This window comes from Polypterus senegalus, unplaced genomic scaffold (assembly GCF_016835505.1).
Source record: "Polypterus senegalus isolate Bchr_013 unplaced genomic scaffold, ASM1683550v1 scaffold_4633, whole genome shotgun sequence".
In the NCBI taxonomy this organism is placed as follows: domain Eukaryota; kingdom Metazoa; phylum Chordata; class Cladistia; order Polypteriformes; family Polypteridae; genus Polypterus; species Polypterus senegalus.
The window spans coordinates 1-71,892 of record NW_024377658.1 but is presented as its reverse complement, the minus strand read 5'-3'; the positions used below and the strand labels follow the sequence as shown (position 1 = coordinate 71,892).

Genomic DNA, 71,892 nt, shown 5'->3' with positions numbered 1-71,892 from the left:
TTCATAAACAAAGTTTGATTAAACACAGCTAAAAATATTCATTTACTGACAGCCCTAATCTTAACATTCTCCATTCTTTTCTTTTCTTTGTATTTCAGGTCGTGAAACTCCAATCTTCACCCTACGGCCCCCTGAACCTCAGAGCAGAGAGGAGTTTTTACAATGTGAGTCTGTCAATTCATGGAGTTTATCATCATTTCACTGTTAATGTCTCAGATCAGGTTTATGATACAAAAGCATTACGTAAGTTTGGTGGGACTGATGAGCTGAAAGTGACAGGGGTCCTGTGACTGGTGCATTATGGGATATTGAGAATCAGGACAGGGAAGCACAAAAGCAGTCTGTTAGTCTTGAGTCTCTTAAGTGTCAGGTGAACTCATGGGAAATAAAAATGAAATCCTGCCAACTACATCATATCCACCTCTCACAATAGTCTGACCTCCAGTGTCCTTTGTCCTTTTTCTGTTCTCTTATTTTTTTGTTTGACTTCCTGCTGTTTTCTCTTTCTGTATTTCCAGTGTCTCCTTTCTGATGCTTTTCTACTTCAGTCATTCCCTTATAATATTGATAATAATAATCCATTCATACAGCACATGGCATTCCATGAAAGCAGCTTAGTGTGTTTCACATCAAAACACAATGTACACCAGCATTAACATAAACATAAACAGTGTTTGGATATACAGATACAGCCAAAAGCACTGGATTAAAAAAGAAACACAATTTTATTTGAATTAAATTAAAGCTGAAAAAAGTACTCGGCATCCACCATTCTTTTCTCCATAGAGCAGAAACTTTCCCCACTTCTGAAAGACAGACTAAAAAATAAAATAAATAACTGGCTGGAGTTTTCTAAAACACATGTTGAAAAGCCACAGTGCTGGAGAAGTTGCTTTGTACTGATGAAACTAAACGAGAGATTTACAGTAAGTCACAGCAGCTCTGTGTCCACAGAAGACAAAACAATGTGTTCAAAGAAAAGCAAGAAACATGAAGGAGGTTGTTAATGTTATGGGGCTGCTGTGCTGAATCTGTGCAGGGCACAATAAAATCAGAAGATCATCAAGACATTCTGGAGCAAACATCACAGAGCTCTGGCTGAAGTGCAGATCATAGATCCTCCAGAACATACAACTAAGACCACCCAAATATGGTGGAAATCACATTGGAATGTTCTGAAGTGGTCCGCTATGTACCAAGACAACATCTATGGGAAGAGCTGGAAGTTACAGTTGGGAGAAGAAGTCCATCAATGCTCCAGAAGAGTGGGCCGAGTGGGCAGTGAGAGGAGTAGAAGTCTTATTCAGCAGTTGGCAGATTACATCACTGGTTTGGAGAACAGTCTTGGAAACTCCCCGATTACAGTGATGTGTGACTTTAATAACACAAACCTCACCATGGACCTTCCCAGAAACAAACAGCTTGTTGAATGGAAGACTTTGGATGACTGCTACTGCACCATGAAGGACACATACCGGGCTTAACCTTGCACGCTGGGTAATTCTGATCATGTTATGCTACAGTTACTACCCACTTATAAACAAAGGCAAAAAGCTAAACCAGTAAAGAAACTGATTTGTTCATGGACTGATGAGTCAGGTGAAGCATTGCAAGACTGTCTGGACTGGACAGATTGGGACGTTTTAAAACATTAATGAGATGACTGGCACTGTGACATCTTACATCAGCTTCTGTGAAGAGGTTTGCATTCCCAGTAATCTATTGTGATTTATAACAATGGAAAGCCATGGCTCACCAAAGATCTAAGGAATCTCCATCAGGTGAAAGAAAAAGCCCCTAAAAATGGTGAGGACACCTAGAGACTGGCCAGGAATCGGCTAAACAATGCAGTGAGATATGCTGAATGGAAACACAGAAATAAACTGGAGCTTCAGTGTAGAGCAGACAGTTGCTCCTCTGTGTGGAGAAGGCTTCAGTCTGTTACTAATTTCTAAAAGTCGTCTCCCAATGCTCACTCAGATCACAGGCCTATTTCTCTTACGTCAGTTTTAATGTAAACATTTGAATGGTTTCTTCTAAGCCATCTGAAGTCTGTCACTGCTACTGATCTCGACCCTCTTCAATTTGCATATTGAGCACACAGATCTGTGGACGACGCCATCAACATGGGCCTTCACTTTGTGTGGAGCACCAGGCTGTAAAGGAACTTCTGCCAGAATCCTGTTTGTAGATGTCATCTCCGCCATTGGGCCTGCGCTGTTGTTAAATAAACTTCTACACACTGAACTGAATCTTTTCATCTGTGAATGGATTTACAGTTTTCTGATGAACCTGAAACAATACGTTTGTGTGGACTCCCACCTCTCAGACTGTCTCTGTATCAGCACAGGTGCCCCTCAAGGCTGTGGACGGCCCCCCTACTTTATTCCTTGTACCCCAATGACTGCAGGTTCACTGATCCTTCAGTTAAATCATTAAGTTCACTGATGACACCACCATTATTGGTCTAATTACTAACAGCAATGAAATACCTTCTAGAAAAGAGGGTTTTGTCTTGTGTCTTGGTGATCTTCCACCCTGCTGCTCAAGACCCCGAGACAGTTTAAATGGCCATTGACTTTCACAAACAGCAGTCACAACCTCTAACACTAGAAATGAAGGATTCAGCAGTCAATATGGTGGACTACTTCAAAGTCCAACAATCACAAACACTATCAGCTGGGACATGAACACCACCACATCACTAAGAAGGCACAGCGTGATTGGACTTCTTACGCTAGATAAAGAAATGAAATATTTCACAGCCAATCCTCGGTCAGTTTCACAAAGCCGTAATTCAAACTGTAATCACATTCTCCATTGGTGTCTGGTTTGGCTCACCAATGTGACACTCCATAAATCAATGAGAGCGTGTGGTGAGGTCTGCTGTGCTCTTCATCTGTGCAGACCTGTAGACATCTCGTGTCACTAACCGTGTCATAAGGACCACCACGGACTCGTCTCAGCAGCTCAGCACTTCTTCACACAAACTCCCAAACGCTTCAGTCAATTCAAACTCAAACTAACAGACACCTCCAGAGTTTCTTAGCCAGAGCGACAGCCTCTCCCAGCAGTGACTTAGCCATCTTCTGTGTGTATTCATGTGTTCTGTCAGAGACTGTGTGAAGGTGTGTGTGTGTACAGTGTGAGGACATGTGTGTGTGTGACACAGGAATACACAATACACACTCACGCTCTCACTGGCACATCACTATCGGCACATCTCCTTTATAATTGGATTATTCTATAACTTGGTGTGAAGTTTATCTTTATCACTTCAGCTATTTCTGTTATTTGTCTGTGATGTTGTGTTCCGTTATAAGGAGCTCCAAATCTACCAAGTCAGAGTCCTGCACATGAAGTACTGGAGAATAAAAGGGATTTGGACTTATTGTGATTCCAGAATTTTATTTAAAATCCCACAGATTCTGTCCAATCGGATGAGCTTTCTACTATTAGAGTCACATCAGTGCAGCTCCTGATTGGTTCTTGTTAATTGTCTGTGTTGTGCTCAGCCCCCAGTCCCGTTACACACTCCCAGATTTCTTCACTCATTTTCTTTTCTCTCCTTTCAGACTTCTGTCCCCTCACACTGGACATCAACACGGCACACAGAGAGCTCCGTCTGTCTGAAGAGAACAAGAAGGTGACACGTGAGGGGACAAAAGCCGAATATCCTGATCATCCTGATAGATTTGACCACTGGCCCCAAGTTCTGTGTAGAGAGGCTCTGATTGGGACTCGCTGTTACTGGGAAGTGGAGTGCAGTAGAGACTTAATGAGGACTGGAGTCGCATATAAAGGGCTGGGCAGGAAAGGACTGTACAGTGAGTGGTGCCTAGGAAAGATTGACAAGTCCTGGTGTTTGCTGTGTTTTAATTCCCAGTACTTTGTGTGTCACAATAACAGGGAGGCTGAAATCAGCCCCTACAGCCCCAGAATAGGTGTGTATCTGGACTGGCCTGCTGGCTCTCTGTCATTTTATAGCGTCTCACACACAATGACCCTCCTGCACAGGTTCAACACCTCCTTCACTGAGCCCCTCTATCCAGGGTTTTATCTTAGTCGTAACTCCAGTGTAACAATCAGCCAATTGACACCATGTGACCTCTGACCGTACCCTCCATCGGTCAATTGATGTCCCACAAGCGCAGGTCCTCTTTGTGTTTGTAATTTGGGGTGAAATTAAATTCACAGGATGGGTGGGTTTGGGGGGGAAACACCTCTGTGAATGAATTTGTTGATGAGAATGCGGGTGATTGCGACTGTCAGGGTCTCCATTATTATTTGGTTTGAGTAGCCAATCAGGTGTGTGTGTCATAATGAGAGGTGGTTACTCCTCAGACCTACAAGATTTAAATGAATTAAGATGATACACGATCACACAGTCACATGACCTTCAGAGTTGACAGGTGAGCTGACTCTTCTGTAGTTAAACTGCCCTCTAGTGGCCACTCTCAATATTAAATGGCAAGGCTGAGGGGAGGAAAGATTTGGGTTTGATCAAATGAATATTTAGTGGAGATTTCTTAATATTGTCATTACATTTAAGGACAGTGCAGCTTTGTTAGGTTATGTAAGATTCTCTATGGGAAAAGAACATTTATTTTAATTAATCTTTATAATAAGTTTAATGTATTAACAAAACACAAATCTAATAAGTGTTGACATTTTGTATAATAAACTCCCAATGGTGTTTGGTGAATCAACAATAAGGATGACTGACATTTGTCAAATCTGCTCCTCTGTGACCTTGTGACTTGTCACCACCTCTGGTCACATCTCCTGTGTTGTCTGATCTGAAGATATAACACTCTTATTGATGATCCATTTCTTAATAGCGCTGGAAAAGTCAGAATATGCTTTTTAATTCTCAAGACAATGGGGTGAGTAACAAATAAGATGTTGATTTGGATTAATATTTGATTTGTACGTCTAGCAGTGAAATCAATCATTTAGACCTGAGCAGTGCTCTCCATTCCACATCTGAGTGTCTGCGCTCTGTCATGTGTCCGTGTGCCCTGTGTGTGTGTGTGATGTTGTTGTGCCAGATATATTTTGTTTTCTATATTTACATTTACTCCTTAGAGTCGCTTTCATCTTAAACACATTAAGAGTAATAAAATAAAAAGTATACTGAAAAATCTAAAGCTTTCTTTCTTTCTTTCTTTCTTTCTTTCTTTCTTTCTTTCTTTCTTTCTTTCTTTCTTTCTTTCTTTTGTGACTGTGTCCAGAGCCTTGTGTGAGTGCTGGTGTCATAGTGGCTGCGGTGATGCCAGTGACATCATGGTGCCAGTGTCCCTCAGGGTCACGTGATGTTTGAAATTAGCCTGTCGTGGTGTGTAAAGTCTGTAAATTGTGTTCTTTATCTTCATGATATTTAGCTCAAGACTAAACAGATGACCTTAAACACATGGCACTGCCATGGACAGTTAACATCAAAGTCTGTCTGTTCTCCAGAATTGTACCCATCACAGTGCCATCTGTTGGAGCTGAGCAGGAATTCAGGAGACCCTCCAGCTGTACTGATGATCTGGTCACCTGTGGAGTGAAAGGCACCAGGACTACATTGGTGTACAGCTTGGGAGATGAAGACATGCTGTAGTCCAAGCTGTGGCTGATTACTTTACAACCTGTGAACAGAAGGAGATGCTATGGGACTGGAAATTACAAATTGAGACTGGAGATTGTTAAAACATTAGAAACTTTATTGATTCGTAATCTTTTCCTAAAGACTTTATATATCCAGACTTTGCTCTCCACGGTGTGTTTGATGCTTTTCTCTGCTGATATCATAGCTCTTTAATAAATACCACGCTGATTTTAACTCTCTATACTTCTTCATATCCAGAGTGATTGAGGTAATACAATAATGTGTGAAGTGCCATATGATCCAAACTGCCAGGTTTATCGAGCTGCAGATGAAGAGCTCAGTCCAGTAATGAAGAGTGCGTTAAAGTCAAACATTCACTGGTGATAAATGGCCGATAGCCGGGGATGTTGAGCCTTTGTATGTCTGAATATATTCTTGGAGACCAAAGGTGATATTTAGGTGTGAGATATATCGGAGACATCGGCCGTTTTCGTGCCTATGATAAGTAAGTCTCGGAGTGCTGGGAGAGCGGACTGTGCTTGTGTTATTCATACGCACTCGTGTGTGTTAAAGTGCTGAGAATAACGTGCTGTGTGTACGTCTTTCATACGGTACTTGTGTGGTGAGGTTCTGTGTGTCTGCGTATGTCTCTGTCTGTGTGTGTTCATCTTAAAGTGCAACAGGAGAACAACCGGGTGATGAACTTGATGAGCACACTGACCCTTAAAGAAAAGAGGTAAAGGGTAAGGAGAGGGAAATTCCACGATAATACAGCCTCGAATTGACACTTCAAACATCTGAGCTTTGAAATCTCGACACGGCGTCGACACGTCAGTATTGAGCAGACCACCGCTACTTGTGACCCCCTGGAATTGGGGTAACAGTCAATAAAAAGTGAAAGACTCCGAGGTCAGTGAACATCATTGGAAGAAATTACTTTCACTGCGGACAATGTAGACGTCTAACGTTTTTGTGAAATTAAAACTAGCTATACACTGAGGACACGGAGTGTTCAGAACTTTGAAAAATCCTTGTTATTCATGTTGAATTATGCCATCCATTCAATGCGCCCATCCCAGAAAGCATCGTGTGCTGTCAGGAACAATTCCTGAACGGGGCGCCAGCTCATCGCAGGGTGAACACGAGCAGCACTTACACCAGGAGGCAATTTAGCAGAACAAAACCTCACATCCTACATGACTTTGAAAGGACACAGAAGCACGCCGAGCAAACCCACAAGAAAAACTCACAAACTCAAGGCACCCGGGACCCCGTGCTCGAGACAGCAGCGCAATCTCCACGCCGCCGTGGCCCCACGCTTTAATTCATTTCATCATATACATGATATCAGGTATTCATCTTAGCATTATAAATGTTCAGAGAGCAGGAATATCATGAAGTGAATGTCTTATGTGTGCTGATCGCTACCTGCGCCTCCTTTCAGTGAAGAGGAAATCGAAGCTCGTAGCGAACAACTGGCTCGGTGAACACTTTATACAAAGCACCTGTAGTGCCGTGCGAGGAACGAAAACACGCCAGACGACGTCTTCATAATGCAGGCGAAAACTACTGACTGTTTACTGAACGGCCTTAAACTTTATAGAACTGTCACCTCTGCGCTCGTCACCCCGCCTCCTCCCACAGTGCACTGCGCGTGGATCGTGTCTTTAGAGGCGGGCGCTGCCAGCTGCAGCTTCACATTTAATGTGCTGCGTTAGTTATGACGGTGGAGAAAATCTAGGAAATTAAACATTGATTTAAAATTGAAGTTTAGGACATGGCAAAGTTAAACTAGAGAGAGAAAACACAAGGGTTTAAAGTGGAAATGTCGACTGTAATCTGGACCTAAATGACGAGAATGAAGTGGAAATGTCAGCTTTATTCTCGACATACACTTTTTTTTCTTCGCTGTGTCCGTAGTTTTTTCTTCTCCGTGGCCCTAATATGTTTCGGTAAGTCCAACATAAAATTGGTAAAATAAAAACGCTATATAAAATAAAGATTGACTGGTAAACAGGAAAAGCATGATCAGAACAATAAATAAGCATGAGCCTAAAGAAAGAAAGAAAGAAAGAAAGATTTTTTGAGTTATAAATCTACCTTTTATTAAACATCAACAATCATTAGAAAGAGCATCAAACCAGAAAACATCAAAAGAGACAAATCCTTCTGTAACCTCTGACCGTGTACAATGTCATAGTGTCACACAGTCATTAAGTCACAATAGTCGCAAATCCTCATTAACAATTTTATCACTGTTCTATAAAAGTTTATAAATTGTCGGTCATCTTGTAAAATTTATAATCTCCTGGAATTCTCCATTTTAATTGTTCCCTACAGAAGCCCCCAAGTCAGACTCTCTGTCTCTCTTCATCTTCTCCTTCCTAGTCACATTAATGGCCATCTTCTCCTGACCCCATTAAACTTTTGCTAACCTCCTAAATTCTTTTTGCAGCACCATAGACCCAAACCTGATCATTAACACAGACCCCAAACTTTTCCAAACCCCACCAAGTTCAGCTCAAAGAGGTTGACTCCTCACCAATTCAATAAACAGTGAAGCTCAGTCTCTCTCTGATGTCACAAAGGACTCGTCTCTGAGAGTTCGGGTTAATTAAAGACAACACAGAATGAGCCCCACAATGCCGTGTCCAGTTCTCCATTGCAGATGGCCAGTTCTGTTATTCAATGGTGGTCTGTACAGACTGTCCCAAGTGGGCCACCCACGCCCCCACCCCAGTGTTTCCCTCAGGGGTATCTTCATATTTCAGACTGGTATTGGACTTGAACTCACACTTTTTCAACTGGAGCTCCTCCCTTCTGCAGACTCAGATGGCAGATGTTTAGTCTCTCGGTGTCCTGCAATTTTTCTCCATCAACTTCTCTCTGGGATTGAGTAATAAATTTAGAATAGCAGACCAGGGCTCTGGTAATCCACAGCTTTGACGTCGTCTTGCCACAAACCCTCAGTGGCTGAAGACCCATTCAATAAAATCAGTCGTCCAAACCTCTCTGCTGTGCACAAAGAGCTCAGACCTAAAGCTGCAGACACCTTCTGTGCGCTCATCCAACTGAGGAGCTGCAGTTCAATCAGATGTTTGATTTGTAAAATGCCAACACTGATCAGGCGTCGTCTCAGAGATGTTGGCTCTGCTGCCATGTTAAAGACGATTGGCATTTCTAAAATCCAATATCAATTCAGTAAACTTTCCTCAATATGACAGTCAGCTGTTGTCAGATTCTCCGTACACTTCAGTGAAAGTCTGAAACATTTCTAATGTTGAAGGAGCCACCTTACATTAAGTAAAGTGCTCTGTCCAATTTCAGGTTGCACACTTGGCACAGGAGGGTACACACTTATGTCTTCCAGGACACAGCCATATGACCAGAGAGCAGCTTTGGCAGAGTTTGTAGCCTGAAATCATTTCTTCTTCTACAAATGTCTGCCAGTCCTTGTCCTCCTTCACTCCTGCTCAAGTACAAAATGCCTTCATTCAGCCAATGTTGCCATTCAAATAAAGTTAATGAACTCTCTTTACACTTCAGTAATCAAATCAGGTGGAGATCCAGGCATGCCAACCTGTGCCAGAGAGCAGATGCCATGCAGTTGTTTCTGATTGGTGTCTGCCCTTCTGTATGACAGTCAGGTGAGTGGCCATCGTCAGCATTGTAGTCACTTTGTGACATTTTCTACAACTCCCCCCCAATTCTTATTGTTCCTGTTTATTCCTCCCAGTACTTCATACCATCCCTTGTCCATTTCAGTCCAGATGGCAGTGAAGGTAAAGGATCCATCCAGTTTCCCAGTAATACTGCAGAGCTCTTGGTCCAGTTCACGTGAGCTGAGGACTCTGTTTAGACCTCATCCAGCACAGATAGCAGCCCACCTACATCTTGTCACTTTGCACCTACCACTGTGAGGTCACCTGCTATGTTGAAATCTTCAAAGGACCTTCACACCAAGTGACAGACAATCCAGCCACTGCTGTCCTTCATTTGATCAGCAGGGTCTTTATAGTGAGGGCTTACAACGTCTGACAAGGAGCAACCCTGCCTAACCCCTTGATCAACTCTAAACGGAGCACTGAGACCATCACTGATTATCAGGACACCTTGAATGTCACTACAGTGCACCTGAATCATGGAAACTAAGGAAGGTGGGAATCCAAATCCCATTAGTACTCACCACAGGTACTGGTGCTCCACCCGATCAAAAGCCTTCTCCTGGTCCAAGGAAATGAGATCACCATGTAATCCAAACAGTTAGGAGATATCAAATGTATCCTTAATAAAAAGATGTTGTCATATCTGGACCTGTTTGGTAGTCTGTGACTCTGATCGGGGTGGGCCACACACCCCAACACCTCCTTCAGTCTCGTAGCCAACGCTCTTGAAAATAATCTGCACAAAGCAAGGCTACTGGCCTCCAGTTCTTAATGTTATGTGGACCACCTTTATTAGAATGAGGCCAATAACAGCTCTTCTACAGCTCAGGGGTACAAACATCTATCAAAGCACTCTTGAAGAACAGTGAGCAGGTCCAATGCCATGGACCCCGAAACAACCTGTGAAATTCTACAGTGATACTATCAGTACCGCGGGCTTTACTAGTGTTTAGACTTCCATCACCAGTTAGAGTTCTTCAAGGGTAAGCCCACCTTGTAAAACTGTTAACTCTTCCTCGGTCACCTGTGACAGCCATTAATAAAACTTGGACCAGCGTCATCCTCCTCCATCAGCTCAGACGACAAAAGTTTAGAATTAAACTCAACAGCAAATGATCCTGATATGAGAAGATCTTCTTAATTCACTTCCAGAGGTGATCACACACACAATGGATCAGCCTGCTGTGGCCCCGTTTTCTTTCCAGCCTCTTAAAGTCCTTGGCTGGAGCATCGCACTGAGTCTGTGCTTGACATCGAGCTCTGAGCAGAGGGCCTTGGACTTTCTAATCAGCCAGCCTTTGTCATTTTCAACATGTCCGGCTGCTCACGGCCCCTGGAGGAGTCAAAGTCCTGCTGGAGTGCTGCTGTCTCGTCCTGCAGGGCTGTCACTGAATCATTCAAGCTGTGTGAGACAGAACTGGCGATTCTGCACGTCACTGACATCCCACCGCTGACTCGGAGCAGAGGACTGATTCATCACTTCATGCCACTGAGTGCAGAAATATTTAACACAGTTTATAAAATGGTAGTCCTGATACTAAAGGCTATTAAAGTGACAACGAGGACTTTAAGGTGACATAAGAACATTACACGCAATCAGCGTGTGACCAGACAGACTTGTGGGCACAATGACACACAATGTAAACTGAGGAAAATGATAATCAAAAGTATAAAACTGATCAAGTCTGACGAGATAAAGAGTGCCACCTGACACCTGTGCCCACATGTGCTGCTGTCACCTCCATTCAGAGCCCACCACACATCCTTCAGCTCAAATCACTCAATGAGCCCCTCAGCACTCTAGCAGATCACGAGTGGGGGCTCTGAGTGATTTCTGTCCAGTGCTTCATTAAGGGTGCAGTTGAAATCCACACACATCATCGGGGTCCCACTCTGATAAAGTAAACTCGGTATTTTAAAAGCGCACTCTTTATCTGCCGATTATTGCCGCATAAACGTTAATAAAAACCAAACGGCTCTTTTTTAAGTCAACCTTTACTTGAAGTATCCGCCATTTTATCATTTTGATGTCGGACACACTCGCCTTGACATCCCTATCCCTCCTAAACCCCAGTACTCCATTATAAACAAATTAAATTCTTTCACCTGGATAGATTACCTGATTTACATAAAATAATTTCTCAACTGAAACCCTCCACCTGCGTCCTTGACCAAATACCTACAATTTTTTCAAAGAAGTATCGGGCGTGCTAATTGATAATATTCTTGACATAGTAAATTCGTCATTAAATACGGGGGTCTTCCCAGACTGTCTTAAGACTGCTGTAGTTAAACCCCTACTTAAGAAACATAATCTTGACCCCTCTGCTTTTGAAAATTTTAGACCCATCTCTAACCTGCCTTTCTTAAGTAAAGTTCTAGAGAAGGCAGCCATTATGCAGTTAAATGACCACCTCAATAAACCTGCTATTCTTGATAAATTTCAGTCAGGTTTTAGAACAAATCACAGCACAGAAACTGCACTCGTTAAAGTAGTAAATGACTTGCAGGTGAATGCAGACAGAGGCCATTTATCTGTTCTCATCCTCTTAGATCTGAGTGCTGCATTTGACACCATTGATCATAATATCTTAGAAATCACCTTAGTCAAGGGGTGGGCCTCTGTGGCAGGGTCTTAAATTGGTTTGAATCTTACCTGGCAGGGAGAAAATACTTTGTTAGTTGTGGTAATCACAACTCAAAGACGTATGATATTCTATATGGTGGTCCACAAGGCTCTATCCTGGGTCTGCTGCTCTTCTCAATCTACATGCTTCCGTTAGGTCAGATTATCTCAGATGTTCCAACAGTGATAGATTAAAAGCTGGAAGTCTGTATGACCATCATCATCAAGAGCGTCCGTGAGAACCCTAAATCCAAAGAGGACTGTTTCATTTATGTTAGGTAGAATGCCCAGAGGGGACTGGGTGGTCTCATGGTCTGGAACCCCTGCAGATTTTATTTTTTTCTCCAGCCGTCTGGAGTTTTTTTTTTTTTTTCTGTCCTCCTTGGCCATCGGACTTTACTCTTTTCTTTGTTAACTTATGTTGTCTTATTTTAATTGCTTATTTTGTCTTTTATTTTCTTTATTATGTAAAGCACTTTGAGCTACTTTTTGTATGAAAATGTGCTATATAAATAAATGTTGTTGTTGTTGCCACATTTCCTACAGCTAACACACAGTCTACTAGAGAACAGGTGGTCGCTTCTGGCATTAGCTTCACTCTATGTTGTCAGGTGAGCTTTTCAAATTCACCGTCCTGAAAGCAGACACCCCTGAGGAGGCCATTCTGACCTTCCTCAGAATAAAAGACCCCAACACAAAGATAAACAGATGGAGACAGAATATCAATGAAGAAGAAAAAGCAGGAAAAGAAACAAACAGCAAAATCACAAACCTTCAAACTCTCACAAAGCTCTGCCCACTCAACACTCTCACGAGAAAGAAAGAAAGAAAGAAAGAAAGAAAGAAAGAAAGAAAGAAAGAAAGAAAGAAACTGTGATCCCCTCTCCACACTTTGATCCGTGTCACATCTCTGTCTCAATGACAACATAATCCATCTCTCCATCTTTTTTTAATCCCTCAATCAAAGTGAAGGTCTTAAGGATCCTAACCTGGCAGCCCAGAGAGCAAGGCAGGAACCCACCCTGCAGTCCTTTGCAGGACCCCCAGTCCCCAACACACACACAAGAATGACATCTGAGGCAATTATTGAAATCTTTGGGACCTGCGGACATGTGGAGAAAACGCACATCCATACTGGACCAGGACCAGCATTTAAACTGAGGTCTTTGGAGATGAGAGGCTGCAGCTCCATGTGAGGAAACTGAAACCTCCGTGTGGGAGACGTGTGGTGTGTTATGTGATAAGAGTTGAGTTATGGACTCTCCTGATTTTGTGGAGTTTTCTTGAATTGATGTAAAATAGAAAAACAAATAAAAGAGAGAGTCAGCTGAACAGAAAAGAGAACTTGAGGGGACGAATGGCACAAAGCTGTTAGAAAAACACAAAAAGAAAATGAAAGACGCTACGTGAGATCTACAGGAGAGCAATGAAATGAAAAGTGTGGCTCTGTAGCTCTGAGTCACATCATCAGAGGTTACTGGCTTTATTCATGTTTAAAAAACTATTTGAATTATCCAGTTTGAATGTGAACTTACTGGCTGGTCAGTGTCACACGTAATGAAATTCTGTAAGCAGAGAGTGATGAGAAGTAGAATTTAAATACAAGAACAGAGTTCATCCACTTTAACAAAAGACAAGTGTGTGTCTGTGTATCTGTCCAGCTACTACATCTCTGTCATTCCAACAGATGGTACAAATGGAGCTTCACAATCATTTATAGTAGTAAAATGATGCACCATCTGTTAGAGTGAAAAATGCAATGTATATTATTACTAGAAATATTTGTAGGTAGATAGATAGATAGATAGATAGATAGATAGATAGATAGATAGATAGATAGATAGATAGATAGATAGATGTGAAAAGCACTATATAATAGATAGATAGATAGATAGATAGATAGATAGATAGATAGATAGATAGATAGATAGATAGATAGATAGATAGCATCTGGAAAGTATTCACAGCGCATCACTTTTTCCACATTTTGTTATGTCACAGCCTTATTCCAAAATGGATTAAATTCATTTTTTTCCTCAGAATTCTACACACAACACCCCATAATGACAACGTGAAAAAGTTTACTTGAGGTTTTTGCAAATTTATTAAAAATAAAAAAACTGAGAAATCACATGTACATAAGTATTCACAGCCTTTGCTCAATACTTTGTAGATGCACCTTTGGCAGCAATTACAGCCTCAAGTCTTTTTGAATATGATGCCACAAGCTTGGCACACCTATCCTTGGCCAGTTTCGCCCATTCCTCTTTGCAGCACCTCTCAAGCTCCATCAGAGTTGATGGGAAGCGTCAGTGCACAGCCATTTTAAGATCTCTCCAGAGATGTTCAATCGGATTCAAGTCTGGGCTCTGGCTGGGCCACTCAAGGACATTCACAGAGTTGTCCTGAAGCCACTCCTTTGATATCTTGGCTGTGTGCTTAGGGTCGTTGTCCTGCTGAAAGATAAACCGCCGCCCCAGTCTGAGGTCAAGAGTGCTCTGGAGCAGGTTTTCATACAGGATGTCTCTGTACATTGCTGCAGTCATCTTTCCCTTTATCCTGCCGCTGAAAACATCCCCACCATGCTTCACTGTAGAGATGGTATTGGCCTGGTGATGAGCGGTGCCTGGTTTCCTCCAAACGTGACGCCTGGCATTCACACCAAAGAGTTCAATCTTTGTCTCATCAGACCAGAGAATTTAGTTTCTCATGGTCTGAGAGTCCTTCAGGTGCCTTTTGGCAAACTCCAGGTGGGCTGCCATGTGCCTTTTACTAAGGAGTGGCTTCCGTCTGGCCACTCTACCATACAGGCCTTATTGGTGGATTGCTGCAGAGATGGTTGTCCTTCTGGAAGGTTCTCCTCTTCCACAGAGGACCTCTGGAGCTCTGACAGAGTGACCATCGGGTTCTTGGTCACCTCCTGACTAAGGCCCTTCTCCCCTGATCACTCAGTTTAGATGGTCGGCCAGTTTCAGGAAGAGTCCTGGTGGTTTCGAACTTCTTCCACTTACGGATGATGGAGGCCTCTGTGCTCATTGGGACCTTCAAAGCAGCAGAAATTTTTCTGTAACCTTCCCAGATTTGTGCCTCGAGACAATCCTGTCTCGGAGGTCTACAGACAATTCCTTTGACTTCATGCTTGGTTTGTGCTCTGACATGAACTGTCAACTGTGGGACCTTTATAGACAGGTGTGTGCCTTTCCAAATCATGTCCAATCAACTGAATTTACCACAGGTGGACTCCAATTAAGCTGCAGAAACATCTCAAGGATGATCAGGGGAAACAGGATGCACCTGAGCTCAATTTTGAGCTTCATGGCAAAGGCTGTGAATACTTATGTATATGTGATTTCTCAGTCTTTTTATTTATAATAAATTTGCAAAACCCTCAAGTAAACTTTTTCACATTGTCATTATGGGATGTTGTGTGTAGAATTCTGAGGAAAAAATGAATTTAATCCATTTTGGAATAAGGCTGTAACATAACAAAATGTGCAAAAAGTGATGCGCTGTGAATACTTTCTGGATGCAATGTAGATAGATAGATAGATAGATAGATAGATAGATAGATAGATAGATAGATAGATCCTGAGCTTGTTGGTTAAAATCCCACTCCTGACACCACTGTCTGCCCCTGAGGTGGTCACTTCACCTGCCTGGGCTCCATTCGGAAAAAGAAAAGAAATGGAAGTAATTGTATCACAAAGTCATATAAAGACATCAGCCCAATAAATAAATGTAAATTTACAAATAACTCAGAGCAGAGTCAGGCAGGTGTAGCACAGAGTCGTACACATCAGTCAGGAAAGGCAGAAAACACCAAATGGTGGACGAGTCGCCATTGATATCAAAGAGAAGTTCAACTCACTCAGGTGGAGAGCGACATCTCAGTGTCGATGTTTGGATCTGACTTGACGTCGTCAGGGATTGAGGTGTCATATTAGGACATTGTTAGAGACAATGCTGATAAGATAAATAGTTAAATTATATTAAAAAGGCAAATTTAGAGGGAGATAGTATAGTCCTGGTGGGCTTGAATTACCCAAATATGAACTGAACTAACCTGACAAAGAGTGGAGCAGAAGAACAGGAGTTTGTGGACATAACCAGCGGCTGATTTTTAACACACCAACGAGGAGCGATTGTCACAATGTGAAGGTCTGTAATAATCAGGGTGGAGGTGAGGACTGTTGAATGCAGCAGCTGTGCTGTGCCACCATGCAGCCTCTCAATTTAAGTTTCATATCTCAAAATACGGTGAATTGAGAAAGTCTTCAGACTCTTTCTACACACTTTGTGGATTTAACTTTTCATGGATGAATTTCCCATTTTTACCCATTGAATCAACATTTAATAACTCATCATGACAAAGTGAAGACGTGTTAACAGAAAGGTTAATAAATTTATTCAGAATCACAAACTGAACTCTCCTTCTTAGACTTATTCAGACCCTTTCTTGTGCCAGTTAAATTGCACTCTGGTCCATCATGTCTGCTTGAGACGTGTCCAGAACTTCACTGGAGTCCACCACTGAACTGAGTGGCCATCATTTAGAAAGTCAGTCGTGTTTCTGTGTCTAGAAGGTCCTACAATTCACACAGCATGTCAGGAGAAAACATAAGCCATGAAGTCCAAAGAACTCTCTGTAGACCTCCACCAAGATCACATTTTGGTAAGATGGAGATCAGGGCGAGGGGATCAAACCATTTCTAACACTTCTGAGTGTCCTCAGGAGCATAGTGGCTTCAGAAATTGAGACACAGAAGACGTTTAGGACCACCAGGACTCTTCTTAGAGTTGGCCGTCCAGCCAAACTGAGTTACTGGACAAGAAGGGTCTTGGATCAGGGATGTGACTGAGAACCCAATGGTCACTCTAAGAGAGCTTCAGAAGTCCTCCGCTCAGATAGGAGACTCTGTCAGAAGGACGACCATCTCAGCAGGACTCCATCAGTCAGGTGTTCATGGTTGAGTGTTTAATGGAAGGCACTCTTGACAGTTTAGAGGACTTTCAGGACATGAAGAGACTCTCTGGTCTGATGAGACTCACTGACCAAGAGCAGGTACTGCTCATCACCTGCCTAATGCCATCATTAAGATGAAGAGTGGAGGTGGCAGCATCATGGCAGGGGAGATGGGACAGAAAGAAGGGAAGGAGGACTGCAGCCAAACACAGAGTAGTCCTTAAAGAAGACCTGCTGCAGAGTGGGTTGACAGTTCAATGACCTGAAATAACAAGCCAGCACAATGATGGAGTGGCTTCAGGACAAGAGTGTCCTTGAGTGGTCCTGGTTTAGACCTCATCAACTGAGCGATTCACATTCGGAAGAAGATCCAGAAGTTAAAATCTGTGCCGTTAACATGACATGAATAGAGAAGGTGACTAAGCCCCTCAATAAACTAATCACTTAGTTTTCAAAATGGCGACGCTTGAAGAAATCAGTGGCTTGGCTCCTCAAGTTTAAAGACTTGAAATGTAGAAGTCAGCCAATCTAAAGGTAACCCAGAAGAATAAGAAACACTTGCCGTGAGCACATGAAGAGGTCCAAACTGACGGCAACACCAAATGTCACCAGAAGACTTGGACTAAAGCTGAAACAGAATTTGTCCACCTCAGTCCACGGCAAGATCTTCCAGAAGAATTAAAGGCTTTAAAGAAAAGGGTTTGTGAGATAAAGAACAATCAGATCTTCACACTGGAGTGAGTCACACAAGATGGAGTAGTGAGAGCTGGAGCAAGACTCAGCAAAGCTGCAATGCCAGATAAAGCTGAACATCCTGCAATTCTTCACAAATATTCACATATTGACCTCCTTATATTGCAGCACATTCATAAAGACATCGGCCATTGTGACCACAACTATATACTGGCACAGCTACACCAGGAATACTGGACACCTCAAGTAAGGTCGACTAACTAACTAGTGTCCAACATGAGAAGATACAACGAGAAAGCAGGAGAACTAAAATGGCAGATTAGCTGAAGATCGTTTGTTTCTTGACCAGCCGCCTTTCTCCAATGTCAGAGTTGATTATTTTGGTCCTTCACAAGTTAAAAGATGATGAAGTCAGGTCAGAGGTGCGGAGTAATCTTCATGTGTCTGATAATCAGAGCTGCACACGCAGATGGCACTCAGCTTAGACTCTGATTCTTATATCAACGCCTCACGCTGATTCACATGCAGAAGAGGACAAGTTAGAATGACATGATCAGATAACGGACAAACGTCATTGGAGCTGAAAGAGAGCAACGTAAAGCAATTAAAGATCTCGAGCAAGAAAACATCAGCAACTCTGTGATGAAGAAAGAATTCAATTTTAATGTCTTTTGGATGAAAGCATCTCTTAAGTGAGTAAATGTAAATGTAAAAAAAAACCAAAAATATCTCAAACAGAGCTTACTGAACATTTAAATGATAAAAATAAAGAAAGGAGTAAAATACACCTACACAAAAAATAAAAAGTCAGGCATAATAAAACAAAAACCTCAAGTGACCAAAATCTAACAACCTGAACAAGAGCAGGAGACCAAAAAGACCACCAAACATCAAAACTAAAGCAGAGCCCACCAGACAGGACAGAGCCCAGTGTTGGAGCGGCTCTTTCATCTGCAGCTTTTTCTTAAATAGCCCTGTGGGCGGAGCTCCAGCTGCAGTGTCAAGTGGCCCCGCCCCCCTGGGCTCCACATGAAACACACAGAAAAAAATTAAGGACAACAAAACTAACAAAATACATAAACATAAGACTTAGAAAGAAAATATTCATCAGCACACCATACATACAACAAAATCAATATCATTTACAAAACAATTCATACAAAATTACAAAAAGATTAAAGTAAAAGAAAACTCATTTAAGGAAGAAATGAAACAAAAAATGAAACATCACAGCTGACTTCAGTCCTCAACGCACTTCAACTTCTTGTGTTGTCCATGAGTGTCAAATTCACCATTTAATGTCCATCTTTATTAGTAACTGAACATCTCAGTAGTGTGTGTTGGTCAGGCTGGAGTGGGCATACGAGGGCACAGCGGACTCACAGTGGGCACACGGGACACGTCACAGAGCGCAGACACTCAGATGTGGAATGGAAAGCACTGCTCAGGTCTAAATGATCGATTTCACTGCTAGACTTACAAATCAAATATTCATTCCAAATCAACATCTTATTTGTTACTCACTCCATTGTCTTGAGAATTAAAAGCATATTCTGACTTTTCCAGCGCTATTAAGAAATGGATCATCAATACGGAGTGTTATATCTTCAGATCAGACAACACAGGAGATGTGACCAGAGGTGGTGACAAGTCTGAAGGTCACAGAGGAGCAGATTTGACAAATGTCAGTCATCCTTATTGTTTATTCACCAAACACCATTGGGAGTTTATTATACAAAATGTAAACAATTATTAGATTTGTATTTTGTTAATACATAACAATTATTAAATAAATTATATTTTATAATTTTATATAGAATATTACATAACCTAACAAACCTGCACTCTCCTTAAAGCTAATGACAATATTCAGAAATCTGCAATAAATATCCATTTGATCAAACCCAAATCTTTCCTCCCCTCAGCCTTGCCATTCATTTAATATTGAGAGTGGCCACTAGAGGGGGCAGTTTGGCTACAGAAGAATCAGCTCACCTGTCAGCTCTGAAGGTCATGTGACTGTGTGATCGTGTCTCCCTTATTTTGCTCTTAATTCATTTAAATCTTAGTTTTAGATATAATATTTAAAGTTCTTTATTTCAGGTGTTTTATTCTTGTGTTTTATTTTATTCTTATTTCTTTTACACTGCACTGTATTCTTTTCTCCCCCCTTCACTGCTGACCTTTCCCATGTGTGTAATATGGCGGGTGTCCACTAGAGGCGCCACTGCACTTCAGTCCCACCCCTCAGTCCTCCTGTTAAAGTCTCCATTCGTCTGACTCTCTGATTGTTTCTCATTCTCTCCTTTCATGTTTCACTGCTCAGGATTTCACTGAATGCTTTCTGCTCTTATGTTTTAGATTTCCTTTTTGTATAAATTGCTGTTTAATATTTAGAGTGGCCACAAGAGGCAGTAGTTTGGCGACTGACCAATCAGTGACCCCTTCTGTCCATTCCTTGTCTTTCTTATCTGCTTTTCAATTTCAGGTTTGTGGACAAGTTGGGCCAACCCTGGACGAGGTGCCAGTCCACTGCAAAGCCACACATGTGCACCCATGTCAAGAGTGTGCCACCTGACCAAGAATTCATTTTTTGAAGATGCTGGAGCTTTCAGGGTACCAAGAGTGACAAATCTGGGGACAAGGAGGAGGTGCAGTTTAAAGTTTAATGTGACATCAACTAAAACACCAAACTCTGTCAGTATGGCCGACATCTGACTGACCGGTGAGTCCTCGTCTTCAGACATTCACAGTGAATTCATTCTGAAGTGAAGGACCCTTTGAGTGACCACAACACTCCAGTCCCTCTGTCACTCTCTGCTCCTACATATAGTCACTATTCAAGAGCTCTCCATACTGAGTCTGTATAGCCTTTCAGTTGTGCTGATCCAAAGGACCACATGCCTGTCCTACTTAACAGGTGACATTTAGTGACACTTGGGGGCCTCAGTGGTTGTTGGGGTGTCAGCCTGAAGGACATGTGGCTGTGAATCAACAGTGACTCCTGCTGGTCAGACTGGTATTTGTAGGTCTGAGGTGTCACCGCCCCTCACTATGACACATACACCTGATTGGCTACTCAGACCCAATAATAATAGGAGACCCTGACAGTCGCACTCGCCCTGCATTCTCATCACCAAATTCACTTAATTTCACCCCAAACTTCAAACACAAAAGGACCTCAGCTTGAGGGGACATCAAGTGACCGGTGGAGGGTACTGGTCAGTGGTCTCACGGTGTCAGATGGCAGATTGTTACACAGGAGTTTAAATTAAACCAAAACCCTGGATAGAGGGGCTCAGTGAAGGAGGTGTTGAACCTGTGCAGGAGGGTCATTGTGTGTGAGACGCTATAAAATGACAGAGATCCAGCAGGCCAGTCCAGATACACACCTATTCTGGGGCTGTAGGGGCGCTGATTACAGTCCCTTGTTATTGTGACGCACAGAGTACTGGGAATGAGACCATCGCAAACTCCAGGACTTCTTGTCATCTCCAAGGCCGCACTCCCTGCCTTGTCCTTTCCTGCCCAGTCCTTTATATGCGACTCCAATTATCATGTCATGTCCACTGCACTCCACCTCCCAGTAACAGCGAGTCCCAGTTAGAGCCTCTCTGCACAGAACTTGACCCCAGTACTCAAATCTGTCAGGATGATCAGGATATTCGACTTTTGTCCTCTCACGTGCACCTTCTTGTTCCCTTCAGACAGACGGAGGTCTCTGTGTGCCGTGTTGATGTCCAGTGTGAGGGACAGAAGTCTGAAAGGAGAGAAAAGAAAACGAGTGAGGAAATCTGGGAGTGTGTAATGGGACTGGGGGCGGAGCACAACACAGACAATTAACAAGAGCCAATTAGGAGCTGCGCTGACGAGACACTAATAGTAAAGAGCTCATCTTGATTGGACAGAATCTGAGATTTAAAATAAAATTATAGAATCAGAATAAATCCGTATCCTTTTTATTTTCCAGTACTCCGTGTGCAGGAATCTGACTTGGTAGATTTGGAGCTCTTTATAACAGAACACAACATCACAGACAAATAATAGAAATAGCTGAAGTGAAAAGACAAACTTCAAACCAAGTGGTAGAATAATCCAATTATTAAGGAGATGTGTGAATAGTGATGTGCCAGTGAGAGTGTGAGTGTGGAGTGTGTATTCCTATGTCACACACACATGTCCTCACACTGTACACACACACACCTTCACACAGTCTCTGAGAGAACACATGAATACACACAGAAGATGGCTAAGTCACTGCTGGGAGAGGCTGTCGCTCTGGCTAAGAAACTCTGGAGGTGTCTGTTAGTTTGAGTTTGAATTGACTGAAGCGTTTGGGAGTTTGTGTGAAGAAGTGATGAGCTGCTGAGATGAGGCCATGGTGGTCCTTATGACACGAGATGTCTACAGGTCTGCACAGATGAAGAGCACAGCAGACCTCACCACATGTTGTCATTTATTTATGGAGTGTGACATTGGTGAGCCAAACCAGACACCAATGGAGAATGTGATTACACTTTCAATTACGACTTTGTGAAAACTGAACGAGAACTGGCTGTGAAATATTTAATTTCTTTATCTGGCGTAAGAAGTCCAATCGCCGCTGTGCCTTCTTAGTGATGTGGTGGTGTTCATGTCCCAGCTGAGAGTGTTTGTGATTGTTGTGCTCAGAACTTTGAAGGAGTCCACCATATTGACTGCTGAATCCTTCATTTCTAGTGTTAGAGGTTGTGACTGCTGTTTGTGAAAGTCAATGGCCATTTCCACTGTCTCGGGGGTCTTGAGCAGCAGGGTGTTGAAGCTCAACAAGACACAAGACGAGACCCTCTTTTCTAGAAGGTGTTTCATTGTTGTTAGTAATTAGACCAATAATGGTGGTGTCATCAGTGAACTTAATGATTTAACTGAAGGATAAGTGGAAAAGCAGTCTTTGGGGTACAAGGAGTAAAGTAGGGGGGCCGTCCACAGCCTTGAGGGGCACCTGTGCTGATACAGAGACAGTCTGAGAGGTGGGAGTCCACACAAACATACTAATATAGCAGCAGACTCCAGCGCCTTTGACTTGTTGTGATGATCAGCATCTCTAACTGCTCTGTAAAGTAGAAACCCCAGCAGTTCTAATGTGGAGTCAGGAACTGATGCAGTAAGCCAGGTGTCCACACAGCAATACGCTGACCAGAGAGAATAATCCTTACTGGGGCCGAGAAGTAGATGAAGTTCATCAGTTTTGGGCCTCAGTTGTCTGACGTTGATAAAACTAGTAAGGGAAGGGGCACTCGACAAGCGCGTCTACTGAACCCCATGAGAGACCCTGAGCACTTCCCTTTTCCTCTTCAGGTGGGAGTTACCTGGCTGGGAGTCCGAGTCTGCAGTCGGAGTGCAAGTGCTAAATCCGTATGAAAGTGTCCTTAATCAGTGGAGGAGAAATGAAGTCCACTCTCTATTGTTTGTGTCACCGACAGGCCCCAGTAGTTTTTGTCCTTTCCACTTTATAAACAAGAAATCCAATTTTCTGTCAAATAAGTGTAAACTGACCACAGTGATTGTCATCCGACATTCTTTATTCCACAGAGCAGACTCTTTGCTTTTAATTTTGAATAAAAACAATAAAATAAATGGCAATGGCGTGAACACAATTATTGGGACCCTCACCTAATGTTCTCTAACTGGCTGTTTTTAGGTGAGACCTGCCATCAAGCACTTCATGTGGCTCTGGATGAGACTTCTACTCTTCTTACCAGCCATTCGGCCCACTCTTCTTGAAGTCTGATGGACTTCTTCTCCCAACTGTAACTTCCAGCTCTTCCCATGGATGTTGACTTGGATTCATTTTAGGGCATAGCGGACTACTTCAGAATATTCCAATGTGATTTCCACCATATTTGGGTGGTCTTACTTGTGTGTTCTGGAGGATCCATGATCTGCTCTTCAGACAGAGCTTTGAGATGTTTGCTCCAGAATGTCCAGATGATCTTCAAATTTTATTGTGCCCTGCATAGATTCAGCACAGCAGCCCCTGAACATTAATGAGCCTCCTCCATGTTTTGTGTTTTTCTTTAAGCACTCGTTTTGCTGTGTGACTTACTGTAAAGCTCTTGTTTAGTTTTATCAGTCCAAAGGAACTAATCCAGCACTTTGGCCTCTCAACATGTGTTTTAGGAAACCAGTCAGTTATTTATTTTATTTTTAGTATTGGTCTTTCAGAAGTGGTGTCTTCTACCACAGAGCCCACTTTCATTCAGTAAGTGATTGATGGAGCTACTTGAATCTGTCCAGATGTTTGCCTTGGTTCTTTCTCCACCAATGCAGCTGTTCTTCTGTTCAACTTGGGTGTCCATTTTCCATCTACAACAGCATTCAGTATGATTTGCTACAGTCCAAAGGACATTCAGCTTCTTCGTGTTAATTACTGAGGCCACAGGAACATGTCTGTATATACAGTTGTGTGAAAAGTAAGTGCACCCCATGACGTGTATTGTATTTTTGTGTCCTTTTCAAACATTAATGACATATCAAGACTCGGGTTCAACAGATGGCTTTGGTGATTCCCTGCCTAAGCCTCTCTATCCCATAATGCACCAGTCACAGGACCCCCATTACTCTCAGCCCCTCAGTCACACAACACTCAGACTTTCATATCCTAAGCCTGTCCTGGTGTATTAAAACTGAAATGATTTTAATTGTGATGATCCATTCAGTCGAAGCACAAACTCACATTTTAAAAAGTCGTCTCTGCTCTGATGTTCAGGAGGCTGGAGGGTGAAAACTGGAGCTTCATGAGCTGAAAATAAAAAGCAAAGAGAAGAAGAATGGAAACTGTGAAGATGGCATTGTGTGATCTTAATTCAGTTCTTAAACACGTATTACAAATTCAGAGGAGTTAAAATAAAACATTTATAAAATATACAAGGACTGGCAAATTACAGTAGGCTAAATCTAGATTTGAATATTCATATTAATAATAAATATACAGGGAGTCAGAGAAAATTGAGACCCCTTCACTTTCTGCACACTTTACTGTGTCGTTGGTTTAATTTTAAATGGATTAATGTGACTTTTGTGCTCATCAGCTAACACTCAGTAACCCATAATGACAAAGTGAGTGCAGGTCTTCAGAAAGGTCTGCACATTTATCACAAATCAAACTGAAACTTCTCCTTCCTAGAAGTAATCAGACACTTAATTCATGTCTTTGTGGAAGCCCCTTTGATGGTCTTCATGACTGAGTATCACTACAAGCTTTACACTCCTGTATTTGGCCAGTTGATCCCATTCTTCCTGACAGATCCTCTCAAACTCCATTAGATTTCAAGTGAAGTGTCTGTGAACTGCCATCTTCAGGTCTCTCCACACACATTCTGTGGGGTCTCAGTCTGACTGCACTTCTGCTCCCCTCAGTTCTGACCTGTCACTCTGTCCCCAAAGCCTGATGCTGTCACCACCATCTTCACTGTACAGATGGCATTAGGCAGGTGGTAAGCAGTGCCTGGTCCTCTCCAGAAATCCTGCTTGGTCTTCTGTCTAAAGAGTTCAATGTTTGTCTCATCAGATCATTGAATCTTTCTCTTGATGCTCTCAGGCTGTCATTTGTCTTTTACTTGAAAGTATCTTCTGCATGGTCAATCTACCATAAACGCTTGATTTGTTGAGTGCTGCTGTGGAGCACTCCTACAGTTTCTCTCATCTCAGCAGAGGACTTCTGAAGTTCTGTTGTAGTGACCATTAGGACTTTGGTCACCTCCCTTGCCAAGACCCTTCCTTCCCAGTTACTCAGACTGTCCATCTATAGAAAACGTACTGGTGATTCCAATATTCTTGTGGCGCTGTGCTGCTGATAAACACTCAAAGCTTTACAAATGGCTTCATCCCTTTACGTTGATTGTTGCCTCACCCTTGAACTCCATGGCTTGTTTTTGTGCTAAAGTACAATGTCATAAACATACTGTATTTTATAAATATTGACAAGCAGGTTCAGTTGGGGAAATCTTCAGTGCTCCATCTAGTGAAAAATCTTTTTAATAAAGTATTTGAAAGTCGTATAAGGAGTGTAACATTTCAAGTTAAAATTCAAAAACGTCTGATTATTAAGAGAGTTTGTCATCACTCAGCTAATGACTGTGAAAGGCACTATATATTAAAATAATTAATAGCAAAGTATGGCAGATAACATGTTAAAGAGCAGGCCTTCTTTAGTGTCCTCTTATTGTCGCTCTGGTCCTCCTAATGGACTTCAATAACAAACACAATGTCACCAGACGCTGTACCTGATGGAGTCCATGTCATGATCTCACACTGGCTGATCTTCTCTAGACTCTTTGTCAGACCTGACAGCTCCTTTCTCAGGTCCTCAGATGAGAAATCAGCGGTGACAGTGAAGCTCAGCGAGTCTCCATCAGCAGGAAGGACACAGCGAGATGAGAAAGTCTGCATCAGGAGAGAATAGGGATGAGATTTCAGAAAGGAGACATTAAAAAGTAAGTAATGCTGATATTAGGGGGTCTTCTGAATTAAGGATCAGTGTGGTGGGCAGTCAGCTTGGGTTTAGATGGTGAGAATGCTGGTCATTGACTTGTTGGTTAATTATGGGAGAAAATTTGGTGGAGTTTAGTGGAGCATCAGAGATTATCAACCTTAACTATTGATGAGCTTTTCAGACAGGACTCCATGAGAGGTGAGTCAAGATAAAGGGATTTAGGTGACAGGTGGGTCCAGAATTGACTTGGCACACAAAACAAGGCATTGGGCTTTTTATGATTCTGAGAAACTTATTCAAATTAAATGTAAATATGCAGAAAGCTTCTTAATGTGATTATACAATTGAAGGTGTGCAGCTCAAGTGTGAGTTGTGAGGAAATCTCTGACAGCTGTAGATTCATCTGTCTGTCATATACAAGACTTTACCACCTTTGAGATATTTGTAAACAGAATATTTGAAATGTTAAGGAAATATGAAAAGACAATCTGTATTGGGCTAGAGATGGCCCATTCAAATCATGTTGTACAAACTCCTCAGAACTTTTAAATTTCTCTGTAAATGATCTCCGTCCCACACACCCCAGTCTGATCAGACTCCCTGTGAAGTGTCAACTCACCTGTAGGAAGTGGAGATGGTCCTTGGTCTCTGAAAGCTCCTTCAGTTCAAATTCTCTCCTCTTCAGCTCCTCAATCTCCTTCTCCAGTTGCTCCATGATTCCTTCAGCCTTCTCTGTTTCTCTCTTTTCTTGTTCTTTGATCCTCTCTGTTAGTTTCCTGTGGGCTTCCTCAATGCACCGTATCAGAGCAGTGAAGCTCTTCTTATTTTCTTCCATGTCTCTTTCCACAGATATCTGAATAAATAAAATAAAGACTTAGAATAAGAATAACCAATCATGGCGGCACAGTGGCGCAGTGGTAGTGCTGCTGCCTCGCAGTTAGGAGACCGGGTTCGCTCCGGTCCCTCCTGCGTGGAGTTTGCATGTTCTCCCGTGGTTTCCTCCCACAGTCCAAAGACATGCAGGTTAGGTGGATTGGCGATTCTAAGTTGTCCCTAGTGTGTGTGTCCTGAGGTGGGTTGGTGCCCTGCCCAGGATTGGTTCCTGCCTTGTGCCCTGTGTTGGCTGGGATTGGCTCTAGTGGACCCCTGTGTTTGGATTCAACGGGTTGGGAAATGGATAGATAACCAATCACAAGACACATTTGTTGATTTTTGATGCTATGAAGGACAGTTTGAATTGGCTGGAGTGATTGGTGGTTCTTTATTTGCAGAAGGAAGGTCAATTAGAGACTGTCACCCAGACAATATGTTCCCCAATATGCTGGACTGCAGGACTTTATAGGATACACAGTCATAAAAGGTATCCTTGCAAGGGATCTTCACCTCTACTGCCTTGAAAGGACTCCATTTGAACCGAAGGTTTTAATAATAGTCTGCCTTTAAAAAGGGCATCTCCTGCTCAGCCTAAGGTTCAGAGTGGAGTAGGACAACACATACCAGGAATGAAGAAGAGGAAGAAGAACAAGATGTTTTTGCATAGAGGAGTAAACGTGTGTGTTGGAGGGTGACTGTATGAAAATAAAAGCATTTCTGGACCAGAGACTTGTGTGTAATAGTTGTGGTCTAGTTTGGGGTGTCCGACATCACCATGTCAGACCTGTGAGATGGAAATAATAAACAAGAGGGTCTAGGTGTTGTAATAAATCAGTCGAGTTAAACTCAAAAGAAGTGTTGGGGAATGGCCCTGTATATTGCTGGAAGCAAACGCGTTGGTCAAAATAGATGAAAAACATCAAAACATTCGAAAAACATTGCTGTGTAATGGTGGCTTTTATATGGGCCATAAAATGGCTGCAGGAAGTGATGAAAAGTAAGTGACGTCATCAAGGGGAACGAAGTGACGTCATCACCAGGAGCTGGAAGTGACATCATCACAAAGGGACCGGAAGTGACGTCATCACCATGAGCGGAAGTGTTGTGAATGACGGAGGAATATTTGTCCCATTCTCAGGATTATTGTTTATGTTGTGAGTAGTTGGTTTAATTATCTTCTTTGGTTCTATAAGGTTAGAGAGAGAGGCATTATTACCATGAAAAACCCCATCAATTTTACATCGCCACCTTAGGACTTGTTGACTGCTTCCCAAGCGCACGTGTGTGACATGACCCCCCCCCTCAGCCCAGACCCATCGGGACGGGCAGCCTGCACCGAGAGTCGAAGGTTCGGGAGAGAGCATCAGTGTTGGCTTGAAGAGCACCCCGACGATAAGTGACCTGAAATCTGAAAGGTTGCAATTCCAGAAACCACCTGGTGACACGAGGATTAGACTCTCGATTCAGAGCCATCCACTGTAAAGCGGCATGGTCCGTCACAAGAGTAAATTCTCGTCCCAACAGATAATAACAAAGTTGAGTTACAGCCCACTTAATCGCCAAAGCCTCCCGTTCCACCGCTGCATATCTGGTCTCCCTGTCCAACAGTTTCCGGCTCAGGAACAGTACAGGGTGTTCAGCACCATCGATGCATTGGCTCAACACAGCACCCAATCCTGTGTCCGATGCATCGGTCTGGAGGATAAAAGGATAAGAGAAGTTAGGCGATTTTAATACAGGTGCTGAAGTCAGGACCGATTTTAAGTCACAGAATGTAGTTTCAGTATTGTCGTCCCATATCACCTTGAAAGGAGCACTTTTCTTTGTAAGATTTGTAAGAGGTGTAGCCCTCTCAGAAAAATGAGGAACAAAACGACGATAGTAACTCGCTAATTCTAAGAAAGCTTGTACTTGCCTCTTTGTAATTGGACAGGGCCACTTAACAATGGCATCAGTCTTGGAACACTGAGGTTGAACTGTCCCCCACCAACTAGGTAGCCTAAATATTTGGCTACGTTCAAGCCAAAGAAACTTTTCTTAGGGTTGATCCGTAAGCCTGCTTGAGCTAGTGTCGAAAGAACAGCCAACACATGCTGTATATGTTCCGTCCATGTGCTGGAATAGATGACTATGTCATCCAGGTAGGCAGCACTATAGGAATTGTGGGGCGTTAGCAGCGTATCCACCAGACGCTGAAAAGTCGCCGGAGCCCCGTGCAATCCAAATGGAAGGACTTTATACTGCCAGTGTCCACTAGGGGTACTAAAGGCGGTCTTTTCCTTGGCGGAGGCCGTTAAGGGAATTTGCCAGTACCCTTTTGTCATGTCTAAAGTAGTTAAAAACTAAGCTTTACCCAAACGCTCAAGCAGATCATCAATCCTAGGCATAGGGTAAGCATCAAATTTACAGACCTGATTGAGGCGTCGGAAATCGTTACAAAATCTCCACGACCCATCAGGTTTAGGAACTAAGACGATTGGACTAGACCACGGACTATAACTCTCTTCAATAATGTCCATGTCCAGCATTCGCCTAATTTCCAGCTCTACTTCAATTTTCTTCGCCTCGGGAAGTCTATATGGCCGTTCTCGGACAATAACACCCGGGTCTGTAACAATGTCGTGTTCAATCAGCACAGTGCGACCAGGTAACTCACTAACGACTTCCAGGATGGACAGGATAGCATCCTCTAATTCCTGCCGCTGTTTCCAAGACAAATTGTTACCAAAATTAAGGGGCTGATAAGTAGCGAAAAGAGAGCGTGTCTGACTGGAGTTAGGGTCTTCATCCCTTTCCTTACACGGTTTCAACAGATTGATGTGATAGACACGCTCACTCGGTCGACGAATTTGGTTGTCTAACCAAATAGTCAACGAGTCCTTTCGTTCAATGATCTCATAAGGCCCTTGCCAATGTGCTAATAATTTGGAATGAGAAGTCGGAATGAGCACCATTACACGATCCCGGGCGGAATTCCCGGAGGGTGGTGTTACGATTATAATAGCGCGACTGTGCTGCTTGAGCCTTTTCCATATGTTCTTTTAAAATAGGCCTGATTTTGTTAATACGATCGCGTAATTGAGCGATATATTCTAGTATGTTAGAGGATGGGAGAACCTCCTCCTCCCAACCTTCTTTAGCATATCCAATAACCCGCGTGGTTGTCTTCCATAAAGGAGTTCAAAAGGAGAAAAGCCTGTGGAGGTTTGGGGCACTTCCCGATAAGCGAAGAGCACGAGTTGAAGCAACTGATCCCAGTTTCTCCCATCCGTGTTAACTACTTTACGTAACATCTGTTTAAGGGTCTGATTGAAACGTTCAACCAGACCATCAGTTTGGGGGTGATAAACTGACGTTTTCAGATGTTTAATATTCAGTAACTTCGCAACCTCCCTGAACGTCTCCGAAGTGAAGGGAGTTCCTTGGTCTGTTAAAACCTCTTTGGGAATCCCCACACGCGAATATCCCTACCAGTTCCCGTGCGATATTTTTAGAAGTGGCTGTACGCAGGGACAGCTTCAGGAAATCGCGTGGCATAATCAACTAAAACGAGAATATATTTATGACCTCGTAGTGAAGGTTCAAGGGGTCCTACGAGATCAATACCAACTCTTTCAAAAGGAATATCAATAAGGGGAAGAGGAATAAGAGGAGCACGGTCCCTTCTAGGAATCTGACTAATCTGACACTCGGACAAGAAATATAGAAACGTTGGACCTCCTCGTTTACTCGTGGCCAATAAAATCTGAACTTAATCCGTTCTAATGTTTTGTCGGTTCCTAAATGGGCTCCGAGTAAATGGGAATGTGCTAATTCACACACCTGACGACGATAAGTGCGTGGTATTAACAGTAAGGTTCTTATTTCACCTTCGTGTTTAGCCACGCGATACAATAAATCATTTTTTATTACAAAGTAAGGCATTGGAGGTATAGGATCTATAGACATTTGGCCATTCACTGAAACAACTGCATTTCTCACAAATTTTAAGGAATCATCATTCCATTGCTCTCTTTAAAAAGAAGAAGGGGTCATTTTAAACTGTGAAGCCAATTCAGTCATGGGATCCTGCGCTACCTTAAGGGGCGGAGATTCAGTTACCTCAGGTCCTTCGGAGGTGGGTTGCCTCTCGTAGTGCCTGATGTGCCCTCATCTCCGTTATTAATACTATCTACATTAGAAATCTGAGAGCTATTACACGGCATGTAAGCAGTCGGAATATTTTCTTTATGTTCTATTACCAAGCCCTCATTTATTAATGGGAGAGTACAGCCTGTACCGCGTTTCATTTCTGACCAGTCGCGCCGAGTATCACTGCATAGGGTGGATTCGTCATTACGCCACGATCATAGAGCGCATAACGTTATTCACCGAGATGACACAAGAGCGGCCTGATAATATTTAATGTCACCATGTATACATCGGAGACATAATTTTATGTAATAGCCATTGTTGCGGTAAGACAAAGCGGCGAGCAACAATAGAAATGTTACTCCCGAATCATGCATAGTGGTAACTTTCATTCCATTCAGTATTACGCTCCGTGATATGCAACGATAAGGGATTAATCACAGCACAATACCTCTCTACTCTTCCCAAAGAACAGTCCATCGGCTCGAGTTGGGCACGCTGTAAACAGATGTCCTACCCCCACACTTGAAACAGCGCGGTGGATAGACCGGTTTCTCTTCTTCCGGTAGAGATGTCAGGAGTCGATCGGGCAGGCTCATTAAAAGGTACACGAACCTGTCGGGTGGGCGAGTACCGTTCCGATCCTTCAGATTTACAGACTGCCCAGTGTCTTTCTACTATTTTAACGAGGTCGCCCATGTTAACAACCTCTTGTTTACGGACCTGCTGGGCGACTTTCTCAGGAGACCGTTAATAAAGGTTTCTATGGTCACAATCTCTGCCATTCTCTGTGCACTATTAACGTCTGGCCTTAACCAGCGTCCCACCTTACCCCAAACTTCGTACACTTGTATGCGTATGGGTCGGGTCTGATCAAACTTCCACTCCCTCCACTCTGCGCCTGCTGGTCCGCTGAAACGCCGTGGCGTTGAAAATTTCTTTTTCAGGATGTCATAATTGGCAGCCTGCTCCTCTGTTAAATCGTAATAAGCCCTCTGCTTCCCCTTCAAGTAGGCTGCCAGAATGTAGGCCCACTCCGAATCGCCAGGCATGACGTTTAGCGTTTCTTTCAAAAACTAAGAAGTACGTTTCTACGTCATCTTCTGCGGTGAGATAAGTCAAGGAAGGTTGTACTGACCGTGATGTCTCTACCCTTACTGCTGCTGCTGCACGTGCCTCGATTCTGCAAGTCTGGTATCACCTAGTTGGATCTTGACTTGCTGTAGTTCTGCAGCCAAGGTGTTCAGCACGGTGTTCAGGTCCTGTCCTCGCTCATTCTTGGGCAATAATACCCTGCCGACTATGCCAATTGTAATAAATCAGTCGAATAAAACTCAAAAGAAGTGTTGGGGAATGGCCCGTATATTGCTGGAAGCAAAAGTTGGTCAAAATAGATGAAAAACATCAAAACATTCGACAAACATTGCTGTGTAATGGTGGCTTTTATATGGGACATAAAATGGCTGCAGGAAGTGATGAAAGGAAGTGACGTCATCAAAGGGGAACCGGAAGTGACGTCATCTCGGAGGGCGGAAGTGACGTCATCACCAGGAGCCAGAAGTGGCGTCATCTCGGAGAGACCGAAGTGAGCGTTATTGCCAGGAGCCAGAGTGACGCTCATCTCGGAAGGGACCGGAAGTGACGTCATCACCAGGAGCCGGAAGTGTTGTGAATGATGGAGGAATATTTGTCCCATTCTCAGGATTATTGTTTAGGTTGTGAGTAGTTGGTTTAATTATCTTCTTTGGTTCTATAAGGTTAGAGAGAGCATTATTACCATGAAAAAAACCCAATCAATTTTTACATCGCTCACCTTAGGACTTGTTGACTGCTTCCCAAGCGCACGCGTGTGTGACAGTGTATAATAAACATAAGTTTAATTTGTCAATGTGCTCTGTGCAAATCTATCTTATAAATCTGCTTCTTTCTGTTCACATGCACAGCTGACACAGATTATGCAGAGAGGTTCACCGCATAAGAACTTCTAGGCAAGCCGAGTGACATAAGGCAGACTGGAACAACTGGACAGCATGCAGATGCTGTGTACAATTTCTATCTGTTTATGCCAGCATGGAACTTTATCCTTGTGTGAGCTCTGTTGACTTGTTTGGAAGTGCATGTTCACCTAAGGGAGGCCCTGCATGTGAAAAAGAGTATAAAGCCTTGGAACATTGCCCGCACACCTTTGAAGCCGACAGATGGATAGGAGATATCGTCATCCAATCCTGAAAATGCTTCAACTGCACCAACAATGTTGACAGACTCTACACCTCGGGCCCCCACTCCCAGGCTGAGTTCTGTCATTGCCTCCCTCGTCTGTTATGTAGTGTAAGCCGACATTAAATAAAGCTGTTATTTCTCCTATGTGATTTCTTACCACTGTATCACTTAGGGAGGGAATCACATTTTTATATTATATCCATATTGTTTTGGGTTATGTAACACGCCACAATTACATAAGAACTCATTCCTGCTGGGCACAAGGTGTTGGTCAAGGGGCTTCAGATTTCATTTAATTTCATGAACTTGATAATTTACCCTCCACTATCTCTTTTTCATTGTAAAGCTCAGAGTTGCAAGTCTTTATTTACATGTTTGATCTATTTCTACTTCATTTATGAACTTTGCATTATTACTAACGAATTTGCTATCACAACTATGGTTCATAATTATATCATGACACCTGCTGTGGGGTTACTATGTGGGAAGTAAATGTGAGGTAAAGGTGCCTGCTCTCCAGGATTATCAACCCAAAGCTGGAGGTGTTCTGCTGTTTTCAGATCTTTGCACAGCTGGACAGTGACTCGGATAACTCTATAATAGAAGGTGAGGATGAAAGACCATAAAAGGTCACCTCCTAACCAGCCGCTTAGGATGAAGGGGCTACGCTGTAAGGCTATGCGGTGCTGTGCTGGGGACTATCTAAATAATAATATGGGATTTCTTTATTAGGGCATTTAGATTAAGCTTTACTCCAGATACAGGGAGTCTCATATGGTGTTTTGCCTTTTGGTTAGCATGTGGAAAGCCTCCCTGGTTGGGTGGATAGGCTCCTGGCCAGAGCAGGGAAGGAAGGAGCCAGTTGTCATTGTCACATAATTCCAGTTCTAAGTGAAGAATTATAACAGATTGCATCAGACCACCAGTTCTGCAGGATAATTTAAAGGCGTAGGTACAAAGCTGAGGAGCAGTAGTGACATAATGATCAGAAGTTCAGCCTACACACACACTAGTCTATATAAGACTGAGGAAATTAGATAGATAGATAGATAGATAGATAGATAGATAGATAGATAGATAGATAGATAGATAGATAGATAGATAATACATTTTATTTATATAGCGCCTTTCCCATGCTCAAGGCACTTACAGAATATAAGAAAGAATGGCAGGGTATACAGTATATAGCATAGTACAAACCAAATAAATAAATAAGGAAGATTAAGACAGTAAATTCAGAGAAAGCCTAACAGACAACAGAATTGATGGTCTAGCACACACATACAGGTTACATGAGCATCTTGACAGAGAGGTAAACTGAGAGAAGGGTAATAAAGTCAAGTGGAGCTAAAAGCCTTCCTGAACAGATGAGTTTTGAGTTGTTTTTAAAAGAATTCATGGAGTCAGCTGATCTGATTAATTTCGTAGGTCATTCCAGAGTCTGGGCACTGCTATACAGCTGAAGGCCCTGTCACCCATGGAGTGTAGATTAGTGTGGGGCACAACAAGATTGCCAGAATCAGAGGACCTTAGTGGCGGCAGGCACATAGTGATGGAGAAGGTCACTGATGTAGTTTGGCGAGGTTATTTAAGGCTTGTAGGTTATTAGTAGGATTTTATATTCGATTCTGTAAGACACAGGGAGCCAGTGAAGACGGAGCAGGATGGGTGTGATGTGCTCGCTGCTGCTGGTTCAGTAAGGACTCTTGCAGCTGAGTTTTGAATAAGCTGGAGCTGTGATATAAGATTAGAAGGGCACCTGCCAGCAGGAGTTACAATAATCTATGCGGGATGTGATAAAAGCATGGACAAGTTTCTCAGCATTAGAAAAGGAGAGGAAGGAGCGAACACGGATATGTTACGGAGGTGAAAGTAAGAAAGTTTCTTAATGTGATTTATGTGGGTGGAGTAAGAAAGGGAGGAATCAAAATGACACCAAGATTCTTTGCAGTAGAGGCAGGTCTGATGAGATCACCACCAAGATGGACTGGGAAGGAGCTCATTTTATTAAGTTGCATTTTAGTCCTAATTTGCAGGAGTTCAGTTTTGTTGCAATTTAATTTTAAAGAGTTCTGCTCCATCCAGTTTTTAATTTCACTAAGGCAGGTTGTGAGCTGAGAAAGCTCTGATGAAGTTCCACTTTTAACATTGAAGTAGAGTTGAGTATCATCTGCATAAAATGATAGCCCAGTCCATAGCTACGAATAATATGGCCAAGGGAAGCATATAAATACAGAAGAGAAGAGGGCCGAGGACAGAGCCCTGAGGAACTCCTTGTGTGACTGGCGCTGAGCTGGATCTGCTGTTGCCAAGACTAACAAACTCTTGCCTATCAGTCAGATAGGACTTGAACCACTGGAGGGCAGTGCCAGAGATACCCAGCATGTTCTCCATTCTGGACAGTAGAATGTCATGTCTGACAGTGTCAAATGCTGCACTGAGGTCTAACAGAATTAATATGCTGGTTTGTCCAGAGTCTGCTGCCATAAGCAAATCATTGGTTACCCGTAGCAGAGCAGTTTCACAGCTGTGCTGCCCTGAAACCAGACTGAAAGGGTTCCATCAAATTATTAGATTAAGTAATTGGTGAGCTGGGAAGCTACAACACGCTCAAGAGCTTTTGACAGGAAAGGTAAGTGGGAAATAGGCGAAATTGTTAAGATTGTCAGCATCAAGACCAGACTTTTTAACATTGGGGTTACAGAAGCGATTTTAAAAGTGAGTGCACAGAGCCAGTGTCAAGGGATGAGTTTATTATTGTTGTAACAGTCGGGATTATGGCATGAAGGCAGGATTTAAGTAGTGTGCTGGGGATGGGGTCCAGTACACAAGTAGTGGCCTCATCTTACAAAGCAGGTTATTAACAAAGCAGATGTGACTGGTGAGAACTTAGAGAAGGAGCTGGATGGAGTGGGAAAACAGGGAGAGATATAAACAGATGATGTATTTATGTTAGTTGAATTATTTAGATCTTTAATTTTGTTACGGAAAAAGTGGAGGAATTCCTCACAGACTTCAGTAGAAGAGGTAGTTGGGCCAGATGCTGGTTTGAGTAGTTTATTAACTACAGAAAACAAAACCCTTGGGTTATCGTGGCCACTTTCTATTATTCTGCCATAGTGGGTGTTCTTAGCAGCAGTTAGTGCTTCTCTGTAAGCTCTTTGGTGGTCAGAGAAAGCCTGGATGTGCACAGTGAGGCCAGTCTTACGTGACATTCTCTCAAGGCATCGGCCAGCTGCTTTCATAGATCGCAATTCTGAATTATACCAAGGAGCTGAACGTTTAAAGGAAACCTCCTTATGTTTTAAAGGAGCTGTTTTATCTAATGCTGAATGAAGGGCTGAGTTATAGTGGTCAACAAGACTATCTAGTGTTGACGGAATAGGTGCAGACAGTAAAAGATCAGAAATGGATCCAGCAAGGATAGAGGGACAGATATTTTTAAGGTTTCTGTAAGAAATTTGTCGTTTACAGGTAAGAGGAGGTAAAGGCAGTGAGACAGTAAAAAATACTGCTTTATGGTCAGAGAGTCCCAAATCAGTGCTGTAAATATTGGCAACAGATAGTCCAGAAGTGCAGATCAGATCCAATATATGACCACCAGAGTGGGTGGGAAAATCAACATGTTGTGTCAAGTCAAAGGATAAAAGGATAATTCTCTGAGAGTAAGAGCTTAGGTGGGTTAAAAGTTCAATCAGATCAGATAAGAAGGATGCATTGTATTTTGGGGGCGATAAAGAACAATGAGTGAGACAGGACCTGTTTCCATTATTAGTTTTAGATAGATAGATAGATAGATAGATAGATAGATAGATAGATAGATAGATAGATAGATAGATAGATAGATAGATAGATAGATACAAAAGGGCCATCATAGAATCTTATTATAATTAAAGATTTATTCTTCACAAAGTAGTATTCCAAATACACAGACATTCTGTTGAGCCAAACAAGCCAATCCAAAGCAAACAGAATCCAAAGAGAGCGGTTGAAAAACAAAGCACAGGGTGAAAAATTCAGAAAATCACAAAAGCATAATAAGCACAGCTAAAAGAACATGAGAACTTGACAAACTCGCAGAGCGTATTCACAATGAAACTGTGGGACACCCTCGGGATTTATAGGGCGGAAGGGAAGCTCCTAGTGGTGATTGGCAAATGGTCCACCTCTTGGTGAGCCACACACAAACCATATGGAATATAACACAAGCAGCTTATAGACAAAATCAAATACAAAGAATAAAGCACTGTGACAAATGGCTGGGGCCCATGCCTGGCCGGGACTCCCTTCACCACATCTGCCAGGGGGACAAGTGTGGGAAGCCCAGTATGTCCCCTGTCCACTAGATGGTAGCCTCCCTGGGTTGCAGTGGTGCCTTGGACTCCCCAGGGCTTCATGGGGGTTGTTCTGTACAACTCTCTGGGGTTCCACAGGTGCTGTCAGGGGGTGCTGCAGCAGGAGCTGCTGGCCCCTTTGGGCACTGGTTTTACCTTACCCGGAAGTGCAGCGGATGTCGCCAATCAAGAACCTGGAGCACTTCCGGGTACCCAATAAAGGGAACCAGCGATCACCACTCAGTGGCCAGATTCGGGTGGAAGGAGGACAAAGCTTGCTTAGAAGGAGTGGTGGTGGAAGAGAGAAGAAGAGTGCTTAGTGTAAATTGTATACTGTGCTTGGGACTGGGATGTGGCTGGATTGATTATGGGAAGACATACCCTCCAGCTGAAGAAAATAAAAATCTTTTATTTTTTATATGCCTCCATGTCCATCTGTGTCATGTCAGGTGCCTATATAGCGCCTTTTCTTACAGCACATACTCAACAAAATCAACCTTAACATTAATAAATAAACAAAAAGACATGAAACAAGACTTTGAATGCCATGCAGGGGAAGGAACCTTGGCTGAAAAATGTCATAGTCATCATGGGTGTAGACAGGGATTTCATGCATCACTAATAAGCAGGAATTCTAGGAGGAAACAACAAAATCAGATGAGCGTAGAACCATAAACCAAAGTGAAGGTCAGTCTGTGAGTTTGGCTCTCCTTTACTTTTACTTGTTAAAATGTCACCTCTCTGCCTGGATTGTGTTGAGTGACACATTGTGCCCGCCTACTTTTCTTGAACTAAAGACACACCCCAGTGGTCTGGACCTCCGGTCATTTAGTACTTTAGTGCACTAGATGGCATTGGTCTGTTGAATGTGAGTCTGTGTTAAATACATTAGGTTGGATGAGTTTGGTCTGTCCGTGCACAGAAATGTGTGTGAAGAGTTCTGACTCTGCTAGATAAGAACTTTTTATAAATGAATCCTGGTAGAACTGGACATCAGAGAGTATGCTATCTTGGAATGTCTGCCAGCTCATTCCAAGGTCAGACCCACACTAGCAATCACAATCAAAAATTTGGGGTTTCTACCAATTAACCAAACTGAAATATGAGGCTGTGGAGGAAGACCTGGAATAACTGGAGGAAACTCACTGAGATACTGGAAGAACATGGAACATGGAACACATGAAAAGTGAATGGAGGACAGTGGATCTGAGATTCAGCAGATGCCATCAAAGACAACCTTATTGACCTTTAAAATAAAATGTTAAAGCTTAAGTAAAACATTTGGAGGTGTACATTATGTAAAGTCTGCACTAAGTCAAACAGTGGAGATTCTTAAGCTATGGAGTCTAATAAAACTGAGAAATACCAGAATGAACAAGGGAAGACCATTTTGACCTAAAGAATAAATCAAGAATATGCCAGATCTCCAAATGAGGCTTTGTACAAGAAAGGACAGGCTCTCCAATCAGAATGTAACCTCTTGACAACAAAAGAACCTAAACAACTCATCTTTAAATCACAACATCATTACGGTGAACATGGAGAGAGAGCTAATAAGATCTGAGCTCAGCAATCAACAAGCAGGAAGTTTGCAATGCAGTAACAGAAATTAGAATCACAACTTGAGATAAAAGTCATAAAACATAAAAATATAACTCACACATTCAGCAAGTACTATAAGTCTTTATATTCTGCTCTGATTAAAGAAGATTTATGAAAAACAACAGCTGAACACTCTTAATGCAGAGGAACTGGACAAACCTCTGACACTCTCAAAACTACTGGATGCTGTAAACTCACTCCAAACTGGAAAACAACAGGCTCTGATGGCAACCAGTGGAATTTTATAATGAAGTTTTCAATTAAGTTAGTTTAACTATTATTAACAAAGTTTACTGAAGCTACAGAGAACAAAATTCTACCTCAACTATTCATTAAGAATTAATTCTTGTTTTTCAAAGACATATTAGTATTTATCACAATGTGCAGCATACAGACCAATTTCACTTCTGAATATTATAATAAGACAAGGCCAAACCAGATTTATTAAAGGCTGACAGTTACCTTCAAACCTTCATTTTCTGTTTAATGTAATATACTCACACACAGCATCTAACACAGCAGATATCTTATTACCTTTGAACCTTTGACTGAAATGAATGGCATGTTTTATTCACCACACTGCACATATTTACACATTTAACAGCCCACCAGTTATAAGTCACTGGGTCACTGATGTTCTCAACTATTTGAAATTGGAAATAAACAAAGTCTCAAATAGAAAGTTCTGTTCAAAGCTTTTTAAAATATGGCAGTTAATAAAAGTTTAGAATAATCAAACTTTATTTATTAATTTACTTTCATAAATTATTTTTGGTCCTTTTTTCTTGGGTCCCTGTTCCAAAATTCCTGTTTGGTATTTTTTTTTTTTTTTTTCCTGTTTTCTATTTTAACTCTCTGATTTTGCTTTTTATTATTATTTTTTATCTTGACTTTGAAAGTCACTTTATGTATATGTTGAACTCGATTGCATGCAATGCTACTTTCTTGAAAGAAAAAATTAATTGACCATTAAAATGTTGGGCCCTGATCTAATTCAGAACATCAGCGTCGACCTTCAGTATGAGTTTCTGTTAGTAGAGTTAAGTCCCCTTTAAGCAGCTGGAATATCAGAGGACTTCAGGGTGATGCTGTCTGAGTCTCTACTGAATAACACCTGGGATTCTGTCAACAGTGAAAGGCCATGAAGGACACAACAACACGTCTTCTCTAACTCTAAACTTCTCGTGTCCCTACTTATAAAAAAGGGTCCTGTGCCTTTAAGGCACTGAAGCATGATCAAGTGAAAACCATGGCGTGTGCAGTGAGCATGTGCGTTTGTTAGATGTACCTCGTGAAAGCCGGAACTACTGGAGCCACTAGAGAAAGTTTAAGTTTGTGCGTTGTTGACCAAATGTAAGTGCTTATGTACATATTTAGAAGTTAAGTGTTAAAGTTAGAGAGAGAACTGTTCTGAATTAGTAGTTAGGTTAATATTTTACATTTCCACATTGAAATTATAATTGCAAACACCTTACGTTGAAAGTGTGAAGCTATAGTGCCACCTATTGGACATTTGTGTATAGCATGGTGAGATAACATGTATATATGTACTAAATGTCTTATTTTGTTGTTTGCCTGTTAGAACCACACATACACCTACTCACCTACCTGTACAGTTGTTCTACTTCATGTGAAATTTTGGCATCTCAACATTAAAGTGATGTTCCTGAAATGGTTGGATTAGTTCCTGTGTTCTAACCGACACACCACAGCGACTACAGCATATTGCAAGTCTGCCTTCTGCCTTTCTCATAACAATTTTGGTCCTTCGAGCGGATCGCAGTGGTTACTGTGGAACATGTATCCTTACTCCAACCAGCAAGCTGGAGCGACCTATCCAAGAAGACAGTCGCGCCCTCCACGTTACTTAGAGGATTATGATTTAAGCTATGCAGGCTACAGGGTTCTAGAAGCATCATCTTCACTGAGGTCAGGAGTACTGCACACAATTTACCAAGAAGAGGATTATGATGCCAGCAGAATGTTGTTACCTCAAACTCTGCAAGCTCAAGCAACACCAAATCGTAGAGAACTAGAGATAACTTCACCAGGAACACAGAATAATCCTCATAGAAAGCTACAGCTTGAGAGAGACTATGAACACTCACAATCAAAGACAGCTAGCCTTTCTAATATTAGTCCTGACTCATTAAGAAGGGCTGGACCAGTTCCTGCACCACGGACTGTCTATCGAACACCAGTGCCATCTCCTAGGACTTCAAATGCCCCTTGTAACTACAACTACAATGAGGACCTGCCAAGAATGCAGAAACAGTGGGAAGGAGATAATGTAAGTAATAACAGTTTTAGTGCACCTTTATCACCTGTCCACGAGCAGGAGGATCCTCAACCTAGCCAGGTGTCTGATGCGATGCTTGACATAATGGAAGAGATGGTGGCATGGACGCGGGAAATGAGAGCCCAAAGTAGACAAGCCAGAATTCCGTCCTACTCTTCTCCACCTAGACCAGATTCCCTTTCCCATTTGAATCATGATGCACTTCCTCAAAGGACACCAACCAGGCAACATCCACCCTTACATCAGTACTGTGTAGATCCTAACACACCTGCTCCTACTCCTCTTCCCCCCTCGTCTGCCTCACCAGCCTCCTCCGCAGCCATTTCACCAGTATATCCTGCAACCTCCTACATCCACAGAATGTGATCAGTACACTCTTGATCATCCCCAGCGGACTTTCCACAGGCACAAGAGACCTTCTATAGGGGACCTAAACCTTCAATCCCAGACTTCATCCATAAAGATCCCAGTGAGTTTGCACGGCTTAAGATAGCTCTAATTAACCTTCTCCCTGCAAGCAGTACAGAGCTATTCAAGTACCAGATTTTGGTTGAGCACCTGAAGTTAGAGGAAGCCCGTTTAATAGCTGATGCATACCTGAACTCTCTTTACCTGTATACTGATACCATGGCAGCTCTTACTGAGAAATATGGACAACCTCATCAATTGGCTTTGAAGAAAATTTCAGCAGTCATGAACTCTCCAGCAATTCGTAGTGGGGATACAGAAGCTTTTGAGAAGTTTGCTTTAAATGTGCAAGCATTAGTAGGTATGTTGGGAACCATAGGGCCTGAGGGTGACATTGAACTCCGATGTGGATCTCATGTAGCTCTCGCTCTGTTGACAAAGCTTCCACCAGACCTTCGGGCGAACTTCCGCAGACACATGCTGCATAGACCAGGAGCAACCTATACTTTACTTGATCTCTCAACTTGGTTAAAATTTGAAGTGTGGTGTCACGATTCAGGAGGACAGCCCAGACAAGTGGAGAAATACAGAGAACCTAAACGTGGACCAAAACCAACTACGGTCTTACTTGGAGCAAACCAAAGCTCTGCGACTGAGACTTCCAACCCTTCTATAGATGAGCCATCAGAGAAGAAGAAAGAAAAGCCTAAACCTTACTGCCCATATTGTGAAAATACAGAGCACTTCCTTAGTCAATGTCCCACATTCCAGCAGTTCACTAAAGAGCAAATTATAGACTGGATCAAAACCAAGAAACGATGCTGGAGGTGTGGGCGTTAGCATCAAGCAGCTCAGTGTAATCTCAAAAAACCCTGCAATATATGTAAAGGGAAACATCTTAAGGTCTTGCATGAAGTTAACACTCTCCCCCCAAAACAGGATACCTGTGTGCTGAGTTCATCTACTGAGACTCTTTATGGCGACAGACCCACTGATGGCAGTTATGTATTGCTTAAGGTAGTTAAGGTAATGCTTTATAATGGCAACAGAGCCTTGTAAACCTACGCAGTGTTAGACGATGGCTCGAACGGACTCTTTGCTTTCAGCAGCAGCTAAAGAGCTTGGCTTAGAGGAGAATCTGAAAAGATGATGTTAAGGACAGTTAGACATGACATTGAGACATTGGAGGGAGCATCAGTTTCATTTATGCTAACTCCTGCAACAGAGCCACAAAGGAAATTTAAGATCCAGCATGCCTTTACTGCAACGCTAGCATTGGGTGAACATTCCTACCCGATGACTACTCTTCAGGAGAAGTATCAACACCTTAAAGGCTTGAATATTCCTCATTTTGAAAATGCGTCCCCTTCTACTCATTGGAGCTGACCATCCCCACTTACTCAACCCACTGAGCCTGTACGCCTTGGCCCACCAGGAGGGCCAGCAGCAATCAAGACTTCTTTGGGATGGACATTGCTAGGACCTGTAAGGGGACTTAAACATCAGATGTCTTCCACGCAGTGCTTGTTTTCCTCCTTCCAGTCCCCAGATACTGAACTGTTTAAAAATGTGGAAAGACTTTGGCAACTAGATTGTTTGCCCTTTAGGAATGTTGACTCAGTCACTCGATCCAAGCAGGATAAAGAAGCCATACTTCTTCTTCAAAGTCAAACTACTCAAATAAAAGTGGACGGAATTCAGTGATAGCAACCCCTTTGTTACGAAGAAGTGACATGCCCTGCCTGAGTTCTTCATTAGAAGCAGTGATGCCAAGTCTCAGAAGTACAGAGAAAAGACTAGCAAAAAATCCACAACTTGCAGCCATCTACACTGCGGAAGTAGAGAAACTGGAGAAAGCAGGCTATATCGCTAAAATACCAAGAGAAGTAGTAGCTAGTCAGGAATCATGGTACATCCCTCACCATATGGTTCATCATAATGGTAAGAACAGGCTAGTTTTCAACTGCTCATTTCAGTTCAGAGGATCAACGCTAAATGAATACTTGTTACCTGGCCCTACTTTAGGCCCGTCACTATTAGGAGTGTTAATTCGGTTTAGAGAGCATACTGTGGCTGTTAGTGGAGACATTAAGGCTATGTTCCACCAGGTACGCCTGTTAGAAAGGGATAAGGTCCTCCTTCGATTCATTTGGCGAAATATTAGACAAAGGATGGATCCTGACATCTATGAGTGGCAAGTTTTGCCATTTGGCACGACTTGTAGCCCGTGCTGTGCTACATTTGCCCTGCAAACTCATGTTCATAATCATAGTGAACCTGGTGATGATATAAGATTAGCAGTTGAGAGGCATTTTTATGTTGACAATTTTCTACAGAGTTTCTCCACATTTAAAGAGGCGAAGGACATGGTGGATAAATTAATAAATCTTCTTAATTTAGGAGGTTTTCAGTTACGACAGTGGGCTAGTAACAATCCTACTGTGATAGGTCACTTACCAAAAGAAGCACAGTCTGAAATGAGTGAACTGTGGCTAACTCAGGATCGAATACATTCTCCAGAGCCTACGCTGGGTTTATGCTGGTATTGCTCTTCTGACACTCTAGGCTACAGGCATCGGGAAATTAAGTATGACAGGCCCACACTAAGGAATATTTATAAAGTTCTAGCAAGTCAGTATGACCCACTTGGGTTCCTTATTCCATTCACTACTCGGGCAAAGGTATTAGTTCAGCAGCTCTGGCAAAAGGAGCGCATTGGGATGACCCTCTCTTCCCTGAAGATTTACTTCAGGCCTGGAACTCATGGGAGGCAGAGCTAATTCACTTGTCAAAGATTACATTACCCCGGTGCTACCAAACAACTGATATGGATGTCCCAGAAACCAGACGGGAGCTGCATATATTCTGTGATGCCTCAGAACGGGCCTATGGTTCAGTGGCCTATCTTAGAATGGAAGACGGTAAAGGCAACCGGCAGGTTTCCTTTGTAATGGCTAGATCCAGAGTAGCCCCAAAGCGTCAGCTTTCAATCCCAAGGTTAGAACTTTGTGCCGCTTTGACAGGGGCTCAAGTTTCCAAGCTACTCAAAACAGAAATATCCATACCGATCAGCAGTGTCACTTTGTGGACAGACTCAACAACTGTTCTTAATTGGCTTCATTCTAATTCATGCCGGTTTAAGGTATTTGTGGGCACCAGAGTAGCTGAGATTCAAGAGCTAACAGAACATGATAACTGGCGCTATGTAGACTCTGTTAATAACCCTGCCGATTACATTACTAGAGGAAAGACCTTAATAGAGATAGCAAAACCAGGTCACTGGCGATTTGGACCACCCTTTCTCCTACAGCACCAGAGGGATTGGCCTGAAATGACTTGCACCAATGTTGCTGAAGATATAGCCGAATTAAAGCCTCCTAAACCCTGTACAGTCCTCCTACTTTTAGTACCAGCTATTCCAGATACTAGTCAGTTTCGCACCTATGGTGAGTTGTTGGAAGCCACTGTGAGATTAGTTAAAGGAGCTGAGCAAGATCATCAACCTTGTGCCTCTGATTACCAAAAGGCTGAATTGCTACTTGTATGAAGGGCTCAAATAGATAGTTTTCCTGATGAGTTCAATCAACTACAAGAAGGTAAACCTGTTTCTTCTAGTAGCAGACTGATAACCTTATCTCCAGAATTTGACCATTCCAGTGAAATTATCAGAGTTGGTGGTAGGCTGCGACGAGCTGAGCTGTTGGAATGTGATGCAATGCATCCTATTATATTGGATCCTACTCACCCTGTGACAAAATTGCTGATTCAAAGATATGATGAACAACTTAGTCACCCTGGACCAGAACGTTTATTTGCTGAAATTAGGCGCACATACTGGATCCTGAGAGGAAGAGAGGCAATTAGGAAACATCAGCATGTTTGCAGAGAGTGTCAAAGATGGCGAGCTAAACCTCAAATGCCTAAGATGGCCGATCTGCCACTAGCCCGGCTCCGTTTATTTAAGCCAGCATTCTATAGTACTGGAGTGGATTGCTTTGGGCCTTTTATTGTGAAGGTCGGCCGTCGTAATGAAAAGAGATGGGGAGTAGTATTTAAATGTCTTACAACCAGGTGTGTCTATTTGGACATATTTAATAGCATGGATGCAGACTCTTTCTTAATGACCCTTCGACGCTTTATTCCACGACGGGGAAAACCCTATGAACTGCTTTGTGATCAAGGTACAAATTTCCATGGAAGTAATCGAGAGTTGTGTGAGGCCTTTGCAAGTTTAACAAATGATCTTAAGTTGCTTCTGGCCAAACAAAAAATTAGGTTCCAGTTCAATCCACCAGGTGCACCACATTTTGGTGGTGCTTGGGAGCGGGAGATTCGTTCGATAAAGACTGCACTTAACATAACCTTGGGGTCCCAAACAGTTACTGAAGAGGTGCTGAGGACAATTCTAGTGGAAGTAGAAGGGATCTTAAACATAAAACCTTTGGGGTACGTTTCTTCCAATTTAGCTGATCTTGACCCAGTGACCCCAACTATCTGCTTATGGGGCGGCCTGACTCATCTCTTCCTCAGGTTGTCTATCCTGAATCAGATCTCTTGACTAGAAGGAGATGGAGACACAGCCAGGTGCTGGCAGATCGTTTTTGGTCATGCTTTCTTAAGTGAATCTTCAGACACGTCAGAAGTGGCAGAAAGAGGCAGCTAATCTAGCTGATGGAAAGGTAGTAATGCTTCTTGATCCACAGTTACCCAGAGCTTCATGGCCTGTAGGTAGAGTGCTGCGTCATACCAGGAGCTGATGGACGAGTTCGAACAGCTGAAGTAAGGATTAATGGAAGAGTGTATACTCGACCTGTGACCCGACTTATAGAACTTCCAGAAATACCTGACGATGAGCCTTCCAGTGACAAACCTTCAGAATGATGTAAGAGGTCAAATTTGGTATACCAAATTTGGGGACGGCTGTAAAAAGGCTCCTGTGCTTTTAAGGTGCTGAAACATGATCACGTGAAAACCGTGGCTGTGCAGTGAGCATGTGTGTTTGTTAGATGTACCTCGTGAAAGCCGGAACTACTGGAGCCACTAGAGAAAGTTTAAGTTTGTGCGTTGTTGACCAAATGTAAGTGCTTATGTACATATTTAGAAGTTAAGTGTTAAAGTTAGAGAGAAAACTGTTCTGAATTAGTAGTTAGGTTAATATTTTACGTTACCACATTGAAATTGTAATTGCAAACACCTTAAGTTGAAAGTGTGAATCTATAGTGCCACCTATTGGACATTTGTGTATAGCATAGTGAGATAACATGTACTGTATATATGTACTAAATGTCTTATTTTGTTGTTTGCCTGTTAGAACCACACATACACCTACTCACCTACCTGTACAGTTGTTCTACTTCATGTGAAATTTTGGCATCTCAACATTAAAGCGATGTTCCTGAAATGGTTGGATTAGTTCCTGTGTTCTAACCGACACACCACAGCGACTACAGAGTATTGCAAGTCTGCCTTTCTTCACAACACTACTCATCATCACCAGTGAAGCTCTGCTGCTCTTCAAGTTCTCATGTATTTCTCCTCTCTTTGATATGAAGTGTTGTCTTTATATTCTACTCACCTTCATCTTATCCATCACCCTCCTTGTCCCCTTCAGTGTCTTCTCTCTCTCCTCAAGTCTCTTCTTGATGTCACTCAGTGTCGCCGCCAGCTGTTTCTGTTTGGGCACACAAGACGACATGTGTGGTCAGATCAGAATTCACGTTCACTTTGTGGTTTCCTCTTCTCTTTCTGAGTTCTGATATTTTCACAACACATTTGTTTTACATTTCATGACACGACGTAGACTTGAATTAATAAACAGGAATGACAAAAAGATTAAAAGGAAAAGGTGTGTGTGTGTGTGAGAGGCGCTGCTCTGAACTGATTCAACCCACGTTAGTTTTCTTATTGAATTTATGAAGAGACCCTCACAACAGCTAAAGCCTTCTCCTTCACAAAGTTATGGTGATGTCAACTCTCACAATTCATCCACTGGCTTTATTTTAACTACCAAGCTACAGGCAGAGGTTTTCAGACTCTGAGCAGGTGAACTCCTGACTTGGTTTATGGTCACTCAGATGGAGATGATGCTTTGTCCAGATTGTTGTATCCATGGAAGCTTCCTCTGTCACACGTGGAAGAACATTCAGTTTGCTTTGTCTTTCTTCTAACATATTCTTTTCTCTCTCTCTCTGCCTTGTCTCTTTGTGGCTGTGGGCTGCACTGCAGTTTACAGTTTTGAGGTTTCACTCCTACTGGTTTTCCTTTGCTGGAAACAAATGTACAACTGCTGTGTAAACTGAGATCACTTGATTTCCTCATTCAGCAATTCACTAGAGATGTTGTATGTGGGGTCTCTCTTACTTATGCACTTTGATTTCCTTTAGAAGACAGGACTGAATGGGCCACCCACATCCAAAACTGCTACAGGTGGTCTTCATTTCTTACAGTCTGACACTATGTTACGTTTTGGAGCAGATGAGATCATTTAGCCTTTGTGATGGCCACAATAAGGGTCTTACTACAGGGCAGAAGCTAATCCAGGCAGACAGTGGCCAGAGATCAGAGTTCTAGTGCCTCCAAAGGGTTATAAAGGAAGGAGTGGACTTGCTTCTGTAGGTGACTTGGATGCACAGAAATCCAACCTTTTACTGCTAATTGCTGCTAAGTGTTGTCCATCAAGTTTGTAAGGGGTTGAGTTTTGTCTCTTTCTTCAATCACAAAGTGATAAAGAGTGACATACTGAGACATCACTGTGTGTCATTTTGCTGTGGTTGATCAGACTGATCAGATGACACCAAAACTGTCAAGGAGAGTCCTGGTGAAGTGACCTGACATCTGAGCTGAAGTTACGAGTCAATAAAGAGGGGCAGGCAGTGGCAGCTTAAGAAAATGATGAGCTTCTGACCAAGTGATGTGAGTCTGTCCTATAAGTGGATGTTTGTCTGAGGAATCTGAGGAACTGATTTATGTTCAAGAATCCAAATCAACTGATAGACAAACAGTGGAGATTTAAATAGATAAAAAATTAGATGTTGATATTAGTGACCTGATTCATATTAATCTGAAAAATATCAGGCCACTTCACAGACTTCATTGTTGTTTATGATGTTGGTTTCTAAACACGTGTTCACCTGTGAACTGAGCTCTTTAATATTAAAGTGAGGACTCGGCCACATTTGTGTCACTTACTGAGACCTGGCAGAGCCAATGTGACACTACAGTATTCCTTTATTTGAAGAAGCACCAAATGGTGGACTGAAGTTAAGTGTCTTTACCTGAACTTACTGTACATTGTGGTTGTGTGGTAGTGATGGGGGATTTTAAAACTGACTGTGATGGTCAGACTTACACTTCTAGCAAATTCTTTACACTCCTGCTGGACTTGTTAGAGTTTTGTGAAAGCTCAGAGTCTTTGTCATAATCATACATTAGGAGGGATTATCACTCAGGGGTTTGACATTCATAATGTCCTTATTGTTGCAATAAATAACATTATCTCTAATCAATAATGAAGTGCATGATTAGTTATTTCATTAAAATAAGAAAATCTACACAGGAATAGTATATTAAATATTTTTAGCTGAATGTATTGTTAAATATCTTACACTTAACACTGGAGAACAACATAGATGGACATGTGACTATGATGTGTCTCTTAAAAGGCCTTGAGATCAACTTAAATTTAAATTTAAACTCTTTAATAATGGACAAATAAGACAAGCAAAACAACCCGCTAAGCACGTGTCTCTATTGATGTGTTAAGCCTTGCATTAAATTATGTTTATGATGACATTACATGGTCACTTACAGTAACATCATCTTGCTTAAAACACCTCATGAGGGTCAGAATGTCAGACATTTCTACGAGTAGCCCGTGACACTCACACCCTGCCAATGGACAGTGTGGTCTGCAGGTTGTAGTTTGAACTTCACTGCCTGAGATGCTCAAAGAGAAACTGATCAGAGCACAAAGAACATCAACTCAGTTTAATGAGAGCACTTTCGGCTCACTCGACTGTCCATTAATAACTTTGGGTGTCTCATCCTGGACTGTTTCATGTCTTGCACACAGTGTCACTAGGATAGGCTCCACAACCCTTGGATATCTATAAATATGACATTTACATTTTACATTTATTTACTTGGCAGAAGCTTTTATCCAAAGCGACTTACAAAAGCGGTAAACATAATCGAGTAACATTAGGCCTTGGTCTGTTTGCTCAGCAAGTGTAGTAGGACAGGTAATACAAGTTAACTGTCGTAAGTGAGAAGATGTGACAACTAACAAATAATCATAGCTTATAATCAATAAATCAATTAAACTTAAACAACAAGTCAATGGAAAAAATGTATTCTATCAGTTTGACATATTCACAGCACAGATGGGCCTTCATTTACTTCTTAAATACTTTGAGAGAGTCAGCAATACGGGTGAAGGTTGGCAGCTCGTCCCACCAAGTGGGAACTACACAGGAAAAGAGTCGGGATTGAGATCTGATAACACGCAGAGGTGACATCACCAGACACTGTTCACTGGCAGACCAAGTGGGAGAGAAGGAGCTTCAGCAGGGTCTCCATATACTCATATACTCATGTGATGACCCACTGACTACTCTGTAGGCAACAATGAGGGTCTTAAGATGGATGAATGGATTTCTTTGTCACACTACATTACAAATCCATAAAGTCCTGTCATTCATTTTGTTATCATCAAATACTAAACTCCACTCACCTGCTTTTCTTCCCTTTCTGTCTCCAGCTCGACCATTGTATGCCCATTATGTCCAGTCACCACACACATCATGCAGATACACGTCTCATCAGTTTTACAGAATATCTCAGACTTTTCTGATGTTTCTCACAGAGTTTCTCCTTTAGATTTCTGTCAGGATCAACCAGTTTGTGGTGCTTCAGGGCGTCTCCTTCATAGTGAGGCTGCCGGTGAGTCTGACAGTAGGAGGCCATGCAGGTCAGACAGGACTTCACTGCTCTGAACTTCTTCCCAGTACAGGCGTCACACTCCACATCTCCAGGGACAGCATAATTCTTAGATGGAGGAGAACTGAGTGTCGTCTTCTTTAATTTCTTGACGACTTCATTCATCAGAGTGTTTCTGTTCAGCTCAGGCCTTGTGGAAGGTGTGTCTGCACTGAGGACAGCTGCACACGTGGCTCTGATCCCAGCAGTCCGTGAGGCACTTCAGACAGAAACTGTGACCACAGGTGATGGTGGCAGGGGTCAGTCAGGGTGTCCAGACACACCGAGCAGGTGAACTCGTCCTGTAATCCACATAGCTGGGCTTTGGCCATTGTCAGTCTGAGGAGAGGCAGGCAGAGAATCAGTCAGACAAACAAGGAAGTGACTTGTGAAGAAATGAAAGTGAAAGTTTGTTTGTGTTCAGTGAGGAGGAGGAGATTTAAAGAGAAAGCTGAGAGCTCACAGAGAGAACATCAGGTGCCTCATGTATAAGCGGTGAGTACGCACAGAAATGTTGCGTAAAACTTTTCACGTTCAAATGCGATGTATAAAACCTACACTTGGCGTAAAGTCACGCACTTTTCCACAGTACCTCATACCTTGTTATGCAAGTTCTCCGCTTCGGTTTTGCAGACTGGCGGCACCCAGCGTCAAAGCAGTGCTACTGTTCCTGTGTGGTTACTCCTTATTTTCCGCGGCTTTATAAATACACTGAAACTATCCGTATATTGTTTATTAGTGTAGCATCTGATTGTAATTAACTTGTAACAATATAATGGTCAGGAACAGCCATAGTATTCCAAATACCATAACTGCTTTAGCGTTGTTACTCTCACTGCACCTTCTTCTTCTTCTTTGAACTGCTCCCGTTAGGGTTGCCACAGCGGATCATCTTTTTCCATATTACTCTCACTGCATGACTCAGAGTATTTATATCACTGTGTCTGAGTGTGAATCACAGCAACAGCTGATCGGAAGAAATTATCGGTATCGGCTTCAAGGACACGCTGCCTCAGCCACGCAAAACGTTTCAAAGCCTTTCCTATACGGACCTCGCGGTTCAGAAACAGTTTCATCCCAAGAACTTTAAATGCACTCAATCAATTGCACCTTGTAGAACGGTTTGTACTTATAAGTACAATCACCCCACTGTAAACTTGCACTACAGTTATAATATCGCACAACCTGAGCCACTTTATAAAGTGCGTATTTACATATGATGACGATATCATTTTAAGGTGAAATGCAGCAAAATATGTTTATTAAATTATACAGATAAAACTTTAACTTCATTTAAATAATCTATATTCTCCACTGGGACTGTCGTGAAGGATAGAATAATTAAACATGTACTACGAAGATATTTCAATGTTCCTTAAGCGTTTTGAAGAATCGGCTAAGCTTACAGATGGCTTAAGTTCTATTACAGAGCTGATTGTGTGGCGATCGGTTACTTGGGGAAAGAAAAGCAAGGACTGCAGTGGCGGCTATGCCAATATATACTGAATATAAAACAGAAAGAAAATAGTAACACAGCTAAAAGCATGCGACAAATTTGCAAAAGTTAAATGCTTGTGTCATGAGCACGAGCGGCTATGCAGTGTCAAAGAACAGATCAGAAGACAGAGGTTGAAAGAAGTGAAGGGCAGGCGACCTGGCGTTCCGTCAGGGGTGCAGGCTGAGGCGCTCTAGGTGTTGCGGTTCACCCACTGAATAATCGTCTAGAGCAGTGTTTCCCAAACTTCGGTCCTGGGAGCCTATGCGCTGCAGGTTTTGTTCCAACCAGCTTCTGTTTTAATTGAACTCCTGGGCTAATTAAGTGAACTGATATTTCCCAAGTTCTGTGTTTAGGGAATAATACAGAAATTAGAAAACTAAGTTTGCTTAAAAAAATATATATATATATTAAAATGTACCAAGCAGCTTTATAGGAATAATGTATTTTTCTCTTTTATCAGTATTTTCATCTTGATTTTCATTCTACTTTTCAAGGTGTTCCAATTGTTTAATTAATCCATTATTTACTAATTAGTGGGTCTGACGCTAAAGTAGTTGCAGCCTTTGATTATTAAGTGTTGTTTGCCTGGGTGTCTGATCTGCTTGTTTTAAATTGTCATTATTATGATACAACGAAGGGGAAAAACTGCACAGAGAAAGGGCAACATATAATTAAATCAACAAAGAGAGTTAAACATTTAAATCTATACCAAAAGCAGAAATATTTATAAGTGTCTTATAAATGTAAAATCATGCTGCTATGCTTTTCTGAATGTCGAATAAAGAAAAATAATACCAGCTAATTAAATGAGCTCAGTGTTATCAGGTGTTGTCACTGATTAGGAATCTGGTTGGAACAAAACCTGCAGCCACAGGGGTCCCCAGGACTGAGTTTGGGAAACACTGCTCTAGAGAGGGCAAGCAGGATGGAAGACCTCCCAATGTATCCAAGGGGTGACCGTGTGGCGAAGGAAGATAGAAGGTGTGCTGACTTCAGATGGTCTGGCTGTGCAGTGTGGAGGAGGCCAAATGCCAAGATGGGGGTGGCAGAAAGGAGTTCGTGCTGCAGAGTCTCCGCCAGCAACATGAGTGATGGATGAGCCGTGGAGACAGAAGGAGGTGGGCTGAGACCGTGTAATGAGAGACCCTGTATTTGTAACCTCTGCTTTAGCGGGTTTATTTATTATGGATTATATCCTCACCTTTCACTGGTTTTAAGGATTTATTTGTGCCTTTTTTTTTGAGAACACTGCACATGTGGACACTTTTGATTTTACTTTTGATTGTTTTCAGTAAAAGCACTAGAACACTTTCCACCATCCCCAGATTTCAATGAGATTTGTCCACTCATCTCGGTCATAACTATTGGGCGTTGGTTCAACAGACTCCTATGTGGGAAGAGAGTGTGGATGGGCGGCATCGTCACATATTACATACTGAAGTCCACATCAGAGTCTATGTTAGTCCTCTTTATTAGTCAAATTGTCCATCCCATAATAAGTTCTCGTCTCCTGCTTATTGTGTTAATGTTGTTGGTGAGAAAATTGACTGACTGATGTTAATCCACTCAAATAATGAATTTTTGTTTTGTCTTTGTCCATGCCAGTAATTTATCAGATTATTCAGTAAAGACCCCACCTGTTAGATTCTTTTAAAGTAACTGAAGACCACTCAGTCTAAGAAACAGAATCATCAGTTCATTCATAAACACAAGGATTGTAGAAATATGAAAACTTCTTAAAATTGAAGTAACAGGCGGGACACAAGGCAGACAGGCAGGCAGGCAGACAGACACACAGACAGACACGTAACACACAGCAGGTGCTTACTGCTCTCGGCGCCTTCACAGTTTTAGATTTTCTTGGCTATTCATGTCGTATTTTCTCAGGATTTGTGAGACTTAATCAAGTCTGTTGAACAGGCTCGTCTACTCCTGCACCCTACGATCAACACATACACACCTAGTCACACAATTGGGTATAAGTGATGTCCTGATGCCAGTCCCTGCTGTAATAGCCCACCTCAGACTCATTCCACTTAAGTACATAAGAGTGACCCCTCCAGCCTGTCACTTCTCAGTGCCCCACACTGGGACTCGCTGTCACCAACACTAACAAATATACACATGTCTCTGAGACACATGTAGACTTGTATAACATTTGGTTTTCATACCAGTTCCAAACCAAGGGGTCTTACTTTTTCCACCCTTGCTCTTCTGTAGCCAGCAGACACACCACATGCACTTCAGATCAGGTCACCTACCTCAACCTAAGCATATTTAGGCCTGGTCAGTACTTGGATTGGAGACCATCTTGGAAAAGCTTGGGTGTCTGCTAGAAGAGGTGTTGGTGAGGCAAATAGGGGGCTTACCTGGTGGTCTGAATGTGGATCCCAATGCCCCAGTGCAGTGATGAGGACACTGTTCTGTATAAATGGTGCTTTCCTTTGGATGAGACTTAACACTGAAGTCCCGACTCTCTGTGGTTATTAAAGATCCCTGTGTATCCTCCATGAAGATGTCTTGGCTAAATTGCACTCCAAGGCCTTGCCATTGTGTCCCCTAATCATCCCTCTCTCATTAGCAAACTGTTTCTCTCACCACTTCACTATCTTATAGCTCATGTGTGGTGAGCATACTGGCACAGAAATGGCTGCCGTCACATCTTCAGGTTGATGCTGCACATTAGTGGTGATTGAAGTGGCTCCCCACTCACTGTGTAAAAGAACTTTGAGTAGTCAGAAAAACAATATAAAATATAAAGATTATTATTATTATTCAAGTGCAACCTCTCAGCTTTGATAACACCCTGAACAAAAAGCAGCAACTTCCAACATCCGTTGCGTAATATTTGCTTTAGTCACTCAAGAAATAAAGACAAAGTATAGAAATATCAAAGGAATGTGGCATTTAATAAGCTGGGATGAAATATAAAAGTGATCAGCGTGGACCTCAGTGTTATCATTGGCAGTGCAGCACCTATTGGAATGTAATTCATGTATTAATAAAATTCATTATATTTGCATTCCAACAGATGACACATTACAAACATTTGTAGAAATAGAATGTATAGAATGTTGGTATGACAAATAACAACGTGTATGTCTCTGTTATATGCAATTTAGCATGGGATTTGTAAAAGCCATGTTAATGTTTGATGTTTGCCATCTGTTGGAATGGCAAATTTAACATGATGTCTCTGTTACACACCATTTGGTTTGGATTTGTAAAAGCAGTGTTAGTATTTGTGATGTACCATTTGCTGGAGTGACAAATGCAATTAATTTTATTACTACAATTGTGTTGTGCCATCTGTTGGAATGAGAGAGACATACAAACTGAATTGACACGCAGATACACAGACACAGAGACACTTTTTCCTTTTATTAAGGTGGATAATGTTGAGAATTTTGATTAGGGGTCAATATGCTTTATTATTAGTTTTAGTGCTATTATCTATGAAAGTGTAGGCCTGAGGCAACTTTAAAAGGACACCATTTATTTCAGCTAAACGGTCCTGTCCTGCCAGCCTTTCCATAGCCTTTTGAGCGCGGTGCTGAGCAGCTCACTGACAGAAGACAAACAAACTGTAGGCAGGACCTTTGCCAGTGTGAGTACTGGGCAGGCTCTTAGGCTGGCACATCAAACATATAAGCACTTAATGGCATTTAGATTTATTTGGGCTCAGTAATACTTTGGGCAATAATGTTAAAATAAAACACATTCTGATATCTACCTAGTCTATACCAGGTGTCACCAAGTCCAGTCCTGGATGACCACCGTGGCTGCAGGTTTTCATTCTAATCCTTCTTTTAATGAGTACCCTATTTGTACTGCTAAATAACTTTCATTTTAATTTAATTGCTTTTTAAGATTTGTTCCCTGAATTTCTTCATTTTTCCTCTAAATTACTTAATTTCCTTCCTTAAATGGCACCCAAACAGAAGCAAAATGTGAACTGAGTGAGCCAACAGAAGACCAACTAAGTCAGGGCCTCAAACTCAAACCAATTTCAGTCCAACCAGATAGGCGGCTCTGAAGTCAGCGAGTGCATTGGCACAGGCCAGATACACAGAACCACAGAGACCAAGCGCGTCGGGAAAAGTGAAGAAATGGCGAAAACTATGGCAAGCCAAATTAACATTTAGAGATCTCAAAATGAATTTCAGATATGTTAAAATGTCATTTACTTTTAAAATATCTGAAACTTGCTGAATATCTTAAAATAATTTCCTTTACATTTCAAGATATCTCAAAATCATTTCCTGTAAAACTGCCCATTATTTCAATGGGACTTCTTGTTTATTATAAGATATTTAAAATGTATTTGAGATATCCTGAAATGAGCAGGAAGTGATATTGAGACATTTGAAAATGGACTGGAAGCTATTTTGAGATATCTGGAAATGTATTTCAGATATCTTAAATTGTATTAATTTTCTGAGAATTAATTCATGCATTTATCTCTAGTAGGATTGACTACTGCAATGCGGTGTTCACTGGCTGTTCAAACTGTTCTTTATACAGCCTCCAGTTAATCAAAATGCCGCTGCAAAATTATTACAAGAACAAGAAAATATGAACACATAACTCCAGTTCTTAAATCCTTACACTGGCTCTCGGTTAAGTTTAGGGCAGATTTCAAAATCCTCCTTTTAACATATAAAGCATTAAATGGCGAGGTCCGGCTTACTTGTCTGAACTTATCATGACTTACAAATCTGAGCACACATTAAGATCTCAAGATGCGGTCCAAGGATTATTAAAATAACAATGGGAGGTCGAGCTTTTAGTTACAGGGCCCCTAAACTGTGGAGTGGTCTTCCTGCTTCTATAAGAGATGCCCCTTCAGTCTCAGCCTTTAAATCCCGGCTGAAGACTCACTACTTCAGTTTAGCACACCCTGACTAGAGCTGCTGATTAACTGTACATACTGCATCTCTGTTGTTAGTCATTAGCAATAAAACAGAAGTAACATGATTGTTATAATTTGTTACTAACCCTCACCTATTCTGTTTCTGTTCTCGGTACTCAAATGTGGCAATTGGTGCCACAGCCCACCTGCCAAGTTGTTTGCCTGCCTGTGGTAAAGTCATCCCTGATGGAGGATCACAGGAATCATGGGAAAGAGGAGTCCTTTCATTGGATTGGCTGGCTGGGCAACGTTTCAGCCGTGGCATGGCCAAAGGGGAGGCAGCTTGATGGATGAGGTCTCAGGACTCTAAAATATCCAAATCTTATTATGTGATATCATCTACTGTTAAATTCTACTCCGTACTTCTAAAATTTTTATTTTTATGCTGTATTAAGGATTTGTTCTGTTCTGTGTATTGTATTGTACTGACCCCCTTCTTTTGACACCCACTGCACGCCCAACCTACCTGGAAAGGGTCTCTCTTGAACTGCCTTTCCGAGGTTTCTTCCATTTTCCTACAAGGTTTTTTGGGAGTTTTTCCTTGTCTTCTCAGAGAGTCAAGGCTGGGGGCTGTCAAGAGGCAGGGCCTGTTAAGGCCCATTGCGGCACTTCCAGTGTGATTTTGGGCTATACAAAAATAAACTGTATTGTATTGTTAATATCTGTAAATGCATTTTTAGATATTTTGAAATACATTGTTAGATATCTGAAATGGAGCAGAGACACATTAATCTAAATGAATTTTAGATATCTGAAACAATAATGAATTTCAAGATATGTTAAATGCTTTTCAAGATATCTAAATTATATTTGAGATATCTTAAAATTACTTCCCTCTCATTTCAAGATATCTCAAATTCATTTTCAATAACTTCCTGTTAAGGTCCACTGCGTGTTCAGATTCCCACGGCGCAGGCAGAGACTTGTGAAGTTCTCAGGTTTGTTACAATGTGTTCACAAAAGAAATATTCTGGAAGGATCTGTGATTGATTCTGATACTAAAATTTATCGCAAAATGCAAAACACAACTTTGATAGAATTTCAGCGGCATTACCAGAAAATATCAGATTACAATTGAGAGACTGTTTTGAGGATTTGATCCACAATTGAAAGATGCGATGGCAGAAATTCTCCAGCAGTTATCAGCAACTGTCTCGCTTCGCCCATGAAAGGAGATAAGCCTTGCAAAATTGTGAAAGTTAAATGAATTAGTTAAATTAATGTTAAATAAGAAAGTAAACTGATCAATAGGGCAAACGTGTTTGTGCGATTGAATAATATTTCTGTTGCTTTATTGGTATAGTTTAGAAAAACTGAACTTTGACATGAAATGTCAAAATGTATTGATGAAATGTTTTAATCAGAATTTATTAAAACAATTCTCGTCTTTGTGTGTGGATAATGCACACATAGACTTTCTGATGAATCATTTAATGATATGCACATATAACTGCATTGAATTGTATTTTCATTTTAACTGAATGACCTAGGTTTGACATAAATTTAACACTGTGTCTTGTGACTTTTTAAAAATGTTATTTTCATATTAATAACCTTATGAAGACGATTTAAAATGCAGTATATTGTAGTATACAATGGCGTACCTGCATGGCGTTATTCTTTCTCAAGTTTCATTAAACTCCTGTCTTGCAGTATGTTGGGTCAGTTAGTTCTTGACACTTGACTCCTGAGGTAATTGTGGAATCTAAAATACGTGTGAGTCTGCACTGCCGCACCCCATCCACAGTCGCTTTCTTGTCCGCGACCCTTCTGTGTTCGTTGTAATAGAAGCGCCATGCTGGAAAGATCGTGTTCATAAACTCAATTAATGTGTCCGATGTGTTGAAGAAAAATTCAATTAGTTCTACTTTAAGGGTATTTCATTTTGATTGATTGGTTGATTTGTTGATTGATTGATTGATTGATTGATTGATTGATTTCCATACCACTGCGGTGGGCTGGCGCCCTGCCTGGGGTTTGTTCCTTCCTTGCGCCTGTGCTGGCTGATTGGCTCCAGCAGACTCCTGTCACCCTATGGATTTCCGTACCAACAATAAATACAGCATTTTTATCTGCACGATTTTGAGAGTGTTATCACTTTAAATAAATACATTTGTGACACTTTGCTTACACGTCACAAGTTATCGTAAAATACAATAATGCTTAAAAGATGCTCAACAATTTCTGACAATCTCTGGATGAACAGAGTTTTTCTCTACCACAGCAATGAATCAAACTTGAATAGTATTTTAACGCCTATGGTTAAGTAAACGAGATATATTGAATATGATTTCCTTGTTGTTTACTTATAACATTTAGAGAATGTTCTTAGTCCAGTGTTATAGTTGTCAGAGTTGTGGCCTGTCTCGACAGCACCGGATGCGAGTGGAGGAGAATTCTGAGTGAGCCATAACTGATCACGTAATGGAGTCACGTGCCTCACACCCACGCCGCTGCACAGCCGTAATAAAAGTATCCGTTTTTCTTCATTCAGCATCTGTTGAAAGTGTCAGAATGCATGAATACCTACAGGACTTCTCACATATTTTACTGTTTATCTGCCTTATTTCAGAAAGCTCATCTTTGTGTAACCATTTCTAACTCGTTGTTCTGCAGTTAGGAGTAAAATAGTTTTATTACAACTCAGACTCAGCAGGATTATTACGCACACTGACTTTCTGGCTATTTAACTAGAATATGACACTTTTCAGTTGTCCGCTCTTTCAATTCTTGTCCAGCAGTACTTGGCACAAACTATGAATGGAGCAGCATGCAGTCTTGGCTCTCATTCAAACACCGGCACATGAAGACTCTGCCAGTTAAGACTGAGCAGCTGATTTAATAACATGTTCATGACATTGAAAGGAACCACAGCTCTGGAAAAAGAAACAGAAATAAATGTGGGGACAGCCTGCTACTGCACTGTCAAAGCACCTCAACTTGTTATCAGCCTTAAACCCGAGTCCAACGGGCTTGTTCTACAACACTACGTCATCTGTTTAAATTCATCTTAATTTCATATATTTATTTATTTCAAAGCGCTTCACTTATGCAGAATATTCCAGTATTAGAGGACAGTGTGGTGACAGAACAGAACAGAAGTCTGTCCATCGGACTAACAGATCTGCACCCTGAATTGCAGTCCCACTCCTGGACGGTGTCCGTGTTTCCATGTTGCCGTTCTCTTCAGTTCTACTCCCACAAATCTGAAAGCCTGCACTTTGCTAGACTGGCTGTCCCAAATGCTCCATCTGTTAGAGTCGGTATCAGTGGGTGCCGCAGCAGTTTCGTATGCCCGTCTTGTGCCCAACCCTTCTGCAATCAGTCCCAGCCTTGCCTGACCTGAATTTCATGAAGCGGCCTTCACAATGTTATGTTGTGCTGCACTGCTGACTTGAAAAGGAAGATCCAGCGAGAAGTTTGGAATTGAAACCTGCGAAGAGTTGTTATTAGATTGACACCAAACATGTCCTTATTATGCCTTCTATTCATTTGTTCTTTGTGCCGTTTTCTTATATCCAGTAATTTAATGGCTATGTCACGGCTAAGAACGAGAAATTCCCAGTACGTGCGGGTCATACGCTCGCACTGATTACGTTCCTGCCCTTTGCCCCGGTCGGGTGACTTGGTGGATTATATATAAAAGCACCCAGAACCGCAAAGAACAATGAAAAGTCAACGTGGAAACCGACTGAGGCGGTGTTTGGAAAATTAACAGTCAACGTGACTCACAGGTGCGTGTGGACTGTACACAGACGAAAGCGACTCAGGTAGGGAGTTGGGGGCGGGCACATAAGCGGGCAGTGCGTACTGAACGAGCGCCGTTCAACCCCGTCCTTCGCTTTGGAAGGAGAAGGCGCTCCTCCGGTTTTCAGTCACGGACAATTGTATGTTGCTTCGTAGCGTGCATTGTTGCAATGTTACTTTTCTTGGTGGTTTATTAAATTACGGATTTTTCAAATGTTTATTTTTCCTCTGTGCTTAAAATCATTTAAAAGCGGCCTGATTATGCGGCGTATGCTACGCCGCGGGTAGGCTAGTAAAATATATTTTAAGATCTCTCTAAATGTTAATTTAGCTTCCCATAGAAACAGCAACTTTTGTTTGGCAAGGTGCTTAGAAATGAGTTACGTTAATTTAAAATGCTTAGATATCATAAGTGTGAGATTAAAGACATTTCTGTTTGTCTCAAGTAACATCAATTGCCGTCATGCCTTCGCTTTAGTGATGCTGCCTTACAATAAGCGGGCAGTTCATCCTTTCAGTGGGCGTAATGTGAAAGACGTTATGGGCGTGTCGTGGTGTTGTGGGCGTTCCTTGAATGACGTACTAGCTACTGTATCTACCGCGTGCTACAGTTCTTCTCTCTTTGCTCATATGAGACCCTCGTGCTCAGATTTCTTTAGGACCAGATGACCAAACAAAGGTGCGGAAGGTGAGACAAAGTCGAACGTGGGGATCGCGTAAGGGTGGGAATGCCAGTAGTGAGGAAGATTGCGACATGAGCGGCTTTAAATTTGAGAAGGTGCCTAACGTCGCGTGGTTCGCTTTAAGTGTTGGGAATTGAGCGCTACGTGGAGGAGGAGGCGGCTCAGCAAATGGCACCTTGACCAGTTTATTGTGGATGACGGGGTCGCGCACTTTTTGCTGGTGTTACGTTAATTTGTTTTGCAGTCGGTGGTCCGTGAAATGTAATGCTATATCTGACTTGGCGGAGGCGCGTTAACTCGGGATTGCTTCTGCCCTCTTCGCGCTCGTGCACTTTTCCGCGCCGGTTTTCCCTTTCATTTCGCGCATGCTCCGAACTGTGCTGTTCGCCGGGCACGCGCTTGTTCAGCCGCTCGCTCCCGCACGGTCCCGTCGTTCATTTCTGATTTTTCTCGAGCTCAGCGTGTTCTTTGTGTTTTTCCTCTAAAGCCGTCATTGGCAAACTTTGTTAAAGTGGCGTCGCACGATGTAACTTTACAGGGCGCGTTCAGGTTTCATTTCCAGCAGTTTGTCTCATCCTGAGACCTATTAGAAATAATTTAATTTTTTTTTTTTTTTGTATTTTCTTATCAGGAAAGATGCTCGTGCGTTTACACTTTGATGTATTTAATTGGAAAAATAATACAAACATTACAAAGCTAGTGCTGCTGGAGGGATACAGTAAAATCTACAGCTGGCATGCACTACGAGTACAGTTTTGCGATATTTGAAACGGTATTGCTTTATTCAATGTGTTTTATCCTTTACAATTACTTTCAGTATTTCTGTACACTTTGATACTTTAAAGTGATCGCTGATCAATACAGTGGTGCTCTTCTGCCATTTCAAACAGGACGTGGCTTCAATAAGCTAAATTTTAAACGTCAGATACAGAATCCTTCACTAATTTAGCAGTTTCACATTGTAATTTTTCCAGTAGTCTATTTTATTAAACTTTTATTGGACTGGAGGCTCACATCATTCATGATAAAGAACACCCTGCAGGTCACAAGCACCACATGTAAACTGGAGAGCCAAAGATAAATGAAGATTAGGAGGCGAGCTCTTAGAGCTTCTAGACGGACACTCATATGTAATGAACATTAGAACATTAAAACACTCTAGGCGAGAACAGGCCATTTAGCCCAACAAAGCTCCCCAGTCCTATCCACTTATTTCTTCCAAAAACATCAAATCGAGTTTTGAAAGTCCATAACGTCTTAGCACACTACTTGGGAGCTTATTCCAAGTGTCTATCGTTATTTGTGTAAAGAAACCTTCCTAATATTTGTGCAAAATTTACCCTTATCAAGTGTGTCCCGTGTTCTTGATGAACTCATTTTAAAATACAAGTCTCGATCCACTGTACTAATTCCCTTCATAATTTTAAACACTTCAATCATGTCACCTCTTAATCTTCTTTTGCTTAAACTGTAAAGGCTCAGCTCTTTTAATCTTCCCTCATAATTCAACCCCTGTAGCCCTGGAATCAGCCTAGTCGCTCTTCTCTGGACCTTTTCTAGTGCTGCTATGTCCTTTGTGGAGTCTGGAAACCAAGACTGCAAACAGTACTGAAGATGAGGCCTCACCAGTGCATTATAAAGGTTGAGCAGAACCTCTTGTGACTTGTACTCCACACATCGTGGTATATAACCTGACATTCTGTTAGCCTTCTTAATGGCTTCTGAAGACGGTCAGGAAGTTGATAGCTTAGAGTCCACTATGACTCCTAAATCATTCTCTTAAGGTGTACTCTCAAATTTCCAACCGCCCATTGTGTATTCAGACCTACATTTTTTACTTCCTATGTGTAATTCTTTACATTTACTGACATTAAATTTCATCTGCCACAAATCTGTCCAAGCCTGTCTGCTATCCAAGTCCTTCTGTAATGATATAACAGATTCCAAATTATCTGCTAATCCACCTATCTTGGTATCATCTGCAAACTTAACCAGCTTGTTACTTATATTCCTATCTATCTCATTTATAGATATTAAAAATAGCAGTGGCCCCAGCACTGACCCCTGCTGGTCACCACTCTAACATTCGGCCATTTCTGATGAGGTTCCTCGCACCATCACCCTCTGCTTCCTGTGTTTCAGCCAATTCTGTACCCATCTAAAAACATCACCCTGAACTCCCACTTCTTTTAACTTGATTCCCAACCACTCATGCGGCACCTTATCAAATGCTTTCTGAAAGTCCAGATAAATAATATCATATGCTCCATGTAGCCGCCTATGTATAAAGCGAAGTCAGGCATGGGTAAGACGAGTGTCAAAGAAATCTCTCAGTCCAAAAGTTTGTTTTAAAATATTTAGTGAAAGTTAAAAGCAAATAATCCACACAAGAATAAAAAGAAAAATAGTTACACACATAGAATAAAGGCAAAAAGGGAAAAATGTATCTTCTATAAACTTAGCTTTTCTTGAGAAGCTTTGGTTATTTCTATACTTAAAGGTTCTTAACTTCTTCTTCTGTATACCTTAAACATACGGTTCAACTCTTCAATCTTTTATTTTCGAGTTACTTCACACTCAAAAGGCCGTAGGCGTTGGCACATAGACATGCGCCCAGGCGCGGTCAAGTGCATAAGCTCGAGCGTGAGCACAAACAAGGACACGGTTAAAAAACCGTATGCCTCTATACCTTACACATGGCGAGGCTAATCACTAACTGGAGAACATTGTTAACTCATAACAGTTAAGAAATGACAGGAAAATACCAACTTAATTCTATTCACGAGGGTTATAGGAACCTCCCATATTTTATGCAATATCATCTAATAAATATTCATACATTTTATAGAACTAGGAAAATGGCTCTTACACATCCGGCCCCTAATTGTTTATGCTAGGGCAGAAATCAATTACTTAACCTTACTTAATAAGAGCCTTCATTACTTTACTGAATTTAAAACAAACCTTAAGAAGCTTAACTTAGTTTCTACTATAAAAACACAAATACTAAACTTAAGAAACTTTATAGCTTAAACTCTAATGTAAAATTAGGCATGCAAAAGAAAATGAGTCATTTTAATCATTGTTGCTTCCTGGAGGAGGCACAGTTTGTTCTCAAGTCTGTCCAGTGTGCTGGTCTGGATCTGCACACAATCTCTTCTGACTGCCCTTTTGCAATTGGCATTGTCTTTACCCAGGAGTTTCAGGGTGTAGCATCTTGTAATTACACCCACAATGTCCAATTTCTTTATGAACTTGTAGCATAATGAGAGTAGCAATATGTGAATTCTTCTGAATGATTGCAGGGTGGTTTGCCTCTTCGGGCATAGCTGATTTGCTGAGTCTTCCTCTAACTCTCAATATTCCATCTTGCAGAACTGGGTCCAGTTTGTTGATTTTCCCTGTTTTTATAAGCTGATTTTTGTGAAAGGCTTTAACTTCTTCTGGGTAAGCTTGTAGTTGAGTGAGGTGAAAAAGTTTGTCTTCTGCTTTAGACAAGTCATCTAGAGACAGTGGCTTTAGTCTCATTATTGATTTGTATTCCTTCATATGTTTCGTGATCAGCATCTTTTGTTTTTCTGGGCTATGTCCAGATTGGCTAACTGTATATTGAATTGCCTTTCTCTCTTCTTTCAAATGCATTAGCACTTCTTTAAACTTAAGAAACCAAGCTACTGTTTTCTTTAATTTCTACCATTCGAGTAGTACTCTATAAGTCTTTTCACGGTTCAGTTTTTCTTCTACACATGCAAAATTTACTGCACACCTTTTGATTTCGGATCGTCGCTAGTAGACAAGTCCACCTCATTCGGTCTCTTAGGCCATTTGTGTTCTGGCTGTAGTAGGAAACTCTGGCTTTGTATCCAAGTCTTACTTTTGATGAAGCTTTCTATTGTCAATCCTCTTGATGCCTGATCTGCAGGATTTTGCGCTGATCGACGTATCTCCATGCGAGGGTTGCGTGTGTTCTCTTATCACTGCGATTCTGTTGGCAACAAAAGTTTTGTAGCGTGCACTTTCATTAGCGATGTACTTGTGGTGCTGTTAGTCCAAAAGATTGACTCTTGCAGGGGAATCTGCAGTTTACGTTTTAACATTTTGGCCATTTTGACTGCAACCACTGCTGCTGTAAGTTCCAATCTTGGTATAGTGACAGGTTTTAGTGGTGCCACTCTTGATTTCCCCATTAGAAATGAACAATGTCTCTCATTTTCTTTGTTAGTCAAAGGAGGTAGGAAACAGCGCCGTACCTTCGTTTTCTGAAGCATCTCCAAAATGATGGATTTGTGCGGTCATTATTTGACCAAATCCAGGCGGTTTAAAGCACTTGTCTACATTGAAATCCGCAAGTAGCTGCAAATCGTCCATCCATTTTTCCATTGCCGAACGTACTTAGCTTCCACTTCTTGATCCCAAGCATATTTTTCTTTACACAGTTCTCTTAGAATAAGCTTGGCAGGCAGTATGACTGGCGCTAGAAATCCAAGTGGGTCATATATTGAACTGACCACTGACAGAATGCCGCGTCTTGTAGCAGGCTTATCTTGCAGCTTTACCTGGAACTTGAAACTGTCAGTCTGTGTGCACCATTGAACACCCAAAGCTCTTTCAACTGGTAATGGCTTAAGTCCAAGTCTTTTTGATCCATTGCCCTGTCTTCTTCAGGGATTGACAGCAAAACTGCTCTGCTATTACTTATCCATTTTGTAAGATAAAATCCTCCCTTTAAGCACAGGGCTTGAAGATCTTTGGCCAATTTTATGGCTTGTTCTTCAGTAGCAACTGACTTTAAACAGTCATCAACACAGAAATTATTTAACAGCACAGTGTTAACTGCTTCCTCTGGAGCTGTGCCTCTTGCATCCTCTGCTGTTCTTCTTAAGGCATAAGAGGCATAACTGGGCGACGAAGTAGCACCGAAAAGATGCACTGTCATTTTGTATTCCTCATTGTTTAGATTACCTTCGGGCCACCACAGAAAACGAAGAAGATCCATGTCTTTTTGGGTACTTTCACTTGATAGAACATTGATTTAATGTCCGCCATGAGAGCGATTGGTTCCTCTCTGAATCTTGTAAGAACTCCAATGAGTGTATTAGTTAAATCAGGTCCTTTCAACAACTGTTCATTTAGAGAAAAACCTTGATAGGTGGCTGTACAATCAAACACTACTCTTATTTTGTTTTTCTTTGGATGATACACTCCATGATGAGGGATGTACCATATTTTTTTCTTTTTCAAGGGTCCGCTGTTCAGTGGGTACCTTTATGGCATAACCTTTGTCTAAAATGTCTTTCATGAACCTTTTAATCCTCATGAAACATCGGGTACTTTGTAAGTTTCCTTTTAAGTCCTATAGCACGTTGTTTTGCAATACTACGATTGTTTGGCACTTTAAGTGTTTCATCTTTAAAAGGCAGATTAATGCAATAATGTCCGTTCACTAGACTTGCAGTATCTGAGGCTATGCGCATGAATTTAATGTCTTCCTGTGACATTTCCTCTTTTTCTTCACAGTCGCGTTCTGGAAAGTCTAAATTGTATTGCTGGAGTAACATTTGTTCTACTTCCTTTATTGTTACACAATTGACTGAACATCTTTGCAGTCTTTCTTTGTCTGAGCCCTTAATAAATCCATTAACAATCCACTCTCAGAATGTTTTCACAGCATAAAGTCTAAAATTTTTATTATTATGCTGTCTTAAGGAATTGTTCTGTTCTGTATATTGTATTGTATTGACCCCTACTTTTGACACCCACTGCACGCCCAACCTACCTGGAAAGGGGTCTCTCTTTGAACTGCCTTTCCGAGGTTTCTTCCATTTTCCTACAAGGTTTTATTGGGAGTTTTTCCTTGTCTTCTCAGAGAGTCAAGGCTGGGGGCTGTCAAAGGCAGGGCCTATTAAAGCCCATTGCGGCACTTCCAGTGTGATTTTGGGCTATACAAAAATAAACTGTATTGTATTGTATTTCGTCTTCACTATGTGTGATTTGCCATGGTTTCATGACTTTGCGGGAATTTGTACTTAAAAACAACAATATTAATAATAGGATTGTAGTTACAATATTATTGCTTTGGTCAGTATTTATCTGGGGTTGATGCACGTCTTTTTGATTAGACAATTTCTTGACATCTTTTTCTTTAGGGATGTTCTCCTTTTTACTGGTAGAGAGTTCAGTGTGTACACTTCTGGTGTATCAAAAATGTATTTTCTTCTATCCCACAGACTTGTAACTCCGTTAAGATTGTACATTTTACTAATTTCTGACTATTTACTGTGTCTCTTTCTACAGTGCTGATGTAGATGTGAGACTTTCTTCCTAAAAGATTTAATTGCTTTTGCAGACTTTCAGTGGAAAATGTAGCTGAGCTGTCAGAGTCTTTTAGAGCCGATGTTTCTACACATTTTTCAATCGTTTCGGACTTAACTTGAACTGGAGTCACAGTTAAGACACACTCTTTACCGGCCCCGGTATCAGAACAAGTCTCTAACGGTTCAACAGAAATATGGGCAGAAGAAATGTTTTTCTCTTCTGACATAAAGTTCTCCTTTTAGGAGGTGCGGCTGTATCGCCGTGTCTTTTTCTTATTCATATGCAGAATTACTAGATGTAACTGAGAGCACATTTGGCATTTAATCTTTTCTTCACAGTCTTTACTAAAATGTCCTTGTTTAAGGCATTTAAAGCATAAGTCTTTAGATTTCAAAAGTCAATTTTACTTTCACAAGTTAATGTCTGAATTCCACTGCATTCGTTAAGATCGTGATTTTCATTGCAAAAGACAGTGCTTACGCTTATGCGTCCAGCCGTCTCGCCGTTTTGACTGAGGTGTCTGTATCCATTTTTGGTCCGCTGCAGAAAAGTTTGTAACAGAGCTGCTTTCTCTCAGGACGCCTTTCAAAAGATTCTTCTCTTGCTCAGTTTTGTCCTTTTCCTTCTTGAAGGTATGGCTTTGTGGAGCTGAGCTGTACGCGGGATTCAAAGCTGATGTTGGCTGTTCGTCCAGAAAGTTTACTGGATCGGCGAGAGGTGTTCGCCTCCTCTCCGTACTTTCAATACTCTGCACTTTGCATTGCCACGGTGCTAGCAGGTCTTGAGGAGGTTTGGAGACTTTACTAGGAAGGTTATCCTTACTTTCAAATCGTTGTCCGCTTTGTAACTCGGGCATAATGTTTATACATTCGCCAAGAAAGTTCGCAGTATCGCTCAGTTCTTCTCCATCATTTGGCTTTATTTGCGATCGCCCTTTCTCTTTTCTAATATAGACATCGGCTTTCTGTAGTTGGTTTCCATTGAGACTTTTGAGTTTCTTTCTGGCCTTTTGATAACCTTCTAACGGTGACAAGTGTTTACAGTTTTAACAATCTCGGAGGTGAACTTTTAGTAAACTGTGCCAATAGGTCCAATTTATCTTGCGGATTCTCTATCGCCTCATCGATAGCTCCGTCAAATGCTCTTATAAAGTCCATATGTTTCAAGGGATCGCCGTCAAATATTGGGATCTTCTTTTTGGCACATAAGGCACTTGTGTCTTATACTGTTGTTCTTTCTGTTGATCATAGCACTTATCGTAAAGTGATTGCTGGGGATTTGTTTTACTTTCGTTGTTATGTGGAAAGTCATGAATACTTGCTTCTTGTGGTTTTACGCTACTCACATCTGGTTTCTGAGGGCGTTACTAGAATTGGGTTTATCTGAACTTCGATAGCGTCTTTTAAGAACTCCCAATTTTGCTTCTGATTCTGCTATAGCTGCCTCTAAAGCCAATTGATCTCTTTTTAATTTTCAGCTGTGCTTCTTCTATATCTAGGGCCTGTTGCTTTCTTTGATTCTCTGCTTTGATTAATAGCACAGCGTGTGCTGCCTCTTGAGTTCTGATGGCTCATAGAAGTCCCGGCTGAACTTGTACTACGTTTAGATTTTGCGGAGATTTGGGAGGCTTTGGCGAATTTGCCGCTGAACTTATATGACTTTTACTTTGAATGGAAACCTGTGAGATACTATCTTCTGGAGAGCGTCAGGAAAGTCATTCGTCATTCTGTAATCCTTGAATTGGTTAGCGAAAAGTCGGGCTGCTGATTGAAGCTTATATTTTGGCGTACTTCAAAACCCATTCCATCGTATTTACCGTAAATTTATTACAAATTTCCATTTTAGCATCAAAGTCCTTTTGAAGCATTTTCCGTGTATCTTCATTGCTTTGGAGGGATAAGAGTTTGTCATTTAACCTTTTATATTCTATTTTCAGATCAAAGAACGAGTTCTCGAAGATCGATTTTAAAGTTTCACAGTTAAATTCTTTTTTTTTTTTAAATCCTTCACTGTCTTCATCACACTAGATAATTGTTTGTATTTGTAGTCCATTTCAGATTGAAGTTTAGTTGTTGATGAATTGGACGGCTTTATGTTGTCTTGGAGATGGTCCTTTGTGACGTCATATTCAAAGCGATTTTCATTCACTCCACGCGCGTTCGTTCTGGCTTCCGGATTGAAACGCCATGACGATCCCACAAGGTACTGTACTTAAAATCCTTTGTAATTTATACAGTCTCGCGAAGAGCACTAACAATTTTCAAATATGTCCAACTCCGATCAAAGACAAAGATTAAAGATACCTGTTGAGTCTTTTTTAAGTCGTCGTTTTCTTTCGTCGCAGTCGATCTCAGGCATTGAAAATGCAGGCTTGCTTTCTTTTATGATCAAGGCAATTTTAAACTTTCAGTCCTAGGCAGGTTCAGATCTTAAGCAGGTTTCAAAACTTCAGGCAGGTTTTTAACTTTAGTGTTGCCGCCTATGTATAGGGCGAAGTCAGGCACGGGTAAGGCGCTTGTCAAAGAAATCTCTCAGTCCAAAAGTTCGTTTTAAAATATTTAGTGAAAGTTAAAAGCAAATAATCCACACAAGAATAAAAGAAAAACAGTTCATACATAGTGTAATGAGTGTATACCTTTAAGAAAACGTCATTACGTCATAGCGTGTGTTGTGAGTAAGTCAGAAGCACGACTAGCTGTTCTGTTGACATGTGCTCCGTTCAGTGAAAATAAAGTGACTCCTGAGCTCTGTTAAGATAAGTGTGTGTGTTCATTCAAAAATCATTACATGGTGTCAGAAGTGCTTGACGGCGCATTGCCTCGAAAATATGGCGAAGTTCAATCCTCGGAATGTTTTCATTTGATCGTCCGAATGAGTGGGCTGACTGGAAGCTACGTTTTCAGCACTTTAGGAGTGCTACCAAACTGGATAAAGAAGGCGGTGAAGTCCAGGGGCCTCATGTATAACGCCGTGTGTAGAACTCGCACTATAACATGTCGTAAGCACAAAAGCGAAATATGTTTACGCACAGAAAATCCAGATGCAGGAATCTGCGTACTCCAACTTCCACGTTCTTCCGTTACATAAATCCCGATCAGCGTGAAAACTAACGCTCGTGCAGCATTATGTGATGCCCCAAATCCTCCCAGAATTACGCCTATTTGAATATGCAAATCAATATAAATCGCCCTTAAGCGCAGCCTTCTGTGAAAAGACAATGGGAAAAGCACGGGAAAATATAAGAATTTCAGCGAATACCAAGTGGAGGCAAAGGAAAAACATCCTATTTGTTCAAATAAACTGTGGTATAATCAACAACAGGAAGTTGATCGAGTGACATAGCGTGTTGGAGAAACTTGAAAGCTCACATTCACAAAATCGCTAGCCGGAAATAAAAAGAAGTCACATATCAAAGCTGCCGTGAAAAGAAGAGCTGTAAGCCCACTGTCTGAGTGTCATATGAAAGTTTATTAGGGTACAGAGAAAAAAGGCACACGGTGGGGAAAAAGCACGAAATGTCAACTTCAATCTCGACATTTCCACTTTAATCATGTAGTTTATTTTGTCATTTAGTAGAACATTATAAACTTCATCTTAAAATCGTTTAATTAACCAGTTTCTCAAATCACATCGTAATTAAAGTAGCACGTTAAATGCTTTGTTTTGTATTTGATCTTCTATGTGCTCTATGTGTGTGAATCACTACTTGCTTCTTAAACTGGCTCTCTTCCTCCAACTGGACACAGAGTCCATTACATTTGTGATATTACAGCTCTCTGAATAACTAAAATACTGAGATGTATACGTGATGTCATTTTCATGATGATAGGAGTTAAAGCACATTATTAAACATGTGTTTCATGAGCCTCGTGCTCATGACA

The 71,892-nt window shown here is 41.7% G+C and overlaps 1 long non-coding RNA gene and 1 pseudogene across 1 annotated transcript; both read right to left on the bottom strand.

Moving 5' to 3' along the window:
• Window positions 1–26,754: 26,754 nt before the first annotated feature.
• Window positions 26,755–47,532, bottom strand: LOC120519372. The gene is made up of 2 exons (XR_005631462.1): window positions 47,456–47,532; window positions 26,755–26,866 (listed from the first exon to the last, which is right to left on the bottom strand). It is a non-coding gene; the product is annotated as an uncharacterized LOC120519372 (long non-coding RNA).
• Window positions 47,533–50,469: 2,937 nt separating this feature from the next.
• LOC120519371 lies at window positions 50,470–51,188 on the bottom strand (annotated as a pseudogene).
• Window positions 51,189–71,892: the final 20,704 nt, after the last annotated feature.